The following is a 72089-nucleotide window of genomic DNA, read 5'->3' as shown; positions in this document are numbered from 1 at the left end:
GGATTGGATGGAAAAAGGGTTTGTAGGGTCGGGACTAAGGGAAGAAGAAGGTGGAACATACTCAATGTATGTGTGATCGGCAAGGATCCGGGATCGTGCAACGACCGAACCCGTTGTGACGAGGGAGTTCAGAGCGAGGCCCTCATCTTCCTATGATTGTTAGAATGCACTTTCTTAATTTAAAAAGTAGCACCGAAAATCTCATGAAAAGCAAGCGAAAACATCTAAATCAACATGAAAAAAGCAAAAAAAAGAGAAAAATATTGAACTAGTCTGTACATTACCTATTCTCATGAAAATCAATCAATGAGACTGTTGGAAACTCGTGAGTGCCCAACAATTTGCCAGGTCACAGCGCGAGAGAAGAAATGGAAAGATGAAGAAAGAGTATGAGGGAAGTCAAGCGAGCGAGAGGAAAGAGAGGGAAAACGATAAGTTTGGCGATAAAAAGGTACGATGCGCCTGCACTCGCCCTTTTAGTTGAAAACGGAAATCTGTAACAGTGGACTAATTTTTTGAATCACCATCATCACAATAAAAAATAAGTGTTATCTAAAAAAAAAATCCACACCGTTTTCAACAGAGACATTTCATTAATTTGTTTTATTTTTGTTGTGTTTGTGCCGATAATATTTATTTAATTACAGCAATTATACGCAGTACGCGATACTCGATATACGCGAATTCGCAGTACGCGATTCCTCTAAATTTGACAGTTCCATATGTTTTTTGCAAATATTTTAATTCTTGAAATAGTTTATGCTCTTATTGAATTTCCTTAATGTTCTTAAAGCATTTTGCATTGAATTTTTGCAAAAGATATCTGTTTAACAACAAAACACTTTAATGCTAAACTCTGTGGCGATATTTTTCAACCCTCGAACCAGTAGTGTAAACTATTTTTCAACAGGAATCCGCTATTCGCGAAAACTCGAGATACGCTATTGTGCTCGGTCCCATACGATAGCGTATATCGGATAATGACTGTATTTATTAAACTATTCACTAAATAGTTGGTTTATGTAAATTATTTTTGTATCTATTTATTTGTTGATTAATGAATTGAATAATTAATGAGTTTATAAATTAGGGGCCCAAACGTCAACCTCTGACAGTTGAGAGTGAAGCGAGGTGATGCAACCCGATGAAAGTTGTGATGTCAAATGGTAAAAATAAACCAGTTCAATTGCCGCTTGAAAACTGAAGAAGCCAAACTTTTTTTCTGTATGAAAAGTGTGAAGTGAGAATTTAGCTACGTTTACAAATTTATTTATTAATTTATTTATTCATTTGTTTGTTAGTATAATGAAATTGTTGGTAGTCGCAAATATAGATTTTCCTTGTATTTTATCCAGTAAACAGACTACATTTTTTTTATTCTGAAGGCTACCATATGTGATATTTATTTATTAATCTCTATTATGTAGTAATCTGCAACCATTTCTAATATTTTCTTTGCTTGTTTGTATTTGGCCACCGGTTTTTGATTTAATGTTTCTGTTGGCACGATATATACCACATACGTTCTAAACAGTATAGTTATTTGTAAACATCTATCTGTCAAGATCAGCTAGATCTTTGACCTACTTTACCCGACAGATGGCGTACTAGATACATAAGCTCAGTAATATCACCAAAAAAAAAAACAAAAGAAAAGAAAGTTCAGAGGAGAAAGAGTAGACTTGTGTGATATATTAACAGAGGAGGAAGTCTTTATGGTCATCGAAGGCACAAAGGAAAACCCAGTCAAAGACAAAAGCCTCATACAGAAGCGTTTGGAAGCCGCATTAGAAGATCGACTTAAAAAAAAAAGAGAGACGGCCGTCTATTAGTATTAGTGAAAAGCAAACGCCAGGCTGATAAACTAGCGAAATACAACCTAAACCTAGGCAATACAATGGTTTACGAGCATGAAACCCTCAATACATAGGAATAGCGACGACAGAACAGGAGCTTGTAGAGGGACTAAAGGAAGTCAAAGTAAAGGAGGCTTACATCGTCAATCGAAAAGATAAGGACGGCAAATACGTTAACACAAGAACAGCAATACTAACGTTCAACAAAAAAGTAATACCGAGACGTGTGGACGTTGGATATTACTACGATGTGTTGGTAGAACAATACTATCCGAAACCGATGGGGTGTATGACATGCCTTCCGTTAGGAAATAAAAAAGATAACTGCCGGGGAACAAAGAAATGCGCAAAATGCGCCGAGGAATACCATGAAAACTGCAATGGAGTCGAACGGTGCATTGAATGTGAAGAAAGCCAAAGCACATTGGAAAAAATTGTCCAGTATACTTAGAGGTCAAAATATAAAACATCCAAACAAAAAATAGATTAACTATGAAAGAAGCGAGAGAAATGAGAAGAGCGCTAGTACCAGCGGTACCCAGAAATTACATAAATAAAATGTTCGCACAAATGATTAACAACCAACCAAACACAAAAGATATACCTCCACCAAAAACAATGGAAAACGAACACAACACAAATATGCAGAACATAACTCCCACATTCACAGACAAGCAGAATAATAAGTAGCACAAAATAATTGCACAAAACTACTGAAATAGATATCATAGAAATAGAAACCAGCGAGGAGGAAATAGCAGCTTTTATGAGCGACGAAATCAATTCTCATTGGCTTCCAAATAAAAGTAAAACAGAAATAAAGCAAAATATCAAACAAACAGACAGATAAACATTAAAAAATAACACTCGCTAATAAAAAGAAAATGGAAATATAAAACTTTTCCCAAAATAATGAACAAAGCTTACGAAATTGCAAGAATGAACTTAGAGAATTCTTAATAAAGGGAAATTTTTCAATAGCATGTCTGCATGGATTCAATTAATTAATTCAAATTAAGACAAGATAGAGAGGATGGTTATGGCAAAAAATGCATTATTATTGAAAAAAATCATATTTAAAAGAATACCAGAACTATAAAGCTGCAAATTTATACAGTTAACCGGAATAAAACTAACCGAGTTGAATATTAATATAATTTCAATGCCTCGAAGAAAGTAACAACGTGTGAATTTGAAGAAACGATAAAAAAAATAACAAATTTCGGCAAAAAGAAGATAATTGAAGGAGACTTTAACAGTTATCATTCATATAGGGGTGATGAAAAAATAGACAGTTGGGGAAGTTCAGTTATCCGGCGCTACAACCGCTTTGCGGTCTTGGCCTGCCTCAGGAGTGTCCGAAACCGCTCACGGTCTCGCGCCTTCGTCTGCCAGTCCGTTATCCCGGCCTTAATGGCGGACGCCTCCACGCCATCTTGCCACCTCAATTTGGGCCTACCACGCCTCCTCTGTCCTTGTGGACGGCTTAAAAAGACTTTACGGGCTGGGTCGTCCGTTTCCATGCGTATAACATGGCCAGCCCACCGGAGCCTGGCGAGCTTGATACGCTGTACGACAGTGAGGTCGCCGTACATCTCGTATAGCCCGTCATTATAGCGTCTCCTCCATTGTCCTTCCACATATGGGAGCTTCACACAGTCAACCGTACTACTCGGTGGTTTGTCGATCAAAGAGACCGTTTATTCTTTCTTACTTCCTAACTTAACTCTAATTACATCTATGTTCGCTCTAGATAAGTTTAGCTCTAGATAAGCTGCAATTTAGATCGCTTTCGATTAGTTTGATTCCGATCCCATCTGAATCCCTACACACACATACGGGGCCAAGTATCCTTCTGAGCATCTTGCTCTCGAACGGGGCTAAGAGGGTTTCGTCAGATTTGGACAGTGTCCATGTCTCAGAGGCGTATGTGAGTACTGGTACTATATAGGTACTATATATTCCCAGCTTCGTCCGTCGTGACAGGTTCTTTGAGGTGAACTGCATTTTCAGGCTGTAGAATGACCGGTTGGCAGGCAGCATCCTTGCACGCAACTCAGCTTCCATGCTATTGTCGTTGCTGACCTTTGACCCAAGATAGGTGAATTCTGGGACGACTTCAAACGTGCGTTCACCTATCTGTACAACACGCCTACGTAAACGTAAAAAAAAGTAAACAAGTTTAATTAAGATACATACGTTTCGCAAGCTAACAACAATCCTTGTTTTAAAAATCGAAATGATTTTCTCCCACTTCGTAAGTGACGATAACAGCAGTGAAGAAGAAACAACGGTAGATCTGGCAAAACAGCGCCGACTGCTTCGAAGTGTTTTCGACCCGTTAGAGCTTTCTAACCAAGCGTGAGTTAAGCATGCGGCTCATTTGTGCAAACCGTGTTAAACATATGTGTTCTTTTCAGATTTAAGAAAAATTTTCGTGAATCGAAGGAAATTTTCCTTGACATTCTGGCGGAGATCGAGCCCAAGTTCCCACCGGTTAAGGGAAAGGGGTTTAAGCCAAATGAAATTTTGGCTGCTGCTCTGCGATTTCTAGCTGAAGGCAGCTACCAAAATGGAACAGGTAATGATTACAAAATAACTATTGCCCAACCTACTTTCTCGGTAGCCTTTGCAAAGTGCTTGAACGTAATCGAAGAAACTCTTGGGAACAAATGGATCTCTTTAGCGATGGAACCAAATGAGCAACAAGATGCACGACGATACTTCTTCTCAATTTCTGGTGATGTGTGTTGATGAAACACACATAAAAATTATTGCACCAGTGGACGATTACGATTAGCATTATAACCGGAAGGACTATTACAGCATAAACGCGATGATTGTAAGTAAAGCTTTCAGTTTTTTTGTCTTATGTTGTAAACTTCAATATTATTTTTCTTCGTACCGGTAGATTTGCGACCATCTCATGAAACTTCGGTATGTGAATGCCAAATTCGGAGGAGTCAATCACGATTCACATATTTGGAATGTAAGTGGAATGGACAACTTTTTCGAAACAAAACATCGAAGCGGAGAAACTGCATTCAAGCTACTAGGTAATACATTAAAGCATCCTATGGGTATTTGTTTATGTAAATAATCGTTTAAATTCTCACTGGTGATTCTGGATACCCGTCAAAACCATGGTTAATAACACCAAAACGTAATCCTACTCCAAACACAACAGAAGCTGCCTTTAATAAAAACCATTCTTTAGGTAGAGAAATAGTGGAGCGTGCGATCGGGTTGCTAAAAATAGATTTAGGTGTTTGTTAGGTGCTCGAGAGTTGCACTACACTCCGTTAAAAGCAACTCAAATAACGAACGTATGTTGCATCTTACACAACATATGTATTGCGTATGGATTGGACGATCTAAGCTCAGATGAATAAAAGGCAACGCAACTAAGTTAGCGATTGAGTTCAAGTTTTTATTTTTTATTCATCACAAAAGTTCACAAAATGCATCACAGTTCAGCTGATCAATAAAATTAAACATAAACTAACGACTAAAAACTTAAAGATAATGAATTTTTTTTAACCAATTGTCAGGCGTTCCATAGCCTCTTTCAGCGCTGCTGTTGCATTCTCTATTGCGCCAGCTACCTTCGTTAGAGCGGCGGTAGATTCTTTTTGCGCCCCTATGTTGCGCTTCAAGAGCTGTAGCAGCTCTTCGTTTTGGCGCAACACCGCTACGGTGTTTCTGCGCTTCCGGCTTCGTTTCTGTCGAGCTTTGGTTACCACCGGGTTTTGCTGCTCGTTATTTGCCATCTCACTATTTGGCTGCTCGTGTTCTATGTTTGGCTCGTTATTGTTAATCGCCAACAATTGGTTGTAATTGTTGTTGTTGCTGTCCATCGTGCAAAGCTGATCGCCGAAAGAATGGCTAGAGTTGCCTTCTATTGTGGCCTTTAAGTTGGTCAAGTCAGCAAATCGTTCCTCCACGTCGTTTAAGGGCCGTTGATGGAACGGCCCGCCACCAGTAGCTTTATTAAATCGCAGATTTTTTTTTTTGACCGCACATTTATAATCGAACCATACCTGTAAAACCAGACATCGAAAATTAAAAGCAAAATGTATATAAATATTGTTGCTCTTTTAATCTTACCCGCTTCCACGTTGCACCCGTTCGAATTGGCGGTCCAAGGGCGTTAAGATGCTCGGCCATCGCTTCCCAAAAAGCGGTGTGGTCACCCTTGAACATCCCTCTAGCGATGTCGGGGACATCTTCCAACTTGTCGACCATTTTTTGGTACTGCATTCTGGTTGTGCGGGCGTTTTTGTTATTCCTAAAAGTGTATGCAGTATTAGATGTGTTAATAACATTTGCTTATGCTGTTGGTTGTTGAAGCAGTCACTCACTGAAGAAGTTGCTGGAATCCATTGCTGTTGAACGCAAACCGGGTGCGCGAGCCCTTCATCTTTCGACTACAATCGAACAACAGCAGAGGAAGGAAATACCAGCAGCTTCTTAAGCCGAAACAGCAGCACGTTACCAATATCTCCCCTACTAGCAAAGAGAATGTAAAAGTGTGCGTCTTTCAGGCGAGGGGCATGTAGAAGCAGGGGGAGACGGTTGGAAATACGCGGAATTACGCGGCGGCGAGAGCGTTTTTTGCTTTCTACACAGTTTTCGCACTCACACAATCACACATGTGTGAATGTGTGCGTTCACTTTCAGCCAGCGCGCTCAGTTTGGTTTTCTCGCAGCGGCTTGCTGGTGTCGGTGTCTCGCTCGCACTAGTGCAGCGAGTGTTCCTCGTGCGTTCCCTTTCTTGCTACCACACAAAATCGTCAGTACAGTTCAAGCCTTCGCAGTGTTAGGCCGCGCGCGTTTTAGCCTAAGTCCCGGGCGCTCGATGTAATTTGAAGTGAAGTGTTGAAATGTTATTTATTTCAATTCACATTATTACGGCCTCGGTCGTATTTTCAAGTGTTGAAGTGTTGTGCACATTGAAATAAAGCAGCGTTAATCTTTCATAATTCAACATGAATATGTAAATTATGTTGCTTTATTTCAATGCTTTTTTTACAGTATTCAACATGAACAACATACAGGCAGTAAAGCGGGTGCTTGAAGTGACGATTTTTTTAAATTATTTATAATAAAAAATATGTGTGGTTTTGTGGCAAGATTGTGGTTAGCGATGTGTGGAACTGTGCCTTAAGTTTCAATAAAGTGTTAAAATATCAAACGAGTTTGATGTAATTAAATTTATTTCGATGCATGCGATTTTATTACGCAGCAAATCAAAGTGAACGAAAGCGCACAGCGCACAACGCGCAACGAAAGAAACGAGGGGGAGGGGGTGTTCAGCGCAGCGCGCAAGTGCGGCAACAGCGCAGCGCAAACCGAAAGAAACGCGAGAGAGCAAGAACAGCTGATCCGCGCATCCAGCGCAGCGCGAGAGGAAAAAAACGGGAGGGAGGGGGTATCAGCTGATCAGCTGTTTTGTATCGCGAGAGCGCCCCGTGTAATTTGAAGGCATGCGAGAGAGCGCTGCGCGCGCTCACTCTCAATTCGGAAAAAAATCGCTTCCGCTCGACTATGGCGGCCAATACAAAATCGACCGAACCCCTTCCCCCTGTTTCTACATGCCCCTCGCCTGTAAATTTCGCTCTCTTTGTCTGTCGGGTCCAGCATATCGCCATTGGTATGGATATGGCGGTACACATGTTTTTGTTTAAAATGATCAAATTTGATTATTTCTGAAATAAAATACTTACATTTTGTCGTGAAAGCAAATGCAACAACTCTGACCGACACAACATAACAATAAACAATCTGAGATTGGCGCCTTTCCGTGACAAAAAGCTGACGGAAAGCTGTTTGACAGTTTTGGATTTCCGTTTGTGTTTCATAATACATATCTTGGCAGTGTGCTTGTGAGTTTGTGTTTCGTTAAATTTTATTTTTCCAACACACAACACAAACAAACGGATGTCATAATACAAATCTTCCGATTTTGACAACTTGTCTTTACAATTTGTGTTTCATAATCGGGCCTCATGGCTGTGAAATATTTCGCATTCAAACTTCATACCTTGCTGCACCGTGGCCAAAACACATATCTAGAGGTGCACTACCAAGCGCACAACCTCTAAAAACAATCGGCGATTTTCCGCATCCGGCCCGTGACGGTCTACAACAATGGAAGAGCCGTAGATGCTGTAGCTATCCTGGACGAGAGATCATCGGTTTCCCTATTGGAAGCGGTCCAGGCTCTACAATTGGGCCTCGACGAAAAGGCAGATCCATTGGAGCTTTGTTGGACGTCCAACATGACCCGGAAAGAAGAAACGTCTCATCGCGTGAGCTTCCAGATATCAGCGAAGGGGGTAGGGCGGTGGCGCTACAACATAGCGGCCGCCTACACTATAAACAAGCTAAGTCTCCCGTCTTCTTCTTCTTCTATTTGGCGTAACGTCCTACGCGGACATGCCGGCCAACACAGGGTTTCGACACTTAATTCATTACCATGTAGCCGGATAGTCGATCCTTGCTACGAGGAGACGGTCCATTCTAGGCTTGAACCCATGACGGGCATATTATTGAGTCGTTCGAGTTAACGACTGTACCACGGGACCGCCCTTAGTCTTCCGTCTAATAACTTTAATTACGACATACTGATAAGTACTTTTACTCATCTACATCACTTTCCGACAACGTCGCTGGAGACGGCAAGACCCACCCTGCTGATCGGACTCAGTGATGTGAACCTAATACGGTCACTGGAGACACGGTTCGGACAGCCGGACGAACCCTTCGCTGTGAAAAGCACACTATGATGGCCCAAACGCTATGAATTCACTCACGGAACACTGAAGCGTTTGAACGTGTTTCTGCGTTACTCCTGTGTGCTGTCTGTTTTTGGTGTGATTTTTGTATGAAACCGTTCGTGTTTGAGTTTTGTGAAGCTGTTGCTGTCGCAAGTTTGCTGTGTTGCTGTGTTGAGGCGTTTTGTTCCTGCATCGTATGAGAATTTCTACGAGAACGCGTTCCTGAATTGTATTTCTATGTGATTTCTATTTCATCGACGACTGCGGTTCAGTGTTATTGACCCTGCTTAATACCCCGCTGCGCAAAGCAATCGAAAACTTCTCAAACTCAAACTGCAAACATATTTCACAGCCCATAGCCGGCATCGCGAAAGAAATGGTTTAAAATTATTAGTCGTTAAAAATTAACCAGAGTCGTTTAAAATTGCTAGAATTTTTCATCGTCGATGAAATAGAAATCACATAGAAATACAATTCAGGAACGCGTTCTCGTAGAAATTCTCATACGATGCAGGAACAAAACGCCTCAACACAGCAACACAGCAAACTTGCGACAGGAACAGCTTCACAAAACTCAAACACGAACGGTTTCATACAAAAATCACACCAAAAACAGACAGCACACAGGAGTAACGCAGAAACACGTTCAAACGCTTCAGTGTTCCGTGAGTGAATTCATAGCGTTTGGGCCATCATAGTGTGCTTTTCACAGCGAAGGGTTCGTCCGGCTGTCCGAACCGTGTCTCCAGTGACCGTATTAGGTTCACATCACTGAGTCCGATCAGCAGGGTGGGTCTTGCCGTCTCCAGCGACGTTGTCGGAAAGTGATGTAGATGAGTAAAAGTACTTATCAGTATGTCGTAATTAAAGTTATTAGACGGAAGACTAAGGGCGGTCCCGTGGTACAGTCGTTAACTCGAACGACTCAATAATATGCCCGTCATGGGTTCAAGCCTAGAATGGACCGTCTCCTCGTAGCAAGGATTGACTATCCGGCTACGTGGTAATGAATTAAGTGTCGAAACCCTGTGTTGGCCGGCATGTCCGCGTAGGACGTTACGCCAAATAGAAGAAGAAGAAGACGGGAGACTTAGCTTGTTTATAGTGTAGGCGGCCGCTATGTTGTAGCGCCACCGCCCTACCCCCTTCGCTGATATCTGGAAGCTCACGCGATGAGACGTTTCTTCTTTCCGGGTCATGTTGGACGTCCAACAAAGCTCCAATGGATCTGCCTTTTCGTCGAGGCCCAATTGTAGAGCCTGGACCGCTTCCAATAGGGAAACCGATGATCTCTCGTCCAGGATAGCTACAGCATCTACGGCTCTTCCATTGTTGTAGACCGTCACGGGCCGGATGCGGAAAATCGCCAATTGTTTTTAGAGGTAGTGCGCTTGGTAGTGCACCTCTAGATATGTGTTTTGGCCACGGTGCAGCAAGGTATGATGTCGTAGCAAGGTATGAAGTTTGAATGCGAAATATTTCACAGCCATGAGGCCCGATTATGAAACACAAATTGTAAAGACAAGTTGTCAAAATCGGAAGATTTGTATTATGACATCCGTTTGTTTGTGTTGTGTGTTGGAAAAATAAAATTTAACGAAACACAAACTCACAAGCACACTGCCAATATGGGCTGTGAAATATGTTTGCAGTTTGAGTTTGAGAAGTTTTCGATCGTTTTGCGCAGCGGGCAAAGTCTGACATTATCATAAACGAACTGGCGGAATAAAGACCCAGGCTGCAAAAGACAGCCCGAAAGGCTACATTTTGTGTATTTATAATACTGGGTTGGCGAGTTAACTTGCTTTTTAAGCATTTTACTCTTATTATTGAATATAAATCTTCGTGAAAAATATATTGGACATCGATTATTTTACAACAAATGCATTAAATCTGAACAAGAACTGTTTTTCATCATTTTTCATCTTTTGACCCAAATGTCATTGATATTATTGATGTTGGTAGCTTGGTTCGAATGTTGTTGTTGTTTTGGTTGTCAGTCGCTCAAATCGCTCAAATCAAAACATCAGAGAAGCCATCAGAAAAGGTCTTGAGCATCAAAAGTGTATATTTAAGGCGTGATTTCAGTGATAATTCATGTGTTACTGATATTTTTTGTTTTAATAAATAACATAGAATGGAGGAGTCTTTCGCCAAGCGCATTCGATACAACTCGCATCTGTATCGGAATCGTGATCGTCTGGTTAAAACAGAACAGGATGAAGAACCTATTTCAAGTGGAAGTACGAATGGTATGATATAAATTTTACTGATTGCTTTTACTTTTTACTTATCGATTATTGTTACTACATTGTAGCTGTAGAACTCGTGGAAAACGCTGATGACTATATCATACCGGATGATGGACCTGCGAACGTTCAAGATATCCAGGACGGTGATGAAATTGGAGCGCTGGAATGTGCGCATGATGAGGAAAATGATAGTGATGATCATGTCATCGATTATCTCATGGAAAGTTCAGATGAAGAGGAAGCATTGGAACAATACAACGAAGCATTTTCAGTGCATGATGCTTTACGTCGCTGGGCCATATCGAGAAATCAAACGTATGAGTCAATCGAGGAAGTGATGGATATTGTTAGAAAAACAAGTAATTGTAAGCTGCCAAAAGATGCAAGGACTCTGTTGAAGATCAACCGAAACCCTTCTGCGGAGATAACAACAGTTGAAGGAGGACAATATTGGTATCACGGTATTCAAAAATGTTTCAACGAACTAAGGTAATTGATCTCGCGTAATCGTTATAAATTTTCTTTATATTCATACATACGGTTTGATTATTTAAAGCAATCTAAGCCTTCATTCCGATTCTACGCTTTTGATAAACGTATCGATCGACGGATTACCACTATTCAAAAGTAGCAACCTTCAATTTTGGCCCATACTTTTCAACATTCATGAAATGCCAGAAGTACCTGTAATGATAGCTGCTATTTATTGTGGTCCGACAAAACCAGTAAGCATCGAACACTTTCTTCGTCCTTTTGTTGATGAAATCAACTTCCTCATGAAAAATGGAGCACAGATCAATAATAAGACGGTTAAGATAAAACTGCGCGCAATTATAGCTGATTCTCCAGCTCGGGCGTTTATTAAAGGTAATACAAAACAGTTATACATATCTGTACTTAGGTGATTAAAACTTTATGATTCTTCTTTCGCAGGTGTTGTCAGCTTCAACGGTATACATGGCTGCTTGAAATGTGTGTCTGAGGGAAGGAGTATCCGAGGAAGAGTAGCATTTCCCAATATCGCTGTTTCTGATCGCACTAATGAAGGATTTAGGTCGCGCTCGTATGGTAAACACCACAAATTTGATTCTCCTCTATTATCTCTATTAGACGAATTTGATCTTATAAAACAAGTAATAGTTGCAGATTTATTGCATTTAATTGATTTAGGAGTTACAAAACGTTTGTTAATGGGCTGGATATGTGGAAAATTTGGTGTGGTGCACAAGTTATCTCCTGAACAAATCAACAAAATGTCAGCAATGTTGATGCATATCAAATTACCTGTAGAGATACACAGAAAGTTCCGTTCATTACGTGATCTCAAGTATTGGAAAGGCAATGAATTAAACTCTTTCTTATTTTACGCATCCGTTGTTGTACTCAGATGAACATTGAGTGAACAACAATACAATCATTTTATGTTGTATTTTGGCAACATTACAATTTTGTCATCTGAAGTATACAAAGAGCATCTTCTTATGACTTTGAGAACGAACTTCAGCATATGAAACATTCATTGCGAAGTGGATCGAAAAGTTTAGAACAAACAATAAACCGTATAGCGGAATGGGGAGCCTATAAACCGGATAAATATATTAAACAACTACAATATCCCACGATTCATAGGAGAGGAAATATTACTACACTTCATGTGCGCCAAGGATTTTGTATAAAGAATAATGGTAGCAATTCTTGGTTTTTAACAAAATCGGGTAGCGTATGTCAATTTGTAAATGCAGATATACAGCAGTCTTCCGTAGACTTAACAGCAAGAAAGCTAACTAGGACTATTGATGATTTCAACTATCCTTTCAATTCTAAATTTTTGAACATACATCGCGGAAATATTAACGATTTAGGAAAAGAAAATATTATAATAGGTTTTCAGGATATAAAATGTAAATTAGTAGTAGTACCATTATCTAAGGAAAATGAAAATAGTTTTGTTCCCTTGATACATACATTGGTTTATTAAAACAAAACAACCACGTTTTTTAAAATGATGTGTTTTAATTCAATAAAACGATTTTTTTTTCAGTACGTACATAAATTCGTTAATAGTTCATTTATAAGTATTGACATTATTAAAACTATTCCTAACTGATTAATACTTCTTATATCTATGATGCGAAGTTTTCACTAATCCTACTAATTCTAACCGTTGCTTACTATGCCTAAACTTATTTTGTACAACTTCTTTTATTTTCTGGTCCGTAGGGATAAGTCCCTGACATGTGCCTATATATTTTTAGAATTTTAATATATTTTTAAAATTATTGAAAGGAATTTTTGGGTTTGGATGACCTATACCAGACCAACTGATATTGACCACAAACTCTCTTTTGAAAAGAATATCCATGCTTGCATGAAGTCGCGCATCCACACTATCTGTAGGTAGCCGAGCATCCACAAATGCTTCCATCTTATTTTTAAAATCGTTGTCTACTAATTTAAGCTCCAGATCGTCTAGTTCGTCTTAGGTACCAACAGGCTCAAATTCAAAGCTAGTTGCACGTACAATCCCTACGCTAGGAGCAACTCGATCAGCTACTATATCTAGCTCAGAACGCTCAGCTTGATCTGTTTTTCCATGTCTACTAGCTTTTTATTCGTCTGTTGTTGTTCGTATTGAATTTCAGTCATTTTTTTTAAATATTATATTCAGACACGAGTTGTCATCAACAACAGACATCGTTTGAGTCTCGATTGATTGCGATCTTGATACTTTATCTGAAAGTTAAACAAAATAAACAACCATATTACAGTTTTGAGCTAGTTTAGTATGATAAACTATGAATTTACTAAAACTACTGGCTTTTACTTACATTGTACTTGTTTTTGCTTGTTTGGCATGCCCGGGATGGAACAAGAAGATGCCGTTTTGGAATTACCCGAAGTCGTGGCTGAATGTAGCGGAGCATTTAGCTCTTGCAGCAACTGCTCGTGCAAAATCGGTTTGGCAGCACTAGTTGTTGAATCTGGTATAAAAGCATTTTTAATATGACATTTCATAATACTATTGCAGGATGCGTTAGCGACCAAACATAAATTCTCGCCATTATTTTGTGGTTTCGATGCCACCATAACACACTTCCCATCTATCATTTTCAAAATTAGCTTAGGTCGTTTTGCGTTAAAAATGCAAGAAAAAAGCGTTATTGTTTTGTACATCTCGATTCTTCTTACGCACTTACTTCTCCATGTTGCGTATTGTGCAGCTCGCGTATTGTGTGTATTCTTATTGCCACACAAACGATGGCCTCTCTCTGGGATCCCGTAGCTGTTACCACAAACTCTGCGATGCAAATGCTAACTATTTCTACAGGAAGAAGCTCAACACTGATGCGGACCAACAAAGCCTTCCATGAAAAAGATGCTCATCGAAACAACTCTACACACACACACCCGGTTTGACACGATATCACACGGCAGCAGCAACGAACGAAATGGTGATGCAGGGCAACTACAGGAAGTACAGGGAGCAAAAACGTGGGGCAGAGGGGGGAGTGCACATAGGGACTTCAGAAAGGCAATAACATACGACAGCTAATTTTTATTTAATTTTTTTTTTTTGTTGGACAGTGTGAGGGCGACATATCATCACGAAACACACACAAAAACCAAGCCATATATACATTGAGGTGTGCAAACTCTGTCAAATACTGCCTAAAGCATCGTTATAAAGGCGCCTCTTTGTAGCCGGACGGGCGCCCGAAAGACTGCGGAAAGGCGCCTTTTTATGTGACATTTGCAGCCTGAGGAGACTAATTTGTTAGCAACAGCTATGTTGTGTACAACGGGGACAAGAATGTGACAGTTCACGGGCTAGGTATATGTTTACCTTACAGTGTGGAAACCTTGGGATAAAAGGAGTGTTCCCGTATTACACCTGTTTCCATCTACGTTCGAATCTCGTACCATTTGCATCGAATCGCAAACCGCCTGCTTTGAATCGCACGCCACTACGATTGAATGCGTGTAACCATGGTTGAATCGCGTGCCAGTACGGTTGAATCGCGTTCCACTATGGTCGAATCATATGCCACTACGATCGAATCTTGTGCCGCTACCATTGGATTCCTGAAAGCAAGAGCATAGTAAACTGTTTGTTTACGTTTGAAAGCTGTTTCTTTTTTCGCCGACTGCATTTCGTTTTTAAAATACTAATACACCTGTTTCCATCTACGTTCGAATCTTGTGCCATTTGCATCGAATCGCAAACCGCCTGCTTTGAATCGCATGCCACTGCGATTGAATGCGTGCAACCATGGTTGAATCGCGTGCCAGTACGGTTGAATCGCGTTCCACTATGGTCGAATCATATGCCACTACGATCGAATCGTGTGCCGCTACCATTGGATTTCTGAAAGCAAGAGCATAGTAAACTGTTTGTTTACGCTTGAAAGCTGTTTCTTCCTACACCGACTGCATTTCGTTTTTAAAATACTAATAAAAGGGAATTATACTAGGTAGGAACTATACTAGCTAGGAATTATTATAGGTAAACCCGACGAATATTGGTTGAAACCATGGATTTTACCATCAACAAGGGACCATGGTTTAAACCAATATTAGTGATTTACCTATAATCAGAGAATTCCCTTTTATTAGTATTTTAAACATGAAATGCAGTCGGCGAAGAAAGAAACAGCTCTTAAAACGTAAACAAATAGTTTACTATGCTCTTGCTTTCAGAAATCCAATGGTAGCGGCACACGATTCGATCGTAGTGGCATATGATTCGACCATAGTGGAACGCGATTCAACCGTACTGGCACGCGATTCAACCATGGTTGCACGTATTCAATCATAGTGGCATGCGATCCGAAGCAGGCGGTTTGCGATTCGATGCAAATGGCACGAGATTCGAACGTAGATGGAAACAGGTGTAATATGCCAAAAATGTTCTCAAATGTGTTGTTTAACATTAAGTTAGGATGCTGCATTGTTGATTTTTTTGAAAATTACACCTGTTTCCATCTACGTTTGAATCTCGTGCCGTTTGCATCGAATCGCAAACCGCCTGCTTCGAATCGCATGCCACTACGATCGAATGCGTGCACCCATGGTTGAATCGCGTGCCAGTACGGTTGAATCGCGTTCCACTATGGTCGAATCATATGCCACTACGATCGAATTGTGTGCCGCTACCATTGCATTTCTGAAAGCAAGAGCATAGTAAACTGTTTGTTTACGTTTGCAAGCTATATCTTTCTTCGCCGACGGCATTTCGTTTGTAAAATAGTACTAATAAAAGGCAGTTATTCACTGATTACACGTAAAATCCTTGTTATCGACGAATATCGTGGTCCCTTGTTGATGGTAAAATCCTTAAGTTCAACTAATATTCGGTGTTCGTTGTTGATGGTAAAATTCTTGGTTTCAACCAATGTTCGTGGGGTTTACCTATAATCATAGAATAAATCCCTTTTATTAGTATTTTACAAATGAAATGCCGTCGGCGAAGAAGGAAACAGCTTTCAAACGTAAACAAACAGTTTACTATGCTCTTGCTTTCAGAAATCCAATGGTAGCGGCACACGATTCGATCGTAGTGGCATATGATTCGACCATAGTGGAACGCGATTCAACCGTACTGGCACGCGATTCAACCATGGGTGCACGCATTCGATCGTAGTGGCATGCGATTCGAAGCAGGCGGTTTGCGATTCGATGCAAACGGCACGAGATTCGAACGTAGATGGAAACAGGTGTATCATTTTGATACATTTATGAGAAGTGTCCATCTTACCAGCAGTGTCCGTCTTTACCTACCTTCCCCTACATATAAAAAAAATAATTCGTTCAAATCTTGTCCAAACCGTTTTCCATATCATTCAAGTGCAGCATTTCGGCAATTTCTTTCATATTCGTGCCTAGGTCATAGGCTCGAACAATGCGTTCGCGGTTTTCGTTAGATGTCTTTTAAATGGCCCCACGTTCCATTTCGTAATGCTGCATGTAAAAAGCACGAATATTAGTAGAAATCTAGGATTATACTTTCAATCAGAGAATAACTACCTTTTATTAGAATTTTAGCACCAGGCAAAAAAAAGAAAGAGCTTTCAAACGTAAACAAACAGTTTACTATGCTCTTGCTTTCAGAAATCCATAGTGGCACACGATTCGATCGTAGTAGCACACGATTCTACCATAGTGGAACGCAATTCAATCCTACTGGAACGCGATTCAACCATGGTTGCACGCACTCGATCTTAGTGGCATGTCATTCGAAGCAGGCGGTTTGCGATTCGATGCAAACGGCACGAGATTCGAACGTAGATGGAAACAGGTGTAAATTCCCTTTAGGTCGAATTTGAAAACCCATTTCAAAAGGTATAAAATTGTAATCTTCAGTTTTAAATTGTATAAATTGTTAGAAATATATTGTTATAAATGTGTTATAAATTGTAAAATCAGATCACATAACTAATTTAGTGGCTAAAACCTACCACTTCACGTAAAATTATACGAAAATTAGCAATAATTTGACTGAAACCCTCGAAACTCGACATACGCTAATATTCGAGATACCCCAGTCAGACAGCCTTCTGTTAATCTACCCATTCGAGCAGTTTTGTGTCTGTCATAACAGTAATTTAAGAGCAATTTAGCGGTACGAAGTTTTGTCGATTGTTGTCAGTGATAAGATGTAGATAAGAACAAAAAAATAATTCTTTTAGTCATCTTTTAGTGGAAGAAGACGTTGGCGGTGTGTTCAAAACTGTAAAATGTAAAAGTCAACCGAGAAATAGCGTTTATTATTGCTAATTGTGCATCACCTTCTCCGGGTGAAGCGGCTGTTCGAGTCGAGTTTGCTGAACAAAATCATTATAATTGTTTGTATATTAAAAAATAAAAAAATAGATTAAGGAACAGGATCGATCAAAACTGCTCAAATGGGTAATTTAACGACTGCTAATTTACCATAAAATTACTCTTAAATTACCGGTATTTAACGGTAAGATAGGTGTAAATTCAGTCCGATTTGTCTGACTGGGACGCTATTGCCTCCAGTCCGCATTAATAGCGTATATCGGGAAATACCTATAGCGGAATTTGGGGCAAGTGTGCCATACGGGGCAAGAGTGCCACGTAGCATTTCCCTAAAAAACTTTAGTTTAATGATCAATTGTGCATACAGTTGGTTGCTTTCCAATGACTAGGTATACTGAGCCGAATTTCATATAGTTCTTCTTCTTCTTCTTTGGCTCAACAACCGTTGTCAGTAAAGGCCTGCCTGTACCACTTGTGGGCTTGGCTTTCAGTGACTAATAGATTTCCCCCCATAGCAGGATAGTCAGTCCTACGTATGGCGGCACGGTCCATTTGGGGCTTGAACCCATGACGTGCATGTTGTTAAGTCGTACGAGTTGTCGAGTGTATTACGAGACCAGCCGACAATGCATCTAGCACATCATTATTTTCCGTATTTCTATTATGCTACCGTTATTGCCGCTCAGGATGCGGGGAACGTATTTTCTGCCATACTTCGGCCTCCCTTAGAATCCTCCTCTGAGCTCTAACATTAGTTAACGGGAGGCCACGTCCGCCTCGGTCACTGCAATCACTTCTGCGCCGTTCATGTCGAGGCGCCTCGAACAAATGTGGGATTACTCGACCGTCGTCACTGCTTATGGGTGTTCGCCGACGCCTGCGGTAGCGCTCCTCACGAGATGGGACTTCCGCCCGTCTCTCCAACGCTCTGAGGGGAGGGGAGATGACGGTGTTGGTTGGATTGATACGGACTGTTCCGAACTGATCCGAACTGATCCGGACTGATCCGGACTGATCCGGACTGATCCGAAGTCAAATTCGGTTATCATCGGGAATTGGAGTCATATTTTGCGCACCGGAGTCGGAGTTGATCCATGACTCCACTAAAGGATTACCCATCACTAGTGTGTACAGCTTCTATTGGAAATTCCTATTGGAATTGTCCAACAAGGGTGCTGTAGAGTCCCATTCCCATTAAATTAAGTTCATTTCACGGAAGAAGGAGTCAATTAAGTGTCCCACAGCTATGAGAACTCCTGGAAAACCCTGTAAGGATCATAAAGATAATAAATAATAATACATACACATTGCAAATTCCAACTGGATTCTAAATTAGTCCGTCAAAAAAAGAAAGAAAGTTCCGTTTCCATATAAGAAAATGTTTAAAAAATCCCAAAACTATCGGAACACGTAAAATTCACACTATTTAATTTCACGGAATACGATCAAAACAGATGAACAATTTTTAGCAAGCATGCTTTATAGTTGAACGCTCGATAGTTGACAGACACTTCAAACAATACAATACAATACATCAATACAACTAACATCTCATGGCTCTCATTCACTCTTGCCTAGGAAAATTACAGAAGTTTTTTGGGTGAAAAAAACGTGCCAACTAAAAAACACATAGTCGATAGTATGCAGGGAATCGAAGTTTAACCAGTGAGTTCGGACTGTAAATGAACAACGAACCATACAGAAGACGAACCTAAAATTACTTAACGGTTAAATATCTGTAGAAATCGCGTTCAGAAGGTTCAGTGGCAGTCCACGTACGCAATTTGACACAACATACATATGCATAAACATGAGAAATATAGGATGCCGATCAACACAACGGATGAATAGCAGCAAAGCACAAAGTTGTAAAGCGATTAAAATATCACAAACAAATAAACAATGACATTTTGACACCCTCAGGAGTCACCTTCAAAGAATGGGTTGCACATTTTCACCACAATTGTATCCTAAAAACGGACATAAATATGATAACTTATGCTAACACCAATGGTGTGACGCGGTTAATATGTTCGGAAGGGAGCTTAAAACAAATACCACGTTTTCGGGAAAACACCTCTAAGACTTAGATAATTTTGTTTAAGTTGATGGTTTCAATTAATAAAATTATGTATACACCGTATTGATACAGAATCTTTTTTCAATTATGTTAAAATTTATATGAAAAACTAATTAACACGTTCTGCCTGGTGGCAGGCCTCAGACCCTGCCAGTGAACTAGTTGATTTACCCGATTTCACACGGGATAACATTAATGTCTCGTTTTTATTAAAATGAGAAGAATATGCAACCTGAGGAGTACTAAAACTATTACAACGATTTTATCCCAAAGCTTCATTTTTTCTTATCTGGCATAATAACTGTTAATCTGGTGTAGGTAGTTAAGATCTGCCATAGTAGCCATCATTCATTTGGATATCAGTTAGTTGATTGGTTTACTCGAATACCAGGATAAACAGTCGTGAGCATCAGGGACTCGATCCATGCAAGAGTTGGGCACATGACAGGAATTCTTTTGAGAGTACAGTGGAGCGCCATTTGTCCGGGTACCTTTTATCCGGCTGTCCGTTTATCCGTGCTGTTGAGAAATGACAGTTCAATACAATGATGACATTGCGTTATGAGGAGGATATTTGAAAAAGCGATTAATTGAGCACATTGTCATAACAAAAGACCCGATAATTCAAGGCAAATTTCAAATATTCTGGTGGAAAAAGCATGAAGTTAATAAGAGCTGGGTTATTTTTATCAAAAAATAAGACAATATTCCAAAAATTCTTCTTCTTAAATTTGGCGTAAACGTCATACGTGAACATACCGGCCTGTACAGGCATCCCCCGAGTTACGACGATTCGCAGATACGACGATTTTGATTTTGACAGTGAAAAGTTGTCACTGGCATGAAATTAATGTATTTTTTTGAATTTCTGTGCTGATAACCGTTACACACACATTTTCAAAGAATCTTTAACTAACCGATCTTCAATATTTACATCGTGCAATCGACTTTTGCTGTAAAATTAATACATTATCAAACATTGTTGCCCCCGGAACGCCGAACCTCTCGGCAGCAGGGCTCGTCGTCGTTGTAGGGTAGAGGAGAGGCTTGTCCTCGCGCCAGTTTTCGGTTGCAGTGCCGATGTAATGTGATCGAACGTACGCGGGGGCCGTCGAGCACTATGTTAGCGGGGAGTCAGTTTTTACTGATATGAGACGAGGTGGAGTGAACTGTTCAAAGCGGACTGATTGAACCCGGAATTTGATCGTCCAGGCGATCATGGAAACTCCTAAGGGGTTTCCCTTACTGGAAACTCGAAGATTTTTAGGAAGTGTAACGTCCTCTCTTGGCAGTCCGAACGAATCTGATCTGTCGTGATCGGTGTTGGTTTTATTTATCGATAAAATATATTGGTTCGGTGCAATTTCTTACAAATTAGGTCGCTGTGTTGTTTTGTGACAATTACTTGTTTTTGTTTTGTATGGGATGCGTCAGGGAGGGTGTGAGGTGTTTTTGTCGCTGCGTGCTTATGCTGTAGTTTCAATGTATTGCGCAAGAAGGTTTCAAATGGGTGTCTTCGTCACCGCGCTTGTACGTTGCTATGTGTTCTCGGTGACGGCGACCTACTTTTGTTGTGGTGACAATTGCTTTTGCTTATGATGCATGTTTCGGATGTTTTTGAATGGACTGTGTGGCCTGAACTCTTCGGGTTTGTTGCCCTGGTCTGATTTGCTGAATATGTTATAAATGTGTTACAATAGTGTGATTTGTTACCATGTGTCTATAGCTGATAGTGTGGTTAATAATAATGTAGTTTATACTATAGTAGATATGCTACACCGATCTCGCTATATATAAAATCGAAAATCGCCACAATGACGTGAGTGTAAACATTCAGCGAGAGAGCGAAAGCGGTGAGCGCAGCTCTCTTAGCAACGCGAGTTGCTGCGAAAGGACTTGCTCCATGCCACACTGCCAGCCCGCGTGTAATGAGGGCAATGGTTACTTAGATTTTTTGTTTACACACACCGATTTGAAAACACGTGGTATTGGATATAATGATTTTTTTTTTTTATTAAAGTAGCAAATTAGCCACCTGATGATAAAGTGTCCCATCTCATACCCCTTCACATTATAAATCAAGATATTCAAGGCAATATTTAAAAAAAATGTTTGAAAACTGTGCAAAATAGCTTATTTGTGACATGGTTGATATTCCAATTCATTCAATCATTAATAAAGCCAACCATACTCATTATTGGTGCTTAAGCACCTCGCATACTACATACATTCATTAACACTTAGCCGGATAGTCAATCCTTGCTACGGGGGGACGGTCCATGGGCTTGAACCCATGACGGGCATGTTATTGAGTCGTTCGAGTTGACGACCACGTACCACGGGACCGCCCCAAATCAACTACTCCCTCAAATCTACGACTCCGCAATATTGGAGTCGGGACAAGGAAAACGCATGACAATAAGAGGCGGATGTAGCCGAGAGACCATAAGCGGCCATATGCTAAAAAGCCTTGATGAAATTCCGAGCAAGAAAGGGGCGGATGTTGATGGCTTGAAAGTTAACGATTTGCTCGAGGGCGGGAAGAACTACTTATTTCAGGATGTCCTTCGGGAACAAAGCACTAAAGGGAGAGATGGTTCATTGTGCTACATGACTGCAACATACTGCGCGTTAGTGGAGACAACCGTGCGCACTGCATTCAGCCGGATCAGCATCAACTGCAGAATGATCCACAATGAAACTATGCTTACTGTAACGTGGTCAAGAGAGCTGAAAAGATTCTGACTGTATCTATCAAGAGTGACGGCAATATCTACCATGTGATGCTATCACCGTACTATGTTGTCGATTAAGAACAACCACGTTATAATTAAGGACACGTCAAATTAGAAGCAAAATTTGACAAATGTGGGGCGGCAAGAGTAAATAAAGTAGTTTGCAAGTAAATGTGAATTTAGTTAATTGATCTGGAAAGGCTATAACAGTGCTGAATCATTCTTTTCTATAACAGTATAGATTGGAATATTAGAACTATACATTTGGAATGGTTATATGAGGGGATATGTTCACTGTCGAAATCTGATATTTGGCACAACAGTAACAATTGTCTCATACACAAATACCCTTTCCATTGAATACTTCAAAACCAGTTTCAGGATAATAAAATAAAATTTTGATGGCGTTTTTGGAAATGACCCTCATGAAATTAAAGACCAAGCAAATTTACATTGAAATAGTTCTAAGCATCTATTACTAATTACCTAACGTATGAAACATAAGTCGAAAAAAAGAGTAGAAATGGAATTCGAACCACGTGCGATATCATATTTTTGTAGTTCAATCTTAACATTTATGGGCACAAAAAACAGAAGTCACCCTAATTTTTTTTAATCCACTGCACATCAATACGTTTTTCAATGAACACGTTGTAGAGATTACTACTTAGCTATGCTTTCCAAAAAAATCACGCCAATAACCAAAAAATAATAATCAAAAAATTATACATTTGCGTCTACAGAGGCATTTAAGATTTAAGATTTACATCAGTATGGCTCAAAAGTAGCCTCATCGATATTTAACGGTTTTGCAATGTACAGTAAGAAATGTAACAACAAGGAAGCTACAAGGTTAAAACAGTTGTAAGAACAAATAAGAACTCAAACACCTATGAGTTATGGTTGTTGCCACTGGACGTGTAGAGTTTGAAAATGATTCGAAATTTGAGGACATCCGGTAGATTTTACCGGGCCTTAATTAGTATTCAATATATATTCAATAAATGACATTGAAATTAATATTTTGCAAATAAAGATGTTTTAGCCGGACTGTTTTTGTGGAACAGCAATGTTTAACTTAGCATTATTTTTAGTTATCGTTTTGTTTGAGTGAGTTTTACGCTGCCCGGCCGTGTAGAAATAGTCTTTTTGTTTCTCGAAAGAATTTTTCTCTAACGGATCAGTGGTGTCTAGAATTAGTACGAGTATTCTTTATTTAACGGACATATGAACGGTTTTTGTTAGTTTGGTTGGTTTCAAATTAATTTTAAACTATGTTGGTTGTATCAAGGGGGTGGTTTAAACCGCTCAATTAATTGTTTTATATGATTCTTTCGTGAATATAACACAGGGTTTAACCTTTTAGAATATTGTTTTTAAATTCAATCAAGAGGGAAGTTCGCTTTGAATTTGACAATTGATGTGTCAAATCGATTAGGCTGCAGCCTGTCCGAGCAACCTGTCAAGCGAAGGCTGCACTCTGGCACCAATCGAAAAACGTCTCGCGCGACAAAATATAGCTCATTTGGCCCAGTCAACCTACATGCTTTTTGTTTAAAAAAAAACATAAAAAATGAGTTAAAATGTGTTCAAATTTGTGTATTTGAGTTTTGAACATAAACAATCTCAACAAATCGATTGTTTCAGCCCGCGATTGTTTTGGTACCCATTATAACTGCTGCTGCTCATTTTGGTGCTGCGTTATAACCGACTCCAGAGCCGTGGGTGACTGGAGCTTAGCGGAACTGGCTATTTATGTAGGCTTTCTTAACATGTGAAGTTCCATGAAATCACATATTCCCTTTCTATAGAATGATTGTGAATATTTTCTGTAGACTTTAAACATTTAACTGGAAATTTTAATTGGCAATGTACTTTTCTAACTCGTCCTACAGTATAGTGAACTCGCAAAACTGACAATCATGAGTGAATAACTCATGAAAGCTTGTATAGGTCGGCATGTCCGCGTAGGACATTACGCAAAATGGCATTTAAACGTTTAGAAAAATTATTCTTACTGTGTGTTACGGACAACAAAAGTGTTTGGGTTTGGCTTTAAGTATGCTGTTTATTAGAAAAAATTAGTATAAAAGAAAACGAAAAAAATGTAAAACAATAAATGCAATGGTTCTTGATGAAAGGCTGGTGGTTAGCAATTGCAATTGGTTGTATTCAATGTATTTTATTGATACTTGCGATATAAAATTTGGTAACACCAAAAATGAAAATGAAAAGGATCGAGTAAACTAAGCAACAACATAACTGTTAAGGATGTAAGTGAAAAAAAAACATACTTATAGAGGCGCATAATAATTTTTCTATAGCGACTCTTTTACTACCAGCATTAAAGCATTAATATTTGATACATAGTTTGGGAAATGTAAACAAAATCAATTGTTAAATTTTTTGCATAAAAACAATAGCTCTGATGCACAACATTTCTACTCCTCTTAATCACCACGCATTGCCGTGGTTATTAATTCAGGAAAAAATAAAGTTCAAAATTTGTAATGAGTACACAAATTGGAGGTGGAGTTGCAGCAGAATAAGATTGAGACATTGCCACAGAAAGTGTAGATATGACATGTTCAAGGTAAAAAAACAATAAATAAGAGGATGGAGCTTTTTTAAGCAGAATTATGATTTTTAGTGATCACTCCCCATTATGAAATTTTTCTCAGTGTATTGTAGCACCCTTTGGCATCTTCTCTACAAATTTGAGCAAAATCGGTTGAATGTTTAATTTTTAACAAAATATTAACATCATTAGATCTTGATGAAACCATCAAGAATAGGAGAATGGAAGGGGATGAAGAGGAGAAAGTGGTAAAAAAAGCACAACAAATCATGTCCTAAACTATAAAATACATTTATGACAACTTTAGCTAGAATTAATATGCAAGTTATTGCGAGATGCAAAACTGTATTCTGTTTGTAGTGATGGGAAAATGAAGTTTCTGTCGGAATCGATTTCAGCTAGTTCCGAAGTTTTCTGAAATCGATTCTGAATAGAAGGTCCGGAATCAGTTTTCAAAATCGATTCCGGAATCGGCAACGGAATTGGTTCCGATATAGGCTCCAGAATTGGAATTAGCTCCGGAATCGGAATCAGCTGCGGAATTGGAATTGCTCCGGAATCGGTATTGGCTCCGAAATCAGAATCGGTTCCGAAACTCCGATAGCGTAATCCAGCGGCCGGCAAAGTCCGGCCCGCGGACCGAATGCGGCCCGCCGCAACATTCAATCCGGCTCGCGAAAGGTTTTGACTGTTTTTGAAAGATGGGAAGAAACTATTCGTATACAACTTACTGAATATTTTATAGAATTAAACTTTATAACATCGTACTCTTTCAACTTTAATTAAAGTACTATGGAATGACGGATCGTTCGGTATGTTCGAACTCGTGATCAATATCCCCGTAACGTTTACATGAAAAAATTGCCTTTTTTCGGCTGGCTGTAGAAAAAAAACCAGGAGAGATATTTTCTTTACATGTACATCATTTAAAAGGTAATTATTTAAGCTTCCTTGGACAAATAAAACTAAGACTTTTGGCCTAAGACAATAAGTCTAAGAAATAAGACTAAGAAATTCGCCATAATGGACGAAGACATGCATATAGGCATCCTAAGTGCTCGCGACAAAATTGTTAGAGTAGAGCTTTTGCATTATGTTGGTCCAGAAAAATTCGATGGAACACATGTGACGGATGTTGTACTAGTTTGCAGACTATGGTGTCATGTTTCAACAACCGAAATTAACGAAATATGAACGCATTGAGTTTTGGCGGTATTGTTTGCCTTTGCGAAGTCAGTGGACGCGATTTATGCTTGCTGATATGTGTGTTTATGTTTCCCATACTATTTCACTGTTTGGTGGGTTGCATCGATCTTCCGGCCCAGATAACTGAGTAATGTAGCCACTTGTACCTCTGTCTTCATTTTTAGCTTTTTTGGAACCTCAAACAAGAACCTGGGCTTTATTTCAATGCTTTGATTGTTGCCTTATAGTGCCAAGATAGTGGTGAACAAAACGCAGAAATGTTCTTATGCGACGACAGACTTCAGTACGCAGTCCATTTAAAAAGCTACGGGGTGTCATTCATTGATCCCGCACGCTTATAAGTTGGTTGGTTCACTTTTTTGGTAATCATGGTTAGAGTTCGACTGATAGAGGTGTCAAGGTAAGGTGACTGATAGAGGTTGTCTGTTGCCTCATGGGATACTGCTATTTAAAGTGCAATTAACGTTTTGTTAGAGCGGGTGAAGATAATCCCATGATAAATCCATGAATTTGTCAATTTTGTTGATGCAACCGTTATGTAATTTTAACATTGATTCAACAAGATAGTAAGACTTTCGAAATGAAGGAAATCGCACACGAAATTTAATATTGCTGAGATATACTAAAGCCTGGTTACAATAAATTTATCTAAAGATTTGCATGCGACTTGCATTTGATGGGAGAGCATTAGACTATCGCCAGCGCAAAACATGCAATACAAAATTTTAAATATAGTGAAAAAGCTCCATACATTTTCACGCGATATTTTTTTTTCTTTTTTTTTTCTTTTTTCTTCATTTCACACATATCAGTTGGTTTCCCTTTGAACTATTTTAGGGATATTTTCGATCATATTTGAAAGCAAAAACAAATATTTAAAACTCCTGTTATTTTAATGAGAACGACGATTCCACACTGTTGCTGTTTACGAGTGCAACGATTGTCAAAGTGCGTTTTCGTAAGGAATCAGTTGTCAATTGATCTGACATGGTATGACATCTGACTTGTCCATAAAGCATTTTTATAATTACTGAATCTATGTTTGCTTCGATAATTTTTCAGCCGTTCAGACTTTTGTATCATACCCGGAATATATTCAATATTTTTTTGCGGCGTGGGAGGAGGGGTCTTTAAGAAGCGACATTAATCCCTTTTTGTTATTTTTTGACTGATCAAATGTTTGGTCATGTTTTGCTGATTCTCAAATGACTAATATTACAATTCGTTTTTAAAGTCGGTATCATTAATTTTGAACCGTATTTTGATGATTTAATTACAGAAAAACAACAATAACACCTGAACTGTTTGTAAAAGATTAAAATGTAATCATTTAAGCGCAATAATAAAAATACCGCATTCACCTGGCCCGCGGCACTCGATCATTTACTGAAGTTGGCCCTTTGCCTCAAAAGTTTGCCGACCGCTGACGTAATCGATTCCGAAGCTGATTCCCTGGGACAGCGACCAAAATTCGCCTTTTCCTGCAAAATATTCAGCTAGACGAATACTTTTTGGACTGACTGTACATTGAAAACAACTGTACCCTACTCGCTTGAACAGCAGCAGTGGGCAAATAAAATAATGTTGTGAGAATAATTTTGGTTGATAAAAACATCATCCCACACATAACAGTATTGGTGAACAGAGCACAGTTTTAAGTTTAGCTAAAAAAAAAACTCAATTTTGCACATTCGGTTTACAGTCAACTGCTAGCGTTCTAGATTCCGGCGGAACGGAAAGTTGATGAAAATCAGCGCCGGGCTGAACGTGTTAATTTCCATTCGAAATTGTGTTTAAAGCACTGCCGAATTTCATCAACCGCATATCTCGGATTTAGTGTAATATGCTGTAATACAAAACACATTTCAGAATTCCACTCTCGTCTGTTAGTTATTTTAATTGAACAAGCTATGATCCAACATCTAGTATGTTGGCATTGAATAACTGACGCGTTATTTATTATAATACCAAACAATTCGTAGAAAATTTACCTGTTATGATTGCTTAATGCATACAACTTCACGAAAACTGCGTCTCTTTATCCATCACACACAAAAATGCACCACGATTTGGAATACGGCAACTATTTTAAAAACTGCTTATGTATTTTTCTCAATCCACACAAAGGGATACTTTTGCCAGTAAAAATGCCTTTGCTATACTTCTGTACCCTGTTCATTCGTTTCGTTAAATGCAACTTAAAGTTTCAAACAAATTACAAATTGCGTATAGTAAATGTGCAAAATGTCCAACTGATGCCAATTGACCGTGCTGCCAACTGGATCCAAACATTTTCTAGACGACCCCGCTCAAGGTGTATGAGTATGACAAGGTGAAATTGTAAAAAGCAAATCCTAACCAGAGTGACCAGAAATACCGATTTTAGGCCCGATTATTAGGGGCGGAGGCAACGCTTTTTCGCATGCGATTTTATCAGACGGCCTGTCAAATTTTTATATGGGAATTGACAGATAACGTCGGACGACGAAATCGCACGTCCGACGTTATCTCTGTCAAATCCCATATAAATCTCATCCGATAAAATCGCATCCGATCCAAGGTATATGGATATTAGGAGGTAAAGTGCTTTAGAGCAAATTGACATTTCTCGACTTGACATAACAATACTGGGGGCTACGGTATTAAAATCGGGGAGGGCTGGAGGGAGGTATAGAAAATTGTATACGATTTGACATAACAATACTCAATGATGGAAATAAATAAATAAATAAATAAATAAATAAAATGTAAAGACAAGTTGTCAAAATCGGAAGATTTGTATAATGACATCTGTTTGTGTTGTGTGTTGGAAAAATAAAATTTGACGAAACACAAACTCACAAGCCTACCACCGACAAACCGACTTGACACTTCGAACAAAATGAGCTTCAAAAGTTGTCTCCTTATTTCAAATGAAAATACGTTAAACACTAGCGCCATCTCTATAATGATTCGCTTACTACACTGACACAGAGCAGAAACTGCTAAATCCCCTTTTTGTTTTTCTTCGCAAATTCCAATGCGTATTGTTTTATGTACTTCTCACATCTTTTGCATTGATTTGGAAACTTATAAAATGATTTTCCTGGGTGTTTTGTCCAATAATTCTCACAAAATCGTGCCTCACACTTCCTTCGCAATTTGTATTTACAAAAGTTGTTTACATCGAAGCACCAGTGAACAGAGCTTACTTTGACAGAAGTGATCGCCTCACTGGCAAATGACAGTACTTTCATGTGGGACACTTTTGTAACGCCAGTGTCACGTCGGTTTGTCTGTGAGCCTACTGCCAATTTGACGTTAATGACAGCACCTACAAATCTGCCGCAAGCGGCGATGCGGCAAAATCAAAATCATTGGATATTGCCGCATCGCCGCATGCGCTTTTGTTTCAGATGTCAAATGTCTAAAATCATATCAAATAATGTTTATCTTTATGAAGAAACAATGAAATATCATAACAATAGCTTAAAAACCTAGAAAATCAAGATAACTCATTTCTTGCCGCATGTGGTTAAATCGCATTCGGCGAGGTTCTGACCGTTCCCTTATCTGTATTCCTACCGATTTTTTATATGCCTACCGAAAATCACAGATTTTCTCATAATACTGACCGAAAATTCCTCCATTTCCCATATGATAATATGCAGTAAACTCCATATGAAATATGGAAATCAATAGCGACCAGAACCAGAAGTTCAACACTGACAACTAAGGCTCGTGTCTGTACTTCATGAGATGCGATGTAATTGGACGTGCTGCTAAAATTTTATATCGTATTTGACTGGTATTGTAAGACGTGCGATTTTGTCATACGGCAGAATAAAACAAAATATGCCGATGTAATTATACACGATGTGTAGAAACAAACTCAAACGTATATTTTTTATCATTATTGTTACGTTCAACTCACTAAGGCCCGTGGCAACGCTCATCGGATGCGATTTTATCGGACGAGATTTATATTGGATTAGACAGATAACGTCGGACGTGCGATTTCGTCGTCCGACGTTATCTGTCAATTCCCATATAAAAATTTGACAGGCCGTCCGGTAAAATCGCATGCGAAAAAGCGTTGCCACCGCCCTAAGGGCTTGGTACTTGTTCCGACGCAGCGTATCGCAACGCATTACGTGACGCACGCTGGTATTTGTTCGCTGCGTTCTGCATGGATATGTCAACACATTTAACAAAAAAAAACATCAAAAATCAGCAATAATGCCTCTTATTTATAGGTTCTGATGTGATTATAATGTTAAATTACAACTGGAAAATCATTTACAGTTCTGCATAAAACAGTGCAAAGCATGTTTTCGCTTTTTTATTGCATATTGCATACTGACCCGCACACACCTGTTTTGCAGCAATTACGAAATTACTTTCTCTACATTTATTTTGTTTTGTTAATAAAATTATTTAGTAGTCCAACTACACGCAAAACTGCGCTCGAAACAATTTAACGTGAAAAAATATCGATTTTCACCCGATATGGTTAAACCATTTTGACAGACGCGTCACGACGTGCGTCGAAATAGAAATTTTTCTACGTTGACGCTGCGTCGTGCGTCGTTAACGCATGCGTCTGTCAAACCCCATACATTTTGGCAACATCGCAACGCATTGCGTCGGAACAAGTACCGTTAGAGAGCGGTGATCAAAATAATCGCAATATTAATCTAAATAGCTGCTGACAGCACATACGATAAAATCGCACTCGAGTTAGCACTGCCACTGCGACTGGTTCTAAACGGCTGCGTGGAACCCCGAGAAAAGGGAATCGCAACCACTCAAAAGGAAATATGCATCTCAATACTTCATTTGCGTAGAATCCCTAGTACAATTTTCCGATCAACACTTCAGAAAGGGATCATTCGTGTGACCATAATGAACCGAATCTGATGCATCTTCTATTTAAAGACAGGATACATTTTCTCGTGCAAATTAGCACCCCCCCTTTCCGCTTAACACTTCAAAAGCTACCGAAAACTACCGATACTAATTGAAACACTTACCGAACACTACAGATAAAATGTTGGTGCTCCTACCGAAAACTGCCAAAATAATCTGGACACACTGATCCTGTCAAACAATTTCGATCAATCTGTGAGCTCGCATAAGGCAGTGCTCTGGCACCAATCGAACACGACTTTCAACTCGAACAAACCCAAGGTGGATTTAAAAATATCAGGTGGTGGACTCTAGTGCATTTTGACAATTCGTCACTTGACGTATGGTCCCCAAGATTCAAACTGTTTTGCATATATTAAATTTGTTCATATAATTTATCTACCTCATTTTTTCGATTAAATATTCTTTTGTAACGACCAAGCGTTTTACGGTTGGCGGAAGGTTAATTGGCCGTTTTAATAAGATTTAGCACAATTCGGAAGAGCACACAAATAATTATACGCAGAAGTCAGTGGCTTACGTCTGTTCAGTTCAATGTCGCGCCAAGAAGAGAGCTTTATTCTATGACAGTTCATCTAGCACACCGGGTGCTCCAGCGGTCAAGGTATAACGCGTTTATACCGCTGCGTTCGGGGTTCGGGTTGAGTGCACAGTGGGCGATATTAGTCCGGACGTTACAGCTCGGCTATCCTGAACAATAAATTGCCCTCAATTTCCTAATCACTGGACTCGGTCCAACGTCGCAACTTATTCGCTTCTAGAACCCCATCGTAGGGTAGTTGTGTGAGTTGACATCCTTCTACATCGCGTACCATGTACCTATCATGGGGCAACATTTTATGGATGACGTAAGGTCCCCTGAATTTAGGACTGAGCTTCTTATTACCGCTATCGGTCGTATCAGAGTAACGTACAGCCACTAAGTCACCTTCCTTATAGCGCTGTGGTGGTTTGTGCTTTTTGCTAAAGTATTCCTCATTCTTCCGTTGAGACTCTTCTATGTTTTCTAACGCTTTAGCCCGAATGGCTTCTAAGTCCCTAGAGGCTCGATCAAATTTCTCATCCAGGTATTCGGCTAACTCGTCTGGAACTTTACCGCGTTGCTCGACACCAAAGAGTAGGACAGAGGGGCAGAAGTTCGTAGATGTATGGACGGTATTGTTTAAAGCGTATTCGGCTGACCGCAACTTGGATACCCAATCGGTCTGGTCTGGAGCATCAGATAGTTTGCTAAGGATAGGACGCAACACACGGTTCACCCGTTCTACCTGTCCATTGGCTTGTGGGGATCCGGTGGCGTTGAGGACATGGCTAATGTTATGCGATTCCAAGAAGTCCTCAAACAAGGTGGAGGTGAAACAAGTAGCTCGATCGCTAACAATCCGCCTAGGGCGGCTATAGTAAGACATATATTGGGAAAGGGCAGAACACACTTCCTTCGCATTAGTTGAGGAGGTTGGGTAAAGTTTAGTTAATTTAGTGAAAGCATCGATAACAACAAGTATATACTTCTTGCGTAAGGAAGAACTAGGGAGCGGACCTAAATGGTCAATATGGATGGTATCAAAGGGTAAGGGCTCTTTAGGGATGCTGTACATATTCCGGGCATTAGTATGATGAGGTGCAGAATAAACAATGCACTTGAGGCAGTTTTTGATGAATTTGTCGATAGTGGGCTTCATGTGGGGGAACCAGTAATGCTGACTGATTTTGCTGAAGGTTTTGTTTATGCCCAGGTGGCCAATTCGCTCGTGAGTGTGTCTAATAACATTGTCGACCATTTCCGAAGGGACATACAATTGAGGTTGACCATCAGGTATGTCGCGATAGACAAGCCCATCTTGAAGTAAGAATCCGTCAACTTCTTCTGATTCTAACCGATGTTTGAGAGCTTCGATAGATGGGTCACGCGTCTGAGCTACTTGAAGCTGGAAGTCAAGGTCAATCTCACCGATGGCACCCACAGCTTCGGTGCGACTCAGTGCGTCGACATGAGGCATAGAAGTGCCTGAGCGATGACAGATGGTATAGTCGTAATTTTCCAGAAACAAGGACCACCTGGCAATCTTAGCGGAAGCATTACGGTTCTTAAGGGTCTCGACCAGAGAGTTGCAGTCAGTAACTATCTTAATGGGGAGCCCATGAACATAAGTGTGAAAGCGCTTAAGAGCGTAAATGATGGAAAGAGTTTCAAGCTCATAACTGTGTAACTTGGACTCGTCTTTTGAAGTGGTTTTGGAAAAGTAAGCAACAGGGTGCAACTTATTATCATCCTGTTTCTGGAGGAGAATAGCGCCAAAACCAAAGGAACTTGCGTCACAGTGTAATTCGGTTTCCCGTTTTGGGTCGAATATGGAAAGGATAGGAGAATGCACAAGTTTGTCACGTAAGGTTTCAAAGGCATGCACGCAATTTGAATCGAAGTTAAATACTTCGTCCTTCTGAAGAAGTTTTGTCATAGGTTTGGCGATGCAAGAGAAAGATGGAACAAACCGTCGGAAGTATGAAAACAGACCAAGACAACGTCTGAGTTGTTTTAAATTAGTGGGCATAGGGTAATTAGTAAGTGCTTTAATGTGCCTATCACTAGGCTGAATTCCAGAAAAGTTAGCTTTGTAGCCCAAGTATTCTATTTGTTCATGGACAAATTTGCACTTGTCAAGACGAAGTTCCAAATTGTTCTGCTTAATCTTTTCTAATACGGACCGGAGAGTACTGAAGTGAGAGCTAAGATCAGTAGAAGCGATGATAATGTCATCGAGGTACACTACTATTCTACCATCATCAATGAATTCCCTTAAAATAGAATTAATAAAACGTTGGAATTCGGAAGGGGCGTTACGAAGACCGAATGGCATCTTCAGATATTCAAATTGACCATCTGGGGTCACAAAAGAAGTGTAGGGGATAGACTCCTCACTCATTGGGACCTGATGGAATCCGCTTTTCAAATCTAGCAAACTGAAGAATTTTTTTCCACACAGATGCTCCAAACAAGTTTCGATAAGGGGTAGGGGGTAATTGTCCCGAACTGTAATTTTGTTGAGGGGCCGGTAATCCACACACATACGAACCTCGCCACTCTTTTTCCTAACGAGGACAAGCGCAGAAGCATAAGGAGAATTACTGGGCCGGATGATGTTTTCTGCTAACAGTTTATCAACAATTTGCTTAACCTGCTGTCTTTCACCATAAGAGAGTCTTCGCGGCTTAGTAAATATTGGTGTATCATGAGTCAGATTGATTTTCATAGGGTGTTTGAGCGGTATAACATCTGAAGTATAGTTGAGGTATGAGTTTTCAACAATAGAATTGACTATTGAACGTTGTTCCAAAGATAGTGTTTTTCCTAAATCCAATTCATTATCGGCTTCAGCCACATCGAGCGCACAAATACTCCTAATAGCATCGTCTAATTTTTCTGGAAGAATCGTATCTACTTCTTTAAGTTCCGTCGATAGAGGTTTAGTAATACATGAAGTTGTAGGAGATGAATACGTAAGAAAAATATTAAGTGAGTTCAGTAAATCGCGACCGATAATGACTGGCCACGCAATTCCAGGTAATATAATAAAAGAGTGTCGAACGGAATGATTCTTAAATCGGATAGTACAATCGATTTTTCCTCGAGAGTAAAGTGGTCCCTTAATCATAGTGCAGTATTCGGTAGCGGAAAGAGGTCCTAGCATCTTAACTGGTACTATCGTGTCGCTAATGAAGCTCACAGGACTTCCTGTGTCGAGAAGGGAACGAACGCAGGGAAGGGTGGTACGCTTAGCAGAAGAGTGGAAAAATGTCAAACTCACCTCTTGATTTGTGGCGAGAGCTTCGTCCGAACTAGTATTGCCCTCGACAGTGGCGTTGGCCCGACGTTCAGGGCAGTTACGGTAGACGTGCCCAGTCTGGAAACAGCGGAAACATCCGCCGGGTGGGCGCTTCGGCTTGGAGCAGGCACTCTGAAGGTGTCCAAATCGGGAGCAGTTGAAGCAGCGGACAGGTTCCTGCGACGTTAGGGGCCGTTCCATACGGCTGTTCATCGGGGCCCGAACAACGGCGGAAGGGGGCTTGATGGCTCGAAGATGACGGCAAGACTCGAAAAGCTTCAGCTTCTTCCGGAAATCTTCCATCGTGAGGGGCATGAAGTGCAGGCTTGAAGTAATTGACGGGCTTCCCAATCCATCGATGACGATCGGGATCAGTTCCGAATCAGGAATGTCGGCTTGGCCAGCTATGCGCTGCATATCAAACAGGTAACGGAGGGCAGATTCTTGGGGTTGCAGCCGACGATTGCGGAGTTGGCGGTACACAGATTCAGGAGTAGCGACGAAATGAAGGTTGTCGATAAGCTCCATTTTCAGTTCGTCGTAAGTGGTGACGTCAAATTCTTTGGCGACGTTAGCTGCCGTGCCTGTGAGGAGCCGAAGAGTAAACAAAAATTTGTCCGCATCGCATACTCGATGGAGTGAGAAAAGGCGTTCCAAATCACGGAACCAGCGGATGACATCGGAATTTTTCTCAGCATCAAGCGGCTCGATGAAGGATTCGAAATCCTTTACACAAACGGCGGTCGGTTGCTGCGCCTCGAGTTGATGCACTTTCTGACGCAATTCGGCTAACTGTAGCTGCATTCGCAGCGCTTCGAGGTGAGCCTCCATATCGTCGGAACAGCGGGGAAGGGCGGCAGCTACACCTTGAGCGGAGGGCAGATTAGCATTGGCGTCGGTGGTGTTGTTCGTCGAAGCGGCATCATTAACGGCGTCACCGCCATTTTCATGAGGGTGATACAAAATGGCGGCCTCGGGATGGTTTGCGTAAGCGGAGGCTGATGCCATGGCCGAGGTGGTGGGCTGCGCTGCACGGGGGGAACGAGCGACCAGCTCGAGAGAGGCGTAAAGTTGCCGAAGTTGTGCGAGGGTGGCGGTATTCGGTACGTCGACGCCGGCTTCGATGAGCGCCCGGCGAAGTTCGTCTTTGCCCACCATTTGATGAGATGGCGTTATGTCACACGCACACACGTACACAGACACACGTAGGCCGGCTGGTTAAGCGGCTTGCAGGCGGTTTGTAGGCGACTTTTTGTTGGTAATCCCACTTCTGAGATGTAACGACCAAGCGTTTTACGGTTGGCGGAAGGTTAATTGGCCGTTTTAATAAGATTTAGCACAATTCGGAAGAGCACACAAATAATTATACGCAGAAGTCAGTGGCTTACGTCTGTTCAGTTCAATGTCGCGCCAAGAAGAGAGCTTTATTCTATGACAGTTCATCTAGCACACCGGGTGCTCCAGCGGTCAAGGTATAACGCGTTTATACCGCTGCGTTCGGGGTTCGGGTTGAGTGCACAGTGGGCGATATTAGTCCGGACGTTACACTTTAAAAATATATTTTGCACATTGCGAGTTCTTATTTAACATTGAAACATGGATTAAAGTGTGTTATTTTGTGTTATTCTGCGAATTTTACTATAATTAATTGTGTTTTCGACATTTTTGATGATAAAAAATAAGGACTCATTATTTTTTTAAATTTTTACATTAATTACTCATTATCTACGTGCCGCATCGTCAATTTAAGTGAGATTTGAACTCTTACTCACATGATTTTAAACTTCGTGCATAAACAAATTATCAAATCTTTAGTTAACATATCTCAATTTTTTCGATAAAATCAATAGACACACAAAAATGCACATAATAACAAAGAAATCTGTTCGGTTTGCTAGGCTTTGTGTGCGGAAACCAATGGTTAACGGTTTTAAAATGACGTAAAGTCCCTCAACTATGGCGACCCCCCAAGTGCCCTTATCCACTACCTGATATTTTTAATCCACCTTGAACAACCCAAGCGCCACAGATTAAGCTTAAACGACTGGAAAATTAAATATCCATAGAAAAAAAAATGAAAGCTCCACAGCTTCATTGGTTTGATCAATAGATGGCGTATTACAACTCATCATTATATTTGCTATCCTTTTCTTGCAATGTGTTTAGACAAGTTTCATCTAATCATGACCTATATAGCCTTCTCACTTTCTGAGCAAAAACCCATATGAATGGTCGTGTGGTCAGATACGTGGGTATCAACACCAACGACCATTACTCAAATCTCACTTGCTTCAGTGCTGGTGGTGTCCGTTGGAGTTTAGTATTTAAACAATCGTATCGCCGTTCTAGTTCTAGCGATGCATAACTTCAATGCGAAACCATACAACAGTACAGAGGAAATGAGAAAGCTCTCCTCCAAGCGATGAAGCTCAACTGGTTGGGGTATCCCACCAACAGAGAGCGCCACCAGCTTTTTCGCTATTTTTAGAATGCATGAGTCGTTTGCCGTCTGCTAAACGAAGTCTTTCTATATTCCGTTTAGGTAGAGAACTTGAGTCGTTTAGAAGGCGTTTAGTGGTCGTTTAGTGGATTTGTGGCACTTAGGATGTAAATGATTTTAATAATATAACGATTATGAAACATTAGTTGTAACGCAGTAAATGTGGACTATTCTCTTCTTCACGGATAACGATTGGTCCAGTGGTCTTCTCACCTACATCTTTCATAAGTTTTTGCAACCAGTGCAGCTCTCGACAGCCCTCCGCTAAAGCGATATATTCCGCTTCGCTCGACGAAAGGGTCACGCACTGCTGCTTCCGAGCTGACCACGAAATCGGTTCACCTAAATGAAAAATGAATCCCGAGTTCGATTTTCGATCTTGATGGTCGCCCACCTAGTCGGCATCAACGTATGCTTCAAGCTGCCCATCTTCACCAAGTTTCAATTTCAGATCTGCTGTTGAATTCAGATATCGCAATGTTCTCTTGGCTTCCGTCCAATCTGCTTGGCAAAGGATTGCTCACCTTGCGCCCCAGGATGGATGCACTGATGGCAATTTTGGGCCGCGTGTTGCCCGCAACGTACAGCAAAGCACCCACCAAGCTTTGGAAATCGTCGTTTCGAGGCATTGGTTTCTCCTTCTTTTGCTGTATTTTCGGGTAACCGGAATCCATGCAGTAAATGTGGACTATTCTCTTCTAGTGATGAAAGCGAACTAAACCTTTATTGAACATTTTTATGACTACTATGATGAAAGAATCAATCATGCATGCTTGGATTCCTTCAACATTAAGTTGAGATTGGTCCTACAAAACACCACACTTTTAGTTTGACTGATAAAATCGGATGCGGCGTCCGACGAAATCAATTTTTTTTATTCCGTCGTACGACGAAATCGCACGTCCGACGTTATCTGTCAAATTCCATATAAAATTTTGACAGGCCTTCCGATAAAATCGTATCCGATGGAGCACAGACACGGGCCTAAGGCCGGGCTACATTGATCGTACTCCGTAGTTTTTTGTGAACGCGTACGCCATCTAGCGGCGGCGGGTTGAAGCTAGATGCTGGTATAATTTATAGATGCTGGTATATTTATTTTTGGTGAACCTGTATCTATTTCGAATTTAATTGTCTTTTTGTTCACCTTCATATTTAACCACAGTTTCTTGCAATGTGTAGATGAACCAACTGTACACACATCTCGTATGTTTGTGCTTTCTATTGTTGCGTCATTGCCTTGCTGTTCCACGTAATTTGTTTGAGCCGCCGCGCTGCCTGTCGAATGTGCTTCATTTTTCTTCTTTTTAAGACACACTTTCGCCAAATGTCCCTTTGTTTTACAAAACGAACAAATTATGTTTTTGTACTTACATGCATTTGCCAAATGTGATTTGTCTCCGCAACGGTAGCAATTAGATTTCTCCGTACTCGTGCTGGGTTTGTCCACACCCTTATTTGGCTTCCAACCTTTACCTTTAGACTGGTACACCGCATGCATTTCTTGTTTCGCTGAGCAACCTTCGATCTCGGTTCTACCTTTCCGGGACAATTCCATGCTGACTGCAATGTCCCGAGCCTCCTGCAACGTCAACGTTCGCTTTTCTAGAAGTCGATCGCGAATGTCTCCTCTTTTTATCCCGAAAACCAGCTAGTTACGCAACGCCTTCTCTAAGTAATCACCGAAGTTACAAGATGCGGCCAACCTGCGTAGCGCTACCAAATATTCATCTACTGACTCATCGGCTGTAACTGCATCCTTGTCACCCTGGCGGCGACTGTTAAACTTGAAGTTTTCTGCAATTTCTAAGGGTTGCGGGCTGAAATAATCTTTCAGCGTATCCACAATTTGCTGGAAGGTACAATCACGAGGTGCAGCCGGGGCAACCTTGTCGCAAATGACGTCGTAAGTTTCGGTTCCCATGTAATGTAGCAAGTAGTTCTTCTTATCCCGCTCTTCGGTCACTCTGTAGATGTCGAAGGCAGTTTCCAGTCGATCCACCCACCGCATCCATTTTGATTTGCGTTTGTCAAATGGTTCCATAGCAAAATTCGGAGGTGGAACTGTACCAGCAGCGGCAGCTGCGTTCGGTATAATTGAAGAACTCGTAGATGGCACGTTGCCCGCGTTACTTGCTTGATCAACCATCCTCGTCGCCAAAACTGTTGTATCTTGTAATTAAGGAACAGTTATTTATCGTAGCTCACTGTATTATTTATTCTGCCTCGTAATTGCTTCCTAGCTCGTAGGCTTCCCTTTTTGTTCTCTCTCTGAGGCCGAAAATACACGGACCGGAATTTCGCGGCCGCGGAATTCCGCCTGCTGTCAAACCCATATACAAAGTGTCAACGGCAACTTTCCCGAACTGTCATATCCATACATTTTTCAGCAAGCGGAATTCTGCGGCCGTGAAATTCCGGTCCGTGTATTTTCGGCCTGACAGTTCTTCTTCCGGAACCCTCCTTTTTTACCAAGGTTTCCACACTGTAAGGTAAACATATACCTTGCCCGTGAAGTGTCACATTCTTATCCCCGTTGTACACAACAAAAAGTGTTTTGGGTCGAGGAGGCTATAATTTTACCCAACGAAGGATAGATATTGGAAGATGCGGAGAAATGTTGCCCAGCGCTTTGCATGTAATAAATTCGACACAAGCCGGGAATTTGTTAGTTCTTGTTTAGTTCTACAGTAGAACGTCGATTATCCGGGGGCGGATTAACCGGCGAGCGGCTTAACCGTGAGCGTAAATGCGACAGCTGTTCAAACGTACAGCGAACATTTGCAGCGATAGTCAAGTAGGCAACCAGATTTTTGAGCAGCTCTAAAGTGTCTAGTGATATTTTCGAAATTCATTTTTGTTCATGAACAGTTGTTAAACCTATAGTTATTGATTAAAATAATATTTTACTAACGATCAATCGATTTATTCAAGTTGGATTAATCATAAAACTAACAAAAAACTAGTAATAAAATAAGTTTTGTATGAAAATGACATTTCTTGGACCATTATCCGTGCAAATCGATTAACCGGCAACCGTCCGGTCCCGAGCTGCCCGGATAATCGACGTTTTACTGTATTTCGTCTCAAGCGTTGTACACAGGATGATCGTTCAGTGGCCAAACGTCACATGAATGCGCGCCCCGCATTGGCGTGCCATAAGCCCCCTATACACTGTTGTGCATGTCTGTCATAACCTTTGTTACAAGATGATGGAATGTGACAGCATAAATGACGATTTGCCCAACAACAACAATTAACGGCAACAATAATTAACTACTTTGTTACAATTTATGGAAGTTTCCCATATAACCAAGATACCGAAAACGCCACCAATTTCTCGTACTAAAAATCCAGTTCCATCAAACAAAGCCAAAAAACTGTCAGTTTGGTGGGTTAAGCCACACGGCCACAGAAGCAGCCACTTCAATGTTATTGAAGTCAGTTTTTTATGAACGGATAATTTATTCGCTCAACGTGTTTCACCTGTGTTAAAATGTGATTTAATTAAGCATAGGAAGCAAGTAAACGTGTGTGTTTAAGTTGGTTTGTTGTGGAACATCCTTGTGTAATATGTGTATCTGTGTGTTTGTTTACTTGCGAGTGGACTCTTTCATTTCGCTGGTCAGTGCATAGTTTATAGACTAATAATATTGCTGAAGTTGAAGTGCAGTGATGTAAGTTAATGAATTTAATCAATCGAAGAGTTAAAATCCTGTTCAGCATATTGACCTTAGCCAACCCTGGACCAAACTTTTCCTCAAAGCATTTTTGGAAAAGGTGGGTTGAGGGTGGGCAAGATAAATACATCGGATCGGAACTGGCAGCTCCGATTGTTCTAAAATTTGGTGGGTTAGCGACTGAATCGACCACCACAAACCCACGTGGGTTTGAAGTGGTTTTACAGTGGGTTAAGGACGATTTGGTTATTTGGGTTATCAACATTTCAAACGGCATACAAGTAGCCTGGTTGAAACTTGATGAGACACCAAGAATGAATAATTTTGACACATCCCAAATAACCAAATAGGCCTTATCCCACTGTAAAGCCACTTCAAACCCGCGTGGGTTAGTGGTGGTCGATTCAGTCGTTAACCCACCAAATTTTAGAACAATCGGAGCTGTCAGTTCTAATTAGATGTATTAACCTTACCCACACTTGGCTCACCTTTTTCACGTTGACGAGAAAAAGATGGATCAAGTGCGGGCTAAGGGCAATATGCTGAACATGATTTTAACAAATCGATTACTTTAACTCATTCAGTTACAACACAGCATAACTTCGGCAATATTATTAAAAAATAAACTGTGCACTGACCAGCGAAATGAAAGAGTCCATTTGCAAGTAAACAAACACACGCATCCACATCTTACACAAATATGTTTCACAATAAAAGAACTTAAACACACAAGTTGTATTGCTTTCTTTGCACAATTAAACACATTTTGGGGTGATAAATGTTTAGCAAATTAATTACCCGTGTATAAAAACTTACTTCAACAACATTGAAGTGGCCGATTCTGAGGCCGTGTGGTTTAACCCACCAAACTGACAGTTTCTTGGCTTTATTCGATGCAACTGGATTTTTAGTACAGGAAATTGGTGGCGTTTTCGGTATCTTGGTTATTTGGGATAAATTATACCTGTCGTGATTTAAGGTTCTTTTTGACATCTGTTTATTTAAAATAAGTTCCTTCTAATTAAAAGGGTTATTTGAATTATATTTAGCTTGTTCTTCCTTTACGTCTGTCTTCGACTTCTCTTCTTCTTCTTCTGTTTAGGTTGATGGGTTACATCCTCCTATACTCTCTTTTTGGGAGGTATAATCAGAGGCGTACCATCTGAGTTTGGGAGTGGACTGTCATCCATGTCTCCTTTTTTTCCAGGTTGGTTTATATTGTGTCGTTAGTTACTTAGTCTTTTTCCGTTATTTCCTCCGTTCATTATTATAATTATTATTTTTTTTTGTATTATATTGTATTTTTTACTACGTTATACCGGGCTAGATTCGGTTTATTATTTCTAAGCGATTTTCCATTATGGTTCCCCTTTCATGGTCTTTCCTTAAGTTAAATTTAAATCTTTTTTTTTTTCTTTGTTTTTCGTTTGTGTTTGTGGGTTGTGCTGGTTTTTTTTTATGAATGAATTGTTATTATTATTATTTTTGTGAGGTAAGAGAATAGTTGTTCTGTTTGTTTCTTTTGTATGCGGTTGTATGGTTATTGCTTATTTTTCTGCTTATTATTTTTATTTTTTAACGTCCCTCTGTTTCTGAATTGGGATTTGCCACCTTAAGGGCAAATTCCAGCAGAAAGGGTGTTCTGGTTGTGACTAGTGGTAAATGGCTTTCTATTCATCTTGTTGCAATTCTCGTGGAATTGAAGGATGCATGTGGCCTGCCCTTTCTCCTCAAAAATACGATGGAGGTCCCGAGTTGTAGGTAAGGCTTTCCTTTTATTTTTTTTGTTTTTAATAATTTTTTTTTGTCTGTCTTCGACTTCTCTAAACACAAGACTGACTCCGTTTCATTCTTTTGACGTTTTTTTCCTTTTCCTTGCCTGACGTTTGCTACGTTTGGGTTTTATTTCGCCCTGATATTGCTATCTCTCTCTGTGTTGTGTACAACGGGGATGGGAATGTGACACTTCACGGGCAAGGTATATGTTTACCTTACAGTGTGGAAACCTTGGGAAGAAAGGAGGGATCCGGAAGAAGAACTGTCAGAGAGAGAACAAAAAGGGAAGCCTACGAGCTAGGAAGCAATTACGAGGCAGAATAAATAATACAGTGAGCTACGATAAATAACTGTTCCTTAATTACAAGATACAACACTCTGCTTCTCCATTTCCATCTGATTCGCCGGCTTTTTGAAATCTCTGTTACGTCGCAAAGCTGGTTACGTTCTTCTATTTGAAATTAATTACTTTCTTGATGTTTTTAGTACAAGTTTTACGTTCTCTCTTCTTTTGCTCCTCCTATGCTATTTCCATTCTCTACAATACCGACATCTAGCTTGCGCTGGCCGACGCCAGATACGCTAGTGAAAATCAAAATTACACTTCGGAGTACGATCAATCCCATATAACCAAGATACCGAAAACGCCACCAATTTCTTGTACTAAAAATCCAGTTCCATTAAACAGCGCTAAAAAACTATCAGTTTGGTGGGATAAGCCACACGGCCACAGAAGCAGCCACTTCAATGTTGTTGAACTTAGTTTTTTATGCACGGGCAATTTATTTGCTCAACATGTTTCACCTGTAATAAAATGTTATTTAATTGTGCGAAGGAAGCAATTAAACGTGTGTGTTTAAGTTGGTTTGTTGTAAAACATTCATGTGTAATATGTGTATATGTGTGTTTGTTTACTTGCGATCGAACTCTTCCATTTCGCTGGTCAGTGCATAGTTTATAGACTAATAATATTGCGGAAGTTTAAGTGCAGTGATGTAAGTGAATGAATGTAATCAATCGAAGAGTTAAAATCCTGTTCAGCATATTGACCTTAGCCAACCCTTGACCAAACTTTTCCTCAAAGCATTTTTGGAAAAGGTGGGTTAAGGGTGGGCAAGATAAATACATCGGATCGGAACTGGCAGCTCCGATTGTTCTAAAATTTGGTGGGTTAACGACTGAATCGACCACCACAAACCAACGTGGGTTTGAAGTGGTTTTACAGTGGGTTAAGGACGATTTGGTTATTTGGGATGTAGCCCGGCCTTTAGATGTCAAACTGCCTGTAACGAACTTTTGGCTATTTGTCAAATCGTTCTACAATACGGGACCTCGTTCGTATACAGTCCTTGGTTCTGGGGTTCTGGTTCAGTCCTTTTGATTTTGCCGCATCGCCACATGCGGCCGATTCGCAGGTGCTGTAATTAACGTCAAATCCAATAAAAAAGCTTGCGGCAAAATCGTATGCGGCGAGGTTCTGACCGCTGCCTGACAGAACACTTTTCGAACAAAGTCGTGTTTGCTGGCCCGTCAAACATTGCGAGGGTTGCGAGTGGTATCATCTGCTCGAAATCTTAGGGTATTTTAAATAATGTTTGTAATTTATTCATTAATTATTTTTGTTGCGGTGTTATTTGCCGAAAAGATAACTTTTTCAATTTTTGTGGAATTTTTCAAAATATAATGTTAAAATTCAGGTGTTTTTTATGCTACAATTTGCACTGTTATAGCTGATCTCGGGTTGCTATAATTATAACTGCTAAAACTACGGGCGAAAACTATCTAGGCTCGCAAGCTCTTTAATGCGAGGGCACTGGGGCTGTGAACTTGTATGGCATGCGAGTCGTCGCGCGCTCTCGCAAATCGCTGTCAATTCCCTGGCGGGGGTCCTGTTCGATTGGTGCCAGAGCCGCCTTACCCAGCGCTCTAGCTTTAATCGCACACGACATCGAACATGAAAAATGTATGGGATTTAACATTGTTGATATTAAAATAACTGAGGCCTTTGATTTAATGTGTAACAATTAATAGTGCTTTATTTCTTCACTGTACGTCCGTTCGGTAGAAAGTCCAAAAAGCGAGAGAGTGTATGTGGTGCCGCTTGCACCGCGTGTAGTTTCCGGCTGTCAAAAGTTCAGATCGCTGTGACAGCCCGTTCTGCCAAGGTGAAGAGATCTTTCAAGCTGTGACAATAAGGCGGAACTTTTCCAACACCCCAACTCGGCTTATAGTCACAACTACTAAATTGCATGCATTCCAAAGCCGTCGGTAGAACAAAGCATTTGGGATCCGCACACTCCCTTCGTTAAACAATCAGCTAGGTTGCTAGTAGTCGGTACATACTCCATAGTAAGTAATCCATTTCGGACCAGATCGCGCACGAAATGATAACTCACGTCGATGTGCTTTGCTCTCGGACTGAAAGCCTCTCTTCCCGTCATAACCAATGCACTTTGGTTATCACAACGCAGTATGATAGTATCAAGTTCTTTGAATTGTCGGATGAAACGAAAAAGCCAAACAGCTTCCTTTGCAGCATGTGCAATTGCTACATACTCTGCTTCTGTACTGGATACAGCTACACACTGTTGCCGCTTGCATGACCAGGCGACAGCACCCTCGGCCAACTTGAACACGTATCCGGAAAATGATCGACGCTCATCCTGATCGTTTGCCCAGTCTGCATCAACGAAACCATTTACTGTTTCTTCAGAACCGCGCCGATAAGTAATTCCATAGTTGATCGTTCCTCTTACATAACGCAGGATTCTCTTCACTGCTGTCCAATGTGTCTCGTTGTGTTTTTCGTTGTAACGACTGACGTTGCTGACAGCAAATGCTAAATCTGGCCTTGTGCCCTGAACTAAAAACAACAATGCGCCAACAGCTTCTCGATATGGCACATTTATTCCAGGTTCTTCATCCGTTTTTGCCACGAGCTTTTGTGATGCATCCCATGGCGAAGAAACAGCTTTACAGTTTAGCATACCAAAACGTTCTAAAACTTCTTCAGCATATCTGCTTTGATTAATGCTTATGAAATCCTTATCATAAGTTATCGTCATGCCTACACATGTTCGAGCCTTCCCCATGTCTTTCATTTGAAAAGTGCTGGTTAACTTCGACTTCAAACTGTCACAAACGTCAGCATCTTTCCAAAAGATAAGAATATCATCTACGTAAATAGCGATGAGAAGATTGCTCTTTTTATCAAAATAAACGCATGGATCTTCTGCTGATTTGTGAAGTCCAAAAGACTGTAGGGCGGCATCCAGGCAAGTGTTCCAGCATCTTCCGCTTTGCTTTAAACCATACATCGCCTTATTCAGCCTGTAGACTTTTCCCGATTTGTCGTCGAAACCCTCTGGTTGTAGAACATAGATTTCTTCATCAATTGGACCTTGAAGGTAGGCTGAAATAGCATCCATTTGATCAATACCCATGCCTTGTTGGGCTGCTAAGGCAATTAGTAAACGTATGGACTCATATCGTACAACTGGAGAAAAAGTCTCTTTGTAATCAATGCCTTGTTGCTGACTGCAACCTTTGGCTACAAGCCTAGCCTTGTGTCTTATTACTGAGCCATCTTCAGCACGCTTGCGCTTGAAAACCCATTTGGTATTAACAGCCTTACGTCCCTCAGGGAGTTCAACTAATGACCAGGTGTCATTCTTAATGAAAGAATCCAATTCTTCCTTCATAGCGTTACTCCGGGACATAGCGTCATGCGCATTATTTGCTTGCTCTAGGTTCACTGGATCCTCTGAATCGCAATCTCTTGTAAAGTAAGTCACAAAATCTTCCCGTACAATTGGACGCGGCGTACGTTGCGACCGTCGTGGCTCTTTGTTTGGAGCCGTTATTGCATCTTCGAATTGAGATCCTTCATCATAAGATATCTCGTTCTCTGTTCCTGACTCTTCTTTCTCTGATGTATTCGAATCTCCAACTGAAGTAGTAACCTCTTCATAGGGTACATCTGTAATGAACTGTTTCTTGAAAAACTTTGCATCTCTACTAATGCAAATTTTCTTGTTTTTCTGATGGTAAAATCTCAGGTTTTTCTCCGTTTCCATGTAACCGACAAACGTTATCTTTTCAGCTTTTGGATCCCATTTCGAACGGTTTACGTTAGGGATAAACACCATTGCAGGCTCTCCAAAAGTACGCAATGTGGACAAAACTGGCTTTGTGCCTGTCCATACTTCTTCTGGGCTACGATCACCTAAGGATCGATTAACAGAACGGTTAATCAGATATGCCGCATGGTTTACCGCTTCGGCCCAAAGCTTTCTGTCGACCTTTGAATCTTGTAACATGCATCGGGCTCGTTCGATAAGCGTCCTATTCATTCTTTCGGAAACTCTATTTTGTTGGGGAGTATAGGGAACTGTTGTTTCATGTACGATGCCGTTCTGTTTACATATTTGGTCCATCTTAGAATTTACAAATTCCCTTCCGTTGTCCGAGCGCAGGCGCTTTACCTTCATACCAGTCTGGTTTTCCATCTTTGTTATAAAGTTGTTAAATGCTGGGACCAACGCTGATTTTTCTGCTAAAAACGAAACGAAAACTTTTCTAGAAAAATCATCTACGAAAACTGCGAAGTACTTCGCTCCACCCAAAGATGTACTCATAGGCCCGCATAGATCAGCATGTACCAATTCAAGAATTTGCTTCGACTTGATCGTGGTGTTCTGGTTCTTAGAAAATACATTTCTTGTCTGTTTACCTTCGGCACAACTTTCACATTTGTTGATAGACTCACGCGTATCGGAGAAATTAAACGTCCCATCAGCTTTCTGGATCTTTTTGAGCCCGCCGTAACTCAAATGTCCCATTCTGCGATGCCATTCATTCGATTCCTCGTTCACTGCAAGTACACATTTGACATTGCTGGCATCAACCTTGTATGTTCCACCCGACGCCTTCGCCTCAATAATAAGCGTTCCATCCGGTTTGCTAAAAATCCTGCAAATACCATTTTCTAATTCAATGCGATGCGATCGCGAGATCGAATCAAGCGACATTAAATTAGCTTTTAACGCGGGCACATACAAAACATCATTTAAGGTTATTTCTCGACCATCTATAGAAAGGTACGCCGTACCAACACCAGCAACATTCAGCTTTCTATTGTCAGCGACAGACACTCGTTCTACCCAAATAACCAAAAGCCCGAAATCGCCACCAATTTTCAAATTTTAGAACACAGTTGATTTGATTCAAGCTAGCTTGAAATGCTGAATTGTCGTTTCATTGTATGAATCTGTTTGGGTTTTCAACCCCGAGAATTGAACTATACGATTGTATAAACGCTTGGACGAAGTGATGAACTGGTTCCTTGACAGAAGAAGCTGAAGAAAAATAAAAATTCATTGTAGAACGCCCATGTTTTGGTAAACTAGCAGGAGGTCCGCAAAAGAAAAATAAGATGTTATCGAAAAATATCCGAAAAACTGGAACTTTATACAAAAAAAGGGATAAGACGCACGCAGCATTCTTCAATGCACAGGACGAAACATCAGATACTGCGCCTATCGCTTGTACAGGTGTGTATGTTGTTTACGTTTCCATATTTTACCTTCCGTTCAATAGCGTATCACGAGAAGATTCTATCTATTAAACTATCTTCTTTTATGAATATAGATATCGAAAATAGTACGGCAGATTTAGATGTTGCAATGGAGCGTGAAGAAGACATGAATGACGAAGAGGAATCAGATCAGGAAACATCATCAATACATGACACTGATAAAATGGATTTTTCCAACATGTCGTTGGAAGATTGCATAAAATTTTATGCTTTGTCAACAAATCAGTCACACATCGCAATCAATCTGCTGTCTAATATATTATCAGCTAACCTGGGACGAAGCCTACCAAAATCTGCTCGAACTCTTCTGAAGACCAGGAGGAATAATGACGATGTTCACAACATTCCCGGAGGCCAATTATGGTATTACGGTGTTGCTCAAAACATTAGAAACTACTACAGGTAAAGCAAACCAACAAACGTCCAGGACTATTTGAGAAAGTTGGTGGATGAGCTGAAAAATATCCTGATAAATGGCATTTTGATCAATTCTGCTCAAATCAAAATCAATTTGCGTGCCATTATTGCGGATGCACCTGCTCGAGCATTTATTAAGGGTATGTTAATTGGATTTGGTACATGATTTATAATTAATATTTAATTTTCTATCATTTCTCAGGATGTGCATATTTTAATGCTACTCATGGATGTATGAAGTGTACCTGCGAAGGAGAGTTTAGTCCCCTTTCAAATACAACGACTTTTAAAAGCATCAATGCCCCTCTTCGTACTGATAAAGAATTTCGAGCCGGAGCTTACCCAGATCATGTGAAAGTAATCTCTCCTCTTTTAGAAATACCCGACATCGATATAATAACAGATGTCATAATTTCAGAATCCCTACATTTGTTTTACTTAGGTATATTGAAAAGACTTTTATTTGGATGGAGAGATGGCAAGTTAGGGAAATGTTACAAATGGTCTGGTATGCAATGCGATAGTGTATCAGAGCACCTAGTAGGTATAGAATTGCCATCGGAAATACATAGAAGGTTTAGACGATTAGATGAGTTAAAAAATTGGAAAGGTACTGAGCTAGCATCATTTTTACACTACGCTGGATTGGTGGTTTTGAAGGTACTTCCATCTGAAGCTTACGAACATTTTCTGCTACTGTTTTGTGCAGTTACGATGCTCTCATCTAATGAATTTAAAAAAAATTGGCACGTAGCTGGTAAAATGTTGGAAACATTTGTCATCCAGTATGGACAAATATATGGCGAACAATATCTTACTAGTAACGTACATAATTTGCTGCACGTTTTGGATGAAGTGCGACATTTTGGACCACTTCCCTCACTTTCCGCTTTTCGATATGAAAACAAATTACAATTTATAAAAAAATCTCTTCGTGGAACCAATAGACCTTTAGCTCAGGCCGCCAATAGAAATATTGAACTTCAAAATTTTTTTACGATTGCTAATAATACAGTACCATCTTACCCATTAACTAAGAATAACAAAACAAACGATTTATTAATAACTTCTGGATTCCTCTTGCAAAACAACAATCGAAATGGTTGGTTCTTAACTTTAGACAAGCAAATAATTCGTTACCAATCTTTTGTTTTCGATTCTGAAACAGAGATTAGAATTGAAGGTTTTGTTTTGCCAGGCAATATAGACTATTTTCAGTATCCCATAAAATCTAATCATCTATACGTTTTTCGGGGAAACCGGCGCGACTTAAGAAAAAAATCTTCTATGTTTAAGTTAAGCGATATTAAATGCAAGCTAGCTGCTGTAACAACAAATGATGGCGATGAACATGTTTTTGTACCTTTATTGCATACGTTACGATGAGTACGAAGTGTGAATAAAAAAAAACAATAACATGTGAATAATTACATTGAAATGTTGTTTTTATAAATTCATTTATTTTTTTTTTATTTTTAGTTCACAGTCACAGAGTTTGTTAAGCAAATAAATTCGTCACAATTACATTGTGAGTTACTAGAACTATGTTAAAGATTCAATATATCACATTTCATGGTGTTTGAAAGTATGTTTAGTTGATTTTCTTAATCCTTTATTATTTAGTCGCTTCTGTGCGTACTTTAACGTATCCTTGAAAAAGTTTGCAACTGCATTCAAAGAAAGCTGTTCATCATTAGTAGACCCTATTTCTTTAAAAAGGTTAACAACATTTTGATATGATTGAAACTGTATCTTGCTCCCAGTTCTTCCTACACCTGTCCAACTACATTTCGTTAAAAAGGTTTTGTCAAAAAGAATGTCCAATGCTTGTATCAATCTATTATGGCTGATTTGGTCCGATATCAAAAAATCTAGCCAATCAAATATTGTTCGCATGTTGGTAAATGACTCTAGATCTTTGTTAAGTTTTTCGAGATCTTCCAACGTTTTTATAGTTTTAATATTAGCATGCTTTTCTTTTAGATGTGGAGGCACACGTGGACATGTCTTATCAAGCAAAATATTCATTTGGGTGATAAGAGTTGCTTGCATCTTTTCGATTCTTGAAAGCCTGTTATCTATTTCATTTAGTTGCTGAGTATGGTCATAGTCTCCTTTTCGGTTTTGTGTATGTCTAGGAACATTGTTGTTTTCATCTATGGGCAGATGATTGCTTTTTACTAAGTTATTTGGATCACAGGGGATATATGAGTGAGGGTATTGTGCATTGGCATCGTCCATATCTGCAAGCATTTGATAGCCATGGTTTGAGCATACAGTTGCTACCGAGTCATTAGTTGTATCACATTTATCATTTGCGTCATTTTCATGAAGCCATTCTTCTGTAGAGTATTTCGCGGATTGATTTTCTTCTACAGCCACTTTAGTTTCGTTGCCATGGGTTGAATGTAGTGATGCTACCGATCCATTTATCGATTCAACTGCATCATGTGCATCATTGTCATGAAGCCATTCTATGGAATATTCAGACCATCGATTTTCTTCAATAGCTTCTGTACTTTCATTTTTAACATCATCTATCACCATTAAGTTTTCAAAGTTAGCTCTTTGTATACCATCTAATGTAGGTGCAGATGTGATGCTAAAATCAGAGTTATTTTCGTCACTCATAGCAGTTACCAGTTGCTCCGCATCTTCTATCGTACCGATGTTCTTTTTTTTCACGATGCACTTAATCTTCTCCCAGTTAGGATTGCCCGTGCAATTCCCATCGTTAACCATTTGTTGAAGATGGCGTTTGTTTTTATATTTTGGCCAAAGATGATATGTTTTGCCTCGGCTTGTTTCCTGTATCCAGCCCTCTGGAATTATATATAGCTCGGCATTTCCTCTTGCATCAGTTGTCTGAACTATGGCGTGCGGCATTTTACTGAAAAAATATATCAACGACGATGATTATAAGCAATCCATTATATACGTGTGCTTGTGGCTCATACGCCGAAGCTCTACCTGTTCTTTATGTCCTCTAACAACTTGGATGGCTTTTTACGTCGATATCTCAATCTTTTCAGATAGTCGAAATGACAAAGGCGCTAGAAGATGGATGCACACAAAGGCCTCGGATCAGGACTTCACTACAGTGGGTAAATAGAATAAAATCTTAGTTACAATCACATCACACTAATACCATATCACAATATAATACACGCAATAAAGGCAATATTAACCAATGTGTATCCCTATAAGCAGCATCGGTGAAAATGACACACACACGCAGATACACACCGGCCGAACAAGATCGGACAAGCTTTTTTTTTGGCGCATTCGTTACGTTTGACATAGATTGCACATTTAAACCCCAGAGTTAAAAACTGACAACCGGGGCTGTCAGTCATGTTCTAAAAACAGTACATGTTCTAAAATTTGGTGGGTTAACGACTGAATCGACCACCTTTAACCCACGTGCGTTTAAAGTGGGTTAACAGTGGGTTAAGGCCGATTTGGTTATTTGGGTACGTTCGCCTTTCGGAAATTTCCGAGAATTTCCCGTCTCGCTGTCATGTGACGTGACGCGCCGCTGTCCAAATACCAATCGTTCATGTATTGGTGCTGCTTCGACGCCATCAAAAATGCTGACGCAAACCTTGCATCAGCCGACGCTGTTGTCTCTCGATTTCCGGAACCTGACGGACGCTGTGGACATTTGCTCCTGAAATGCCCCATTTTACCACATCCAAAGCATTTGATCCGGCTCAAATCGCGACTCGATCCACCGGATTTCTTCTCTTCTTCTTTGCGGGATGTGCCACTGTAAAATGCCGTGCTCTGGTTCTGATGGTTGTTCATAGGTGTAAACTCCAACAACCCTGTCTTCACTCGCTCGACCGTGATTTCCTGCCCACTGCCAATTAAACTTTGACGAAAAGATTCATATTCATTGCCCAAATTACCCACCATAAATAGCGCCACTATGTTGTCTTCGAAAGTGATTCCCACTTCGGTGCATCGTCGCCATGCTTCCATCATCCGTCCGATGTTTTCGTCGTTCGAATTGCACTCCGAACGATACGTGTGTGAAAGCGTCATGACCGCCTGCAGGTGCAGACCCTGGCCGGATTCAGCGTACGTCTTCCGCAGCATCTCCCATATTAGAAGAGGGGAATCATCCTTCCCGAAGTGATGCGTGACATGATCTTCGCAAGCCAGGAAAATCCATCCTACTGCTCGCGACAGCTTGTCCTCGTCCTTCTCGGTGTTTGGGGCTGGCTGAACACATTTGAACAGGTCACGCGTACGAAGAAACGAAAGCATCTTCTTTTCGCAGGTCGAAAAATTTGATCGTCCGTTCAATTTATCGAAATTGATAGTGTCTTGGCCCATCTTCACTAACAAAATTTCACTGATCAAATTGGAAAAGTCTCTAGCTCACAAAAACACGACGAAATTACTTGTTACACACTTCACGGCCTGGGCCCATAACCTGTTGATATTAAAATAACTGAGGCCTTTGATTTAATGTGTAACAATTAATAGTGCTTTATTTCTTCACTGTACGTCCGTTCGGTAGAAAGTCCAAAAAGCGAGAGCAAGGTGTATGGATATTAGGAGGTGAAGTGCTTCAGAGCAAATTGACATTTCACGACTTGACATAACAATACTGGGGGCCCCGGTATAAAAATCGGGAAGGGCTGGAGGGGGGTATAGAAAATTGTATGCGATTTGACATAACAATACTCAATGATGGCGCCCGGCAAACGCGCTAATAATTCACCTCCTCAATAAATACACCTTGAGCGAGAGAGTGTATGTGGTGCCGCTTGCACCGCGTGTAGTTTCCGGCTGTCAAAAGTTCAGATCGCTGTGACAGCCCGTTCTGCCAAGGTGAAGAGATCTTTCAAGCTGTGACAATAAGGCGGAACTTTTCCAACAAACATGTATGTCTTGTTTGTCTGTTTGTGACTGACAGTGCACCACCATATGATCACCGACAAACCGACGTGACACTTCGAACAAAATGAGCTTCAAAAGTTGTCTCCTTATTTCAAATGAAAATAAGTTAAACACTAGCGTCAACTCTATAATGATTCGCTTACTACACTGAGACAGAGACGAAACTGCTAAATCCCCTTTTTGTTTTTCTTCGCAAATTCCAATGCGTATTGTTTTATGTACTTCTCACATCTTTTGCATTGATTTGGAAACTTATAAAATGATTTTCCTGGGTGTTTTGTCCAATAATTCTCACAAAATCGTGCCTAACACTTCCTTCGCAATTTGTATTTGGAAAAGTTGTTTACATCGAAGCAGCAGTGAACAGAGTTTACTTTGACAGAAGTGATCGCCTCACTGGTAAATGACAGTACTTTCGAGTGGGACACTTTTGTAAAGCCAGTTTCACGTCGGTTTGTCGGTGATATGATTTTATGGGTTTCCCAAGTGCCACAAATCCACTAAACGGCCACTAAACGGCTTCTAAACGACTCAAGTACTCTACCTAAACGGAATATAGAAAGACTTCGTTTAGCAGACGGCAAACGACTCATGCATTCTAAAAATAGCGAAAAAGCTGGTGGCGCTCTCTGTTGATGGGATACCCCAACCAGTTGAGCTTCATCGCTTGGAGGAGAGCTTTCTCATTTCCTCTGTACTGTTGTATGGTTTCGCATTGAAGTTATGCATCGCTAGAACTAGAACGGCGATACGATTGTTTAAATACTAAACTCCAACGGACACCACCAGCACTGAAGCAAGTGAGATTTGAGTAATGGTCGTTGGTGTTGATACCCACGTATCTGACCACACGACCATTCATATGGGTTTTTGCTCAGACAGTGAGAAGGCTATATAGGTCATGATTAGATGAAACTTGTCTAAACACATTGCAAGAAAAGGATAGCAAATATAATGATGAGTTGTAATACGCCATCTATTGATCAAACCAATGAAGCTGTGGAGCTTTCATTTTTTTTCTATGGATATTCAATTTTCCAGTCGTTTAAGCTTAATCTGTGGCGCTTGGGTTGTTCAAGGTGGATTAAAAATATCAGGTAGTGGATAAGGGCACTTGGGGGGTCGCCATAGTTGAGGGACTTTACGTCATTTTAAAACCGTTAACCATTGGTTTCCGCACACAAAGCCTAGCAAACCGAACAGATTTCTTTGTTATTATGTGCATTTTTGTGTGTCTATTGATTTTATCGAAAAAATGAGATATGTTAACTAAAGATTTGATGATTTGTTTATGCACGAAGTTTAAAATCATGTGAGTAAGAGTTCAAATCTCACTTAAATTGACGATGCGGCACGTAGATAATGAGTAATTAATGTAAAAATTTAAAAAAATAATGAGTCCTTATTTTTTATCATCAAAAATGTCGAAAACACAATTAATTATAGTAAAATTCGCAGAATAACACAAAATAACACACTTTAATCCATGTTTCAATGTTAAATAAGAACTCGCAATGTGCAAAATATATTTTTAAAGAATATTTAATCGAAAAAATGAGGTAGATAAATTATATGAACAAATTTAATATATGCAAAACAGTTTGAATCTTGGGGACCATACGTCAAGTGACGAATTGTCAAAATGCACTAGAGTCCACCACCTGATATTTTTAAATCCACCTTGGGTTTGTTCGAGTTGAAAGTCGTGTTCGATTGGTGCCAGAGCACTGCCTTATGCGAGCTCACAGATTGATCGAAATTGTTTGACAGGATCAGTGTGTCCAGATTATTTTGGCAGTTTTCGGTAGGAGCACCAACATTTTATCTGTAGTGTTCGGTAAGTGTTTCAATTAGTATCGGTAGTTTTCGGTAGCTTTTGAAGTGTTAAGCGGAAAGGGGGGGTGCTAATTTGCACGAGAAAATGTATCCTGTCTTTAAATAGAAGATGCATCAGATTCGGTTCATTATGGTCACACGAATGATCCCTTTCTGAAGTGTTGATCGGAAAATTGTACTAGGGATTCTACGCAAATGAAGTATTGAGATGCATATTTCCTTTTGAGTGGTTGCGATTCCCTTTTCTCGGGGTTCCACGCAGCCGTTTAGAACCAGTCGCAGTGGCAGTGCTAACTCGAGTGCGATTTTATCGTATGTGCTGTCAGCAGCTATTTAGATTAATATTGCGATTATTTTGATCACCGCTCTCTAACGGTACTTGTTCCGACGCAATGCGTTGCGATGTTGCCAAAATGTATGGGGTTTGACAGACGCATGCGTTAACGACGCACGACGCAGCGTCAAAGTAGAAAAATTTCTATTTCGACGCACGTCGTGACGCGTCTGTCAAAATGGTTTAACCATATCGGGTGAAAATCGATATTTTTTCACGTTAAATTGTTTCGAGCGCAGTTTTGCGTGTAGTTGGACTACTAAATAATTTTATTAACAAAACAAAATAAATGTAGAGAAAGTAATTTCGTAATTGCTGCAAAACAGGTGTGTGCGGGTCAGTATGCAATATGCAATAAAAAAGCGAAAACATGCTTTGCACTGTTTTATGCAGAACTGTAAATGATTTTCCAGTTGTAATTTAACATTATAATCACATCAGAACCTATAAATAAGAGGCATTATTGCTGATTGTTGATGTTTTTTTTGTTAAATGTGTTGACATATCCATGCAGAACGCAGCGAACAAATACCAGCGTGCGCCACGTAATGCGTTGCGATACGCTGCGTCGGAACAAGTACCAAGCCCTTAGGGCGGTGGCAACGCTTTTTCGCATGCGATTTTATCGGACGGCCTGTCAAATTTTTATATGGGAATTGACAGATAACGTCGGACGACGAAATCGCACGTTCGACGTTATCTGTCTAATCCCATATAAATCTCGTCCGATAAAATCGCATCCGATGAGCGTTGCCACGGGCCTTAGTGAGTTGAACGTAACAATAATGATAAAAAATATACGTTTGAGTTTGTTTCTACACATCGTGTATAATTACATCGGCATATTTTGTTTTATTCTGCCGTATGACAAAATCGCACGTCTTACAAGACCAGTCAAATACGATATAAAATTTTAGCAGCACGTCCAATTACATCGCATCTCATGAAGTACAGACACGAGCCTTAGTTGTCAGTGTTGAACTTCTGGTTCTGGTCGCTATTGATTTCCATATCTCATATGGAGTTTACTGCATATTATCATATGGGAAATGGAGGAATTTTCGGTCAGTATTATGAGAAAATCTGTGATTTTCGGTAGGCATATAAAAAATCGGTAGGAATACAGATAAGGGAACGGTCAGAACCTCGCCGAATGCGATTTAACCACATGCGGCAAGAAATGAGTTATCTTGATTTTCTAGGTTTTTAAGCTATTGTTATGATATTTCATTGTTTCTTCATAAAGATAAACATTATTTGATATGATTTTAGACATTTGACATCTGAAACAAAAGCGCATGCGGCGATGCGGCAATATCCAATGATTTTGATTTTGCCGCATCGCCGCTTGCGGCAGATTTGTAGGTGCTGTCATTAACGTCAAATTGGCAGTAGGCTTGTGAGTTTGTGTTTCGTCAAATTTTATTTTTCCAACACACAACACAAACAGATGTCATTATACAAATCTTCCGATTTTGACAACTTGTCTTTACATTTTATTTATCTATTTATTTATTTATTTATTTCCATCATTGAGTATTGTTATGTCAAATCGTATACAATTTTCTATACTTCCCTCCAGCCCTCCCTGATTTTAATACCGTAGCCCCCAGTATTGTTATGTCAAGTCGAGAAATGTCAATTTGCTCTAAAGCACTTTACCTCCTAATATCCATATACCTTGGATCGGATGCGATTTTATCGGATGAGATTTATATGGGATTTGACAGAGATAACGTCGGACGTGCGATTTCGTCGTCCGACGTTATCTGTCAATTCCCATATAAAAATTTGACAGGCCGTCCGATAAAATCGCATGCGAAAAAGCGTTGCCTCCGCCCCTAATAATCGGGCCTAAAATCGGTATTTCTGGTCACTCTGGTTAGGATTTGCTTTTTACAATTTCACCTTGTCATACTCATACACCTTGAGCGGGGTCGTCTAGAAAATGTTTGGATCCAGTTGGCAGCACGGTCAATTGGCATCAGTTGGACATTTTGCACATTTACTATACGCAATTTGTAATTTGTTTGAAACTTTAAGTTGCATTTAATGAAACGAATGAACAGGGTACAGAAGTATAGCAAAGGCATTTTTACTGGCAAAAGTATCCCTTTGTGTGGATTGAGAAAAATACATAAGCAGTTTTTAAAATAGTTGCCGTATTCCAAATCGTGGTGCATTTTTGTGTGTGATGGATAAAGAGACGCAGTTTTCGTGAAGTTGTATGCATTAAGCAATCATAACAGGTAAATTTTCTACGAATTGTTTGGTATTATAATAAATAACGCGTCAGTTATTCAATGCCAACATACTAGATGTTGGATCATAGCTTGTTCAATTAAAATAACTAACAGACGAGAGTGGAATTCTGAAATGTGTTTTGTATTACAGCATATTACACTAAATCCGAGATATGCGGTTGATGAAATTCGGCAGTGCTTTAAACACAATTTCGAATGGAAATTAACACGTTCAGCCCGGCGCTGATTTTCATCAACTTTCCGTTCCGCCGGAATCTAGAACGCTAGCAGTTGACTGTAAACCGAATGTGCAAAATTGAGTTTTTTTTTTAGCTAAACTTAAAACTGTGCTCTGTTCACCAATACTGTTATGTGTGGGATGATGTTTTTATCAACCAAAATTATTCTCACAACATTATTTTATTTGCCCACTGCTGCTGTTCAAGCGAGTAGAGTACAGTTGTTTTCAATGTACAGTCAGTCCAAAGAGTATTCGTCTAGCTGCCCGCTGCGCAAAGCGACGGAAGGCGTTATGGCGTTCTGAGAATTTTATCATGCCCTCTTTTTCTCTCCAACGGCAAATTTGTCGAGCAGCTCGTCGAGCTACCCGTCCCTGTCTCCGCCTCATACCCCTCGCCTGAGCGCGCTGCCGAAGGTTTGGATGTGTTGGTGCGTCAGACGGCCAATCGCTGTCAGCCGTCGTCCGTGCTCTTTCCCTCCCTAGTGCTATCTCTTTCTCGCGTGTGGACAATGCTCATGAGTTGCTGTGGCGCTTAAAAAACCGTTTATACACATTGCGGCGATGAAGTTGCATTTTTACAAATCAAACCAAAAAAGCGCAATGAGTTCAAACACTGCAATATAAAAATGACTAAGCAAGCGCTGGTTTACGCTGGAGGGTTTGCTGTGCAACGCGCTGAACCCTAATTCGCATTGACACGTTCAGCCCGGCGCTGATTTTCATCAACTTTCCGTTCCACCAGCATCTAGAACGCAGGCCGGAAAGTTCACTGGCAGTTCCTGAGGCCTGCCATCGATCTGAACGTGTTAAGTACTAAGCATAACTTTGTTACACAAAGCTTTTGCTTTCGTATGTTGTAGATTACACAGATATGCTGTGCCGTCTGCGCAAAGGTATAAGCGTGCGTGTGTGTGCAACACTTTCGCCAAATGTGGTCAAAGAAAGGAAGGTGTTCATGAAAGGCGGAAAGACCAATGGAGGCCCCTGTCAATGGTAACTGATGACCGGGAGCAGGGGGTATTGGCACACAGCTGTTGGAAGATTGAACGGTATACTTAAATTGCCGGCGGATGGGGGGGAGGGGGGTGGCCATGGGACCCCTACGATCATCGGTCACAGTCCCTAAAATTGTAGTAGCCATGGGGGAAGGGGAGGTGCAAATGGTTCTCCAGCCACGGAGCCCCAACGACCATCTTTCCGGGGGGGCCCTTATCGCTAATACTCTGTCCAATTGTAGACATACGGCATACTACAGACTAGAGATCTTCGGTGACCGCTTAGTCCGCCTACCGTTAGGTCCACCGCTGGTTCATGACGGTGTTTTTTTTTTTACTGTGGATGTGCATCCTTCCCCCTGCCTGCTGCGTATGCACCGGGCAGGAAACAGTATGGCAGTATGCAAGTTGCACACTGGATAGGAGCGGGCCAGCGGCACCGCCATCATTCCGCACATCTGCATGCCCGTCGTGGGTTCTAATCGCGTATGAACCGGCAGTCGTAGCAAGGGATTAGCCACCGGCTCCGGCTACGTGGTACTCAAGTCCTGAAAAGGCCGACATGATCGCGTTGGCTATTACGCCAATAATAATAATAAAAAGAACTTAGCGTAGCAGTCCACACCCGGGTAAGAGTTTATCTTGACTTTGTTGCTGCCGGGCTACCGCTGTGACGAGACAAATACACGGAATGCACTCGACCAAAACATGAACCTACCGATCCGAACCCATTCCAAGGCATTGCCGGTCAATCGGCGTCATGATAACTACTCCAAACCAACAAGCCACTAGATTCTGGACGGACAGGTGCAGCACCATACGCGCACCGTAATAAACAAATTAAGAATCCTCTTTTGTATGGATTCAATTCAAAATGTTGTTTCCAGCAGAGCCGATCGCAAAGATGCCAATGCCAATGGTTGTGTTGTCTCTCAGGTAGCGAGATCGAAAATGCATGGACGTTGTAGCCGCAGCGGAAGAAAATGTACGCATCAGAATCAAATAGTTTTGGGGTTTCTAAACGCACGCACACACACAAACACACAAACACGCGCGCGCAAACTCACACACAAACACGCGCGCGCAAACTCGCACACACACACACACACACACATGCGCGCGCGCGCACACATGCATGAACGCGCGCACGCCAGCATGCACGCATGCACACACACACGCACGTACGCGCGCCCGCGAGCATGAAAGCGCGCACGCCAGCGCGCACCCACGAAAGCGCGCTCGCGAGCACGCACCCCTGAAGTCGCGCAAGCACGCACTCCTCCCCCCCCCCCACTAGACCACCCCCCCCCCCCTCCACGCATGATCGAATACGGCTACCTTATCGGTAGAACGGTTGGTTCAGCTTTCTTGTAGCATCCTCATCCTTAGCGCCGGGCGGGGTGGGGGATCGCGACATGATAGAGTGAACGGCCACTTTCCCCGCGCTGTGTGTGTGTGTGTGTGACGAGACCCAAAAACTCGAGAAAGATTTCGGCAAATTAAAAAAAAATATAACCACTATACACTGTGCTACATGATGCATAGAAGGTCGTTGAAGCATCAAACATGTTCAAATTAAAAAATATTAGATTAGTGTTAGACGTTCTCCTACGCTTGTTTTAAATAGGCTTCTTCACCCTCAATTGGCAGGGGCATCGAATGGTCTCATCAGCAGCGGCACGAAATAAAATAATCCATCAATACACCGATAACACTTTAAATCCCAATCCAGCTTCTCCCGCATCGTCCCAAGGTCATACACTAATTAATAAATGCTAACACCCACCAATAACAATACATAACCGCAATGCACATATAAGTATCAACGCATACACCACAACACCCAATCAGCTGGCGGCGGAAGGCACGGGCTGAAGCTCAAGTAAGGCAAGCCAGGGTGAAGGAGGGAGAGGAGAGGAAGAAGCGGACGAAAAAATGGGCGCCATTATTTTTTTAAATTTTTTGACCGTTTTTTTTTGCTCCGCCGCCGCCCGAACTGTCCGAACTGTCCGAACTGCCCGAACTGCGCGACCCAGCGCAGAAATCGCTGAAGAACAGCGCGGGAGACCAGGCCAAATCTGCGCTGGCCAGCGCAGATTTTGGTGCATTTTCTGCGCTGGAAACTGCTCGAATTTGCGCAGCGGGTGAATATTTTGCAGGAAAAGGCGAATTTTGGCCGCTGTTTTTATCAACCAAAATTATTCTCACAACATTATTTTATTTGCCCACTGCTGCTGTTCAAGCGAGTAGAGTACAGTTTTCAATGTATGTTGTTTCCATAGCATAATACGATTGGCAAGTCCCAGGGAATCAGCTTCGGAATCGATTACGTCAGCGGTCGGCAAACTTTTGAGGCAAAGGGCCAACTTCAGTAAATGATCGAGTGCCGCGGGCCAGGTGAATGCGGTATTTTTATTATTGCGCTTAAATGATTACATTTTAATCTTTTACAAACAGTTCAGGTGTTATTGTTGTTTTTCTGTAATTAAATCATCAAAATACGGTTCAAAATTAATGATACCGACTTTAAAAACGAATTGTAATATTAGTCATTTGAGAATCAGCAAAACATGACCAAACATTTGATCAGTCAAAAAATAACAAAAAGGGATTAATGTCGCTTCTTAAAGACCCCTCCTCCCACGCCGCAAAAAAATATTGAATATATTCCGGGTATGATACAAAAGTCTGAACGGCTGAAAAATTATCGAAGCAAACATAGATTCAGTAATTATAAAAATGCTTTATGGACAAGTCAGATGTCATACCATGTCAGATCAATTGATAACTGATTCCTTACGAAAACGCACTTTGACAATCGTTGCCCTCGTAAACAGCAACAGTGTGGAATCGTCGTTCTCATTAAAATAACAGGAGTTTTAAATATTTGTTTTTGCTTTCAAATATGATCGAAAATATCCTTAAAATAGTTCAAAGGGAAACCAACTGATATGTGTGAAATGAAGAAAAAAGAAAAAAAAAAGAAAAAAAAATATCGCGTGAAAATGTATGGAGCTTTTTCACTATATTTAAAATTTTGTATTGCATGTTTTGCGCTGGCGATAGTCTAATGCTCTCCCATCAAATGCAAGTCGCATGCAAATCTTTAGATAAATTTATTGTAACCAGGCTTTAGTATATCTCAGCAATATTAAATTTCGTGTGCGATTTCCTTCATTTCGAAAGTCTTACTATCTTGTTGAATCAATGTTAAAATTACATAACGGTTGCATCAACAAAATTGACAAATTCATGGATTTATCATGGGATTATCTTCACCCGCTCTAACAAAACGTTAATTGCACTTTAAATAGCAGTATCCCATGAGGCAACAGACAACCTCTATCAGTCACCTTACCTTGACACCTCTATCAGTCGAACTCTAACCATGATTACCAAAAAAGTGAACCAACCAACTTATAAGCGTGCGCGATCAATGAATGACACCCCGTAGCTTTTTAAATGGACTGCGTACTGAAGTCTGTCGTCGCATAAGAACATTTCTGCGTTTTGTTCACCACTATCTTGGCACTATAAGGCAACAATCAAAGCATTGAAATAAAGCCCAGGTTCTTGTTTGAGGTTCCAAAAAAGCTAAAAATGAAGACAGAGGTACAAGTGGCTACATTACTCAGTTATCTGGGCCGGAAGATCGATGCAACCCACCAAACAGTGAAATAGTATGGGAAACATAAACACACATATCAGCAAGCATAAATCGCGTCCACTGACTTCGCAAAGGCAAACAATACCGCCAAAACTCAATGCGTTCATATTTCGTTAATTTCGGTTGTTGAAACATGACACCATAGTCTGCAAACTAGTACAACATCCGTCACATGTGTTCCATCGAATTTTTCTGGACCAACATAATGCAAAAGCTCTACTCTAACAATTTTGTCGCGAGCACTTAGGATGCCTATATGCATGTCTTCGTCCATTATGGCGAATTTCTTAGTCTTATTTCTTAGACTTATTGTCTTAGGCCAAAAGTCTTAGTTTTATTTGTCCAAGGAAGCTTAAATAATTACCTTTTAAATGATGTACATGTAAAGAAAATATCTCTCCTGGTTTTTTTTCTACAGCCAGCCGAAAAAAGGCATTTTTTTCATGTAAACGTTACGGGGATATTGATCACGAGTTCGAACATACCGAACGATCCGTCATTCCATAGTACTTTAATTAAAGTTGAAAGAGTACGATGTTATAAAGTTTAATTCTATAAAATATTCAGTAAGTTGTATACGAATAGTTTCTTCCCATCTTTCAAAAACAGTCAAAACCTTTCGCGAGCCGGATTGAATGTTGCGGCGGGCCGCATTCGGTCCGCGGGCCGGACTTTGCCGGCCGCTGGATTACGCTATCGGAGTTTCGGAACCGATTCTGATTTCGGAGCCAATACCGATTCCGGAGCAATTCCAATTCCACAGCTGATTCCGATTCCGGAGCTAATTCCAATTCTGGAGCCTATATCGGAACCAATTCCGTTGCCGATTCCGGAATCGATTTTGAAAACTGATTCCGGACCTTCTATTCAGAATCGATTTCAGAAAACTTCGGAACTAGCTGAAATCGATTCCGACAGAAACTTCATTTTCCCATCACTACAAACAGAATACAGTCTTTCCCCGAGTTACGCGACACTCGAGTTACGCGAATTCGAGTTACGCGAATTTTTTATTTTTGACAGTTCAGATGTCAAATCAGTACAATTTTCTCCATCAATTGTCAAATGAAAAATAATTAGCAATATTTCAAAATTTTAATTCACTAAAAAGTCAGAAATAACTGAATTCTCCACACCAATTGAATCAAATAAGTATTAAATTACATAAATGAACTATCTTCAATCAAAAATTATGATAAATAAAGTATATTTTTGCTGTAACATGTGATATTCGACTTACGCGAAAATCCGAGTTACGCGAATGTCTCCGGAACGCATTATTCGCGTAACTCGGGGAAAGACTGTACAGTTTTGCATCTCGCAATAACTTGCATATTAATTCTAGCTAAAGTTGTCATAAATGTATTTTATAGTTTAGGACATGATTTGTTGTGCTTTTTTTACCACTTTCTCCTCTTCATCCCCTTCCATTCTCCTATTCTTGATGGTTTCATCAAGATCTAATGATGTTAATATTTTGTTAAAAATTAAACATTCAACCGATTTTGCTCAAATTTGTAGAGAAGATGCCAAAGGGTGCTACAATACACTGAGAAAAATTTCATAATGGGGAGTGATCACTAAAAATCATAATTCTGCTTAAAAAAGCTCCATCCTCTTATTTATTGTTTTTTTACCTTGAACATGTCATATCTACACTTTCTGTGGCAATGTCTCAATCTTATTCTGCTGCAACTCCACCTCCAATTTGTGTACTCATTACAAATTTTGAACTTTATTTTTTCCTGAATTAATAACCACGGCAATGCGTGGTGATTAAGAGGAGTAGAAATGTTGTGCATCAGAGCTATTGTTTTTATGCAAAAAATTTAACAATTGATTTTGTTTACATTTCCCAAACTATGTATCAAATATTAATGCTTTAATGCTGGTAGTAAAAGAGTCGCTATAGAATAATTATTATGCGCCTCAATAAGTATGTTTTTTTTTCACTTACATCCTTAACAGTTATGTTGTTGCTTAGTTTACTCGATCCTTTTCATTTTCATTTTTGGTGTTACCAAATTTTATATCGCAAGTATCAATAAAATACATTGAATGCAACCAATTGCAATTGCTAACCACCAGCCTTTCATCAAGAACCATTGCATTTATTGTTTTACATTTTTTTCGTTTTCTTTTATACTAATTTTTTCTAATAAACAGCATACTTAAAGCCAAACCCAAACACTTTTGTTGTCCGTAACACACAGTAAGAATAATTTTTCTAAACGCTTAAATGCCATTTTGCGTAATGTCCTACGCGGACATGCCGACCTATACAAGCTTTCATGAGTTATTCACTCATGATTGTCAGTTTTGCGAGTTCACTATACTGTAGGACGAGTTAGAAAAGTTGTCACTTATGGTGACGACGCGATCGTTCGATGATCGACAAGGAGTGTCCGTATTTTAGCTAGCGGCCGCTAGAGGTCTCGGACTGGACGATAAACGTTCGGACTGAACGAAAGGGATCGACCGAGCGTTTGACGGATAGCCGGTGACCGCATGGACTGCGAAATAGGGCTTTCCTTTTGATCCCGGACCTGCGTGGAAGCGGACGAATTTTTAGTTTTTTTTTTCACTCTCTCGGCTACTAAAATTTTGTGCTGTTAAAGGCAAAATAAAATAATCCTGAATTACTTAAAAAAGCCGTTTTTTGGTAAATTATTTATCTGCAGGCCGGGCGTTGTGCTAACGCGCAACAAAAGTACATTGCCAATTAAAATTTCCAGTTAAATGTTTAAAGTCTACAGAAAATATTCACAATCATTCTATAGAAAGGGAATATGTGATTTCATGGAACTTCACATGTTACAGGGTTTACCAAGTCACTTTGCGATGTGAGCTGCACAATTCATCTCACTTGAGACGTATTTCTATTCTGACGTGCTACTTCATTTGGCCCGAAATAATTTTCTATTCCGCCGCATTCATTTTCATCCATTATATGAAGCCTTTTCACAGGGGATGTTAGCTGGAGCCGTCCGCGATGTTTCCATTTTTTTCAAAAATAAATTTTTGGGCTTTTAGTGCTGATTTGTGATACAAGTATGTTGTTAAACAAAGAATAGAAGTTTATCTTTGCTCCGCTGTAGCATTATAGCCGAAAAATGGATTATTCGTTGAGATATTAGCAGTTGAACCTGCTCAGTCAAATCTGCTAATAACTCAAAGAATAACCCATTTTTCGGCTATAATGCTACAGCGGAGCAAAGATAAACTTCTATTCTTTGTTAAACAACATACTTGTATCACAAATCAGCACTAAAAGCCCAAAAATTTATTTTTGAAAAAAATGTAAACATCGCGGACGGCTCCTGCTAACATCCCCTGTGAAAGGGCTTCATATAATGGATGAAAATGAATGCGGCGGAATAGAAAATTATTTCGGGCCAAATGAAGTAGCACGTCAGAATAGAAATACGTCTCAAGTGAGATGAATTGTGCAGCTCACATCGCAAAGTGACTTGGTAAACCCTGTAAGAAAGCCTACATAAATAGCCAGTTCCGCTAAGCTCCAGTCACCCACGGCTCTGGAGTCGGTTATAACGCAGCACCAAAATGAGCAGCAGCAGTTATAATGAGTACCAAAACAATCGCGGGTTGAAACAATCGATTTGTTGAGATTGTTTATGTTCAAAACTCAAATACACAAATTTGAACACATTTTAACTCATTTTTTATGTTTTTTTTTTTTTTAACAAAAAGCATGTAGGTTGACTGGGCCAAATGAGCTATATTTTGTCGCGCGAGACGTTTTTCGATTGGTGCCAGAGTGCAGCCTTCGCTTGACAGGTTGCTCGGACAGGCTGCAGCCCAATCGATTTGACACATCAATTGTCAAATTCAAAGCGAACTTCCCTCTTGATTGAATTTAAAAACAATATTCTAAAAGGTTAAACCCTGTGTTATATTCACGAAAGAATCATATAAAACAATTAATTGAGCGGTTTAAACCACCCCCTTGATACAACGAACATAGTTTAAAATTAATTTGAAACCAACCAAACTAACAAAAACCGTTCATATGTCCGTTAAATAAAGAATACTCGTACTAATTCTAGACACCACTGATCCGTTAGAGAAAAATTCTTTCGAGAAACAAAAAGACTATTTCTACACGGCCGGGCAGCGTAAAACTCACTCAAACAAAACGATAACTAAAAATAATGCTAAGATAAACATTGCTGTTCCTCAAAAACAGTCCGGCTAAAACATCTTTATTTGCAAAATATTAATTTCAATGTCGTTTATTGAATATATATTGAATACTAATTAAGGCCCGGTAAAATCTACCGGATGTCCTCAAATTTCGAATCATTTTCAAACTCTACACGTCCAGTGGCAACAACCATAACTCATAGGTGTTTGAGTTCTTATTTGTTCTTACAACTGTTTTAACCTTGTAGCTTCCTTGTTGTTACATTTCTTACTGTACATTGCAAAACCGTTAAATATCGATGAGGCTACTTTTGAGCCATACTGATGTAAATCTTAAATCTTAAATGCCTCTGTAGACGCAAATGTATAATTTTTTGATTATTATTTTTTGGTTATTGGCGTGATTTTTTTGGAAAGCATAGCTAAGTAGTAACCTCTACAACGTGTTCATTGAATAACGTATTGATGTGCAGTGGATTAAAAAAAATTAGGGTGACTTCTGTTTTTTGTGCCCATAAATGTTAAGATTGAACTACAAAAATATGATATCGCACGTGGTTCGAATTCCATTTCTACTCTTTTTTTCGACTTATGTTTCATACGTTAGGTAATTAGTAATAGATGCTTAGAACAATTTCAATGTAAATTTGCTTGGTCTTTAATTTCATGAGGGTCATTTCCAAAAACGCCATCAAAATTTTATTTTATTATCCTGAAACTGGTTTTGAAGTATTCAATGGAAAGGGTATTTGTGTATGAGACAATTGTTACTGTTGTGCCAAATATCAGATTTCGACAGTGAACATATCCCCTCATATAACCATTCCAAATGTATAGTTCTAATATTCCAATCTATACTGTTATAGAAAAGAATGATTCAGCACTGTTATAGCCTTTCCAGATCAATTAACTAAATTCACATTTACTTGCAAACTACTTTATTTACTCTTGCCGCCCCACATTTGTCAAATTTTGCTTCTAATTTGACGTGTCCTTAATTATAACGTGGTTGTTCTTAATCGACAACATAGTACGGTGATAGCATCACATGGTAGATATTGCCGTCACTCTTGATAGATACAGTCAGAATCTTTTCAGCTCTCTTGACCACGTTACAGTAAGCATAGTTTCATTGTGGATCATTCTGCAGTTGATGCTGATCCGGCTGAATGCAGTGCGTACGGTTGTCTCCACTAACGCGCAGTATGTTGCAGTCATGTAGCACAATGAACCATCTCTCCCTTTAGTGCTTTGTTCCCGAAGGACATCCTGAAATAAGTAGTTCTTCCCGCCCTCGAGTAAATCGTTAACTTTCAAGCCATCAACATCCGCCGCTTTCTTGCTCGGAATTTCATCAAGGCTTCTTAGCATATGGCATATTGCGGAGTCGTAGATTTGAGGGAGTAGTAGATTTGGGGCGGTCCCATGGTACGTGGTCGTCAACTCGAACGACTCAATAAAATGCCCGTCATGGGTTCAAGCCCATGGACCGTCCCCCCGTAGCAAGGATTGACTATCCGGCTACGTGTTAATGAATGTATGTAGTATGCGAGGTGCTTAAGCACCAATAATGAGTATGGTTGGCTTTATTAATGATTGAATGAATTGGAATATCAACCATGTCACAAATAAGCTATTTTGCACAGTTTTCAAACATTTTTTTAAATATTGCCTTGAATATCTTGATTTATAATGTGAAGGGGTATGAGATGGGACACTTTATCATCAGGTGGCTAATTTGCTACTTTAATTTAAAAAAAAAAAACATTATATCCAATACCACGTGTTTTCAAATCGGTGTGTGTAAACAAAACATCTAAGTAACAATTGCCCTCATTACACGCGGGCTGGCAGTGTGGCATGGAGCAAGCTAAGAGAGCTGCGCTCACCGCTTTCGCTCTCTCGCTGAATGTTTACACTCACGTCATTGTGGCGATTTTCGATTTTATATATAGCGAGATCGGTGTAGCATATCTACTATAGTATAAACTACATTATTATTAACCACACTATCAGCTATAGACACATGGTAACAAATCACACTATTGTAACACATTTATAACATATTCAGCAAATCAGACCAGGGCAACAAACCCGAAGAGTTCAGGCCACACAGTCCATTCAAAAACATCCGAAACATGCATCATAAGCAAAAGCAATTGTCACCACAACAAAAGTAGGTCGCCGTCACCGAGAACACATAGCAACGTACAAGCGCGGTGACGAAGACACCCATTTGAAACCTTCTTGCGCAATACATTGAAACTACAGCATAAGCACGCAGCGACAAAAACACCTCACACCCTCCCTGACGCATCCCATACAAAACAAAAACAAGTAATTGTCACAAAACAACACAGCGACCTAATTTGTAAGAAATTGCACCGAACCAATATATTTTATCGATAAATAAAACCAACACCGATCACGACAGATCAGATTCGTTCGGACTGCCAAGAGAGGATGTTACACTTCCTAAAAATCTTCGAGTTTCCAGTAAGGGAAACCCCTTAGGAGTTTACATGATCGCCTGGACGATCAAATTCCGGGTTCAATGCCTGCGAACAAACGGCGTCCACAGGCCTGCCCACGCCCGAAGGCAGAGCCGATGGCATACGATTCTATCTTCACCATTAACATGAGAGGAACAGAGCTTATACCCCGAACGTACCCGAAAGGTATGCATGCTTTACTCATCAGGATCTAAAGGCAAGGACAAGGCAAAAGAGACACAGAAAAATTTCCTCACGGCTACACATGTCCTTTTGATGCGTTGTCTATGCGTCTCGCTCGGTATCACAGCAGCATACGGCAGGTAAGCAGTACAAATACTGCTACCTGATACGCACACATGTTTATCGAACACAACTATTCGGTTCGGCTCGGTAAACTTCACGAGGATGCCGGAACAAAAGGGCGCAGACTTTTTCATGATTTTGTATGACTTCGGCTGTTTTGGACCGTGCGTGTAGGCGCAGGCAATCAGTCCGCTTTGAACAGTTCACTCCACCTCGTCTCATATCAGTAAAAACTGACTCCCCGCTAACATAGTGCTCGACGGCCCCCGCGTACGTTCGATCACATTACATCGGCACCGCAACCGAAAACTGGCGCGAGGACAAGCCTCTCCTCTACCCTACAACGACGACGAGCCCTGCTGCCGAGAGGTTCGGCGTTCCGGGGGCAACAATGTTTGATAATGTATTAATTTTACAGCAAAAGTCAATTGCACGCTGTAAATATTGAAGATCGATTAGTTAAAGATTCTTTGAAAATGTGTGTGTAACGGTTATCAGCACAGAAATTCAAAAAAATACATCAATTTCATGCCAGTGACAACTTTTCACTGTCAAAATCAAAATCGTCGTATCTGCGAATCGTCGTAACTCGGGGGATGCCTGTACAGGCCGGTATGTTCACGTATGACGTTTACGCCAAATTTAAGAAGAAGAATTTTTGGAATATTGTCTTATTTTTTGATAAAAATAACCCAGCTCTTATTAACTTCACGTTTTTTACACAAGGATATTTGAAATTTGCCTTGAATTATCGGGTCTTTTGTTATGACAATGTGCTCAATTAATCGCTTTTTCAAATATCCTCCTCATAACGCAATGTCATCATTGTATTGAACTGTCATTTCTCAACAGCACGGATAAACGGACAGCCGGATAAAAGGTACCCGGACAAACGGCGCTCCACTGTACTCTCAAAAGAATTCCTGTCATGTGCCCAACTCTTGCATGGATCGAGTCCCTGATGCTCACGACTGTTTATCCTGGTATTTGAGTAAACCAATCTACTAACTGGTATCCAAATGAATGATGGCTACTATGGCAGATCTTAACTACCTACACCAGATTAACAGTTATTATGCCAGATAAGAAAAAATGAAGCTTTGGGATAAAATCGTTGTAATAGTTTTAGTACTCCTCAGATTGCATATTCTTCTCATTTTAATAAAAACGAGACATTGGGGGCCTTCACGATTCTAGTTAGTTTTTTGTATGGAGTTTGACAGTTGGAGGCTGAAATCATGTAAACACTCCATACAACACCACACAAAAAACTAGCCTGCAATTTTCAGTCTAGATTATTCTAGCCACAAAGCTAGAATTAGATTCGAGTACCTGCTCGAAAACACGGGTTTGTTTACATTTATCCCAAGGTGTATTAAAGAGATCAGGTAATGCAATATAGAATCAAAGTTTATGTAGTCCAGGTGGTCTCATAGCATTTTTTTATAACCAATTTTGAGCATCACTTTTTGACAGAACGAGTGAAAACTTTTGCTCAAACGAGCTTTCTGGAGGCTTGACGAATACTCAAAACACTCTTAAAATATTCATTCAGAAGCAGAAGCGATAAAAATCAGCCTTCTAAATTCATACACCTTGGGATAAGCCCACCTGTATATTATACTCACTTAGATAGCTGCTCGAAAACAGCTATACAATGCAAACAGCTGACACGCTGAAATTTCAGCCTACGAACTTACAACGGAAAGGCCCCCATTAATGTTATCCCGTGTGAAATCGGGTAAATTAACTAGTTCACTGGCAGGGTCTGAGGCCTGCCACCAGGCAAAACGTGTTAATTAGTTTTTCATATAAATTTTAACATAATTGAAAAAAGATTCTGTATCAATACGGTGTGTACATAATTTTATTAATTGAAACCAACAACTTAAACAAGATTATCTAAATCTCAGAGGTGTTTTCCCGAAAAACA

The 72089-nt window shown here is 40.2% G+C and overlaps 3 protein-coding genes and 3 long non-coding RNA genes across 6 annotated transcripts in view; 4 read left to right on the top strand and 2 right to left on the bottom strand.

Annotated features, from left to right (window-relative positions):
• The first annotated feature begins 6363 nt into the window (after nt 1-6363).
• LOC125906585 (uncharacterized) lies at nt 6364-7073 on the top strand. The gene is made up of 2 exons (XR_007451946.1): nt 6364-6716; nt 6891-7073. It is a non-coding gene; the product is annotated as an uncharacterized LOC125906585 (long non-coding RNA).
• A 12833-nt stretch (nt 7074-19906) lies between these two features.
• On the bottom strand, nt 19907-29057 carry LOC125906580 (uncharacterized). Its single transcript, XR_007451941.1, has 2 exons — nt 28258-29057; nt 19907-20266 (listed from the first exon to the last, which is right to left on the bottom strand). It is a non-coding gene; the product is annotated as an uncharacterized LOC125906580 (long non-coding RNA).
• Nucleotides 29058-48353: 19296 nt separating this feature from the next.
• Nucleotides 48354-48956, top strand: LOC125908379 (uncharacterized). The gene is made up of 2 exons (XM_049611103.1): nt 48354-48506; nt 48604-48956. The coding sequence occupies exons 1-2, from the start codon at nt 48389-48391 to the stop codon at nt 48954-48956; spliced, it is 471 nt and encodes a 156-aa protein (XP_049467060.1). The 5' UTR covers nt 48354-48388.
• A 68-nt stretch (nt 48957-49024) lies between these two features.
• On the top strand, nt 49025-50397 carry LOC125906577 (uncharacterized). The gene is made up of 2 exons (XM_049606066.1): nt 49025-49107; nt 49170-50397. The coding sequence occupies exon 2, from the start codon at nt 49202-49204 to the stop codon at nt 50351-50353; it is 1152 nt and encodes a 383-aa protein (XP_049462023.1). The 5' UTR covers nt 49025-49107; nt 49170-49201; the 3' UTR covers nt 50354-50397.
• A 96-nt stretch (nt 50398-50493) lies between these two features.
• On the bottom strand, nt 50494-52435 carry LOC125906575 (uncharacterized). The gene is made up of 2 exons (XM_049606064.1): nt 51938-52435; nt 50494-51857 (listed from the first exon to the last, which is right to left on the bottom strand). Exon 2 carries the CDS (start codon nt 51851-51853, stop codon nt 50531-50533), a length of 1323 nt encoding a protein of 440 aa, XP_049462021.1. The 5' UTR covers nt 51854-51857; nt 51938-52435; the 3' UTR covers nt 50494-50530.
• A 5502-nt stretch (nt 52436-57937) lies between these two features.
• The window catches only part of LOC125906582 (uncharacterized), a 22873-nt gene continuing 8721 nt past the window's right edge, over nt 57938-72089 (top strand). Inside the window, exon 1 of the long non-coding RNA XR_007451943.1 lies at nt 57938-58297. This is a non-coding gene — a long non-coding RNA (uncharacterized LOC125906582). The remainder of the gene's footprint in view (nt 58298-72089) is intronic.

The sequence above is a fragment of the Anopheles coluzzii genome, chromosome 2 (genome assembly GCF_943734685.1).
Source record: "Anopheles coluzzii chromosome 2, AcolN3, whole genome shotgun sequence".
NCBI classification, from domain to species: domain Eukaryota; kingdom Metazoa; phylum Arthropoda; class Insecta; order Diptera; family Culicidae; genus Anopheles; species Anopheles coluzzii.
Note: the sequence above shows the minus strand (reverse complement) of the source record. Positions and strands in the feature narration are given on the sequence as shown.

Coding starts and splice junctions, on each gene's coding strand:
- LOC125908379 (XM_049611103.1), top strand. CDS start 48,389: ATGTTATCGAAAAATATCCGAAAAACTGGAACTTTATACAAAAAAAGG. Junction 48,507..48,603: donor TGCGCCTATCGCTTGTACAG/GTGTGTATGTTG, acceptor TTATGAATATAG/ATATCGAAAATAGTACGGCA.
- LOC125906577 (XM_049606066.1), top strand. CDS start 49,202: ATGAAGTGTACCTGCGAAGGAGAGTTTAGTCCCCTTTCAAATACAACG.
- LOC125906575 (XM_049606064.1), bottom strand. CDS start 51,853: ATGCCGCACGCCATAGTTCAGACAACTGATGCAAGAGGAAATGCCGAG.